Below are 72,089 nucleotides of genomic sequence, written 5' to 3'. Positions count from 1 at the left end.
AGGCTGCAGAGGGTTGTAGACTCAGCCAGCTACATCACGGGCACCACCCTCCCCACCATCGAGGACATCTTCAAGAGATGGTGCCTCAGGAAGGCAGCATTTATCATTAGTGACCTTCACCATCTGGGGCATGCCCTTTTCTCGCTACTACCATTGGGGAGGAGGTACAGGAGCCTGAAGACCCACACTCAATGATTCAGAAACAGCTTGTTCCCCTCTGCCATCAGATTTATTTATTTTTGGAATTTGTAGATTTTTATGTCTTTGCACTGTGCTGCTGCCGCAAAACAACACATTTCATGTCATATAAGTCAGTGATGATAAATCTGATTCTGATTCTGATTTTAAACCATCCAGTGAAACATCTGGTAAAGTATCCAGTAAACCATTCAGTAAAGCACCCAGAATCAGAATCAGAACCTTGGTGGGGAGAGTTGTGCCCGTGATGGAGCTGGCTGAGTCTACAACCCTCTGCAGCCTCTTGTGATCCTGCGCATTGGAGCCTCCATACCAGGGGGTGATGAAACTAGTCAGAATGTTCTCGATTGTACATTATAGAAATCTCCAAGAGTCTTTGGTGACATACCAAATCTCCTCAAACTCCTAATGAAGTAGAGCCACTGGCGTGCCTTCTTTGTGACTGCATCAATGTGTTGGGCCCAGATTAGATCTTCTGAGATGTTGACACCTAGGAACTTGAAGCTGCTCACCCTTTCCACCGCTGACCCCTCAATGAGGACTAGTGTGTGTTCTCCTGACTTACCCTTCTTGAAATCCACAATCAGTTCCTTGGTCTTGCTGATGTTGAGTGTGAGGTTGTTGTTGTGACACCACTCAACCAGCTGATCTATCTCACTCCAATACTGTGCAGTAAACTACTGAATAGTCTACACAGCAAACTATGCAAAGCACTGTTGTGACTGATTAAACCAGAAGCTGTAATTGGGAGATATAAGAGTCTTTATTTAACACAGCAGTTCTTCTGGAGAGAATCTATCTCTCCTCTCCCAACACAGTGTTTTATACCTTTTGAATACAAGGACAATAACAAACAACTAACTACAGCTTCAGTGGCTATAATCACCTACTTAGCTTTAACATTTTGAACGTAGACAGGTAACTTTGCAGAATTACATATTTGCAACGGGAGCACATCCCAACTAGCAAAACCCCTTTGAATATTCAGATACTGGTGGCCGGTGCAAGAACGTCTGAGCACAAACCCAAAATATACCTCTTTTGTTACAGTAATACACACAAAATGCCGGAGGAACTCAGCAGGTCAGGCAGCATCCATGGAGGGAAATGAACAGTCGATGTTTCAGGTTGAGACCCTTATCAGGACTGGAAAGGAAGAGGGCAGAATTCAGCATCTGCAGAATCTCTAGTGTCGCTCTTTTGTTATAGTGTTGAGGGATGGCTCCCTGAATATACAACTAGCCAGAATATTAAGTGACTAAACATACTTGTCCTGAACTGTGCATTAAGTGACAGGGATACACATTTAACAATGTGCTAATATAGGAGATGGTCGCTAACACCTTCACTGATCTCATCCTGAAGTTTTCAATGACCACCAATTAACATGAACATTCATTTACTGCTAGAAGAGGTTGTGGGGGCAGATACATTGGGGACATTTAAGAGACTCTTAGATAGCCACATGAATGATAGAAAAATGGAGGGCTATGTGGGAGGGAAGGGTTAGATACATCTTAGAGCAGGATAAAATGTCGGCACAACATCATGGGCCGAAGGGCCTGTACTGTGCTGTAATGTTCTATGTTCTATATTGCCTTCCCCTGCATAGTTTCAATGGTACACAAACAGAATGTCCCACACACAATGATTGATTTTAATAACCTTAAAGTATCAGTTGAAGTTAAATTGTGAACAGGTTTTCTTTCCTGGTTTTAATTTTAATTAATATCTGCTATTCATAATTTCATAACTCCAGACTAATCCCCAACAAGCACCACCCAGTAAACTGCCCAGAATTCCACAGAGCACCCATTTGCAGGGCACCCCGAGTACCACCTAGTGCAATGCGCAGAGCGCTGTCCAGAGCATCAGTAATGTAGGTATATTCCAGCCACTGTCTGTAAGGAGTTTGTACGTTCTCCCCGTGTCTGCGTGGGTTTCCTCTGGGTTCTCCGGTTTCCTCCCACATTATTCTCTCTTCTCACCTCCCCTCTCCCATCAGGCAGAAGATACAGGAGCCTGAGGGCACATACCACCAGTCTCAGGACTGCTTCTATCCCACTGTTATGAGACTATTGAACGGTTCCCTTATACAATGAGATGGACTCTTGACCTCGCAATCTACCTTGTTATGATCTTGCACCATATTGTCTACCTGTGATGCACTTTCCTGTAGCTGTGACACTTTGCTCTGTGTTCTGTTATTGTTTTTACTCTGTACTACCTCAATGCACTGTGTAATGAATTGATCTGTACGAACGGTATGCAAGACAAGTTTTTCACTGTAGCTCGGGCATGTGACAATAATAAACCAAGACCAATATCAATACATTCCAAAGACGTACGGGTTAGGAGTTATGGGCATGCTATGTTGGCACTGGAAGCGTGGCGACACTTGCGGGCTGCCCCCAGAACACTCTGCGCAAAAGATGCATTTCACTGTGTGTTTCGATGTACATGTGACTAATAAAGAAATTTTATCTTCTCTATCTTTAAGTGAGTTAGTCCGAGACTGACAACGGACAGTGACACTAAGTGGTAGACAAAGGAAATTCTGTGGATGCTGGAATCTGGAGCAATACACAAAGAGTGCTGGAGGAACTCAGCAGGACAGGCAGCATCCGGGGAGGGAAATAAACAGTCGATGTTTCGGGTTGAGATCCTTTACCAGGACTGGAAAGGAAGAGGGCAGAAGTCAGAATAAGAAGTGGGGGGAGGGGGAGGAGCACACGCAGGCAGGAGACAGGTGAGTCCAGGTGAGAGGGGGAAGGTCGTGGGTGGGGGAGGGGGAGAAGATGTAATAAGCTGAGAGGTGGTAGGTAGAAGAGGCAAAGGGCTGAAGAAGAAGGAATCTGGTGGGAGAGGGCAGTGGACCATGGAATAAAGGATGGGGGAGGGGAGGAGAGGAGATGGGCAGGTCATCAAGGTGGGGGAAGGGAGCCACAGGAATAAGGGAAGACAAAGGAGTGGGGTTGGGGGGGGGGGGGTTGGAAAAGAAGGGGTGGGGTTACTGGGAGTTAGAGAAATCGATGTTGAGGCCATCATGTTGAGATTCCCCAAGGCGGAATATGAGGTGTTGTTCTAAGATAGATACATTTATTTGCAGTGCCTGATTTGTGTGTGTTTGACAAATGCTATCCAGCTGTCAGCGAACACATTATTTAAAACCGTCAAGCTTCAGTTGTTTGCCTTGTTGCATGCTTTTAGAGTTATTATTTCTTTATTTATTGATAGGGTGTGACTGTCTGCCAAGACCAGTAATTACTGCAGGGTGGAAATATTTTAATGTGTTTATCGCACATGCATTGAGCCACTCACAGTGAGAGAGCAGAGGGAGCACAGGACAGGACAGTGCAATCAGATCACTCTCCGTCACCACCCAAAATATTCACTCCCCCCACCACAGTGGCTGCAGTGTGGACCATCTCAGAAATACTCTGCAGTTTCTTGCCCAGGTTGCTCCAACAGCAACTCCCAAACCCATCGCCTCTACCAGGCATTTAGAACAGGCACATGAACAGGCAGGGAATGGAGGGATATGGATCATGTGCAGGTAGATGGGATGAGTTAATTGGTTTATTATTGTCGCATGTACCGAGGTACAGTGAAAAACTTTGTTTTGCATGCCATCCATACAGATCATTTCACCACATCAGTACATTGAGGTAGTACAAGGGAAAAGCAATAACAGAATGCAGAATAAAGTGTTACAGTTACAGAGAAAGTGCAGTGCAGGCAGACAATAAGGTGCAAGGTCATAACGAGGTAGATTGTGAGGTCAAGAGTCCATCTTACTGTACTAGGGAACCGTTCAATAGTCTTATAACCTCCTTGAGTCCACCTCAAGAATCCATCCTATAAAAGGAGGATAACTTGCTGCAAAATATAGCAGAACTAATGAAATACAATCCTTTGCTTACCTTGACAACGTACAAGAGGCCATCATTGGTTTCGGGATCAGTAGTTACGTTGAAATTCTCCTTCTCATCCCCCTTGATGATTTTGAACACGGCTCTGCTCGCACTTGTGTTTTCTACATCCTTGTCCTCAATGGGCAGTCGGAGGACCATTATGTCGCTTTCAGCTTCCTTTACATTAATGGTGTACTGACAGAAGCAAGGGAAATGTTCATGGAACACAGAACAAAAGGATGTTTTTCACTGTATGTTTCGATGTACGTGTGACTCCTAAAGATATCTTATTCTTATTATCTTCTTAACAGTACACAGTACAACACAGGAACAGGCCCTTCGGCCTACCATGTTATGCTGAACTAATTAAACTGGTAATTAAATGCCAAATTAGAAACAGAATGCAGAATAAAGTATAACAGTTAAAGCTCAGAGTCATAGCATTTAGATTTAAAAGGGCAGAATGATTATGATGGAAGTAATGAGTAGATCCAGAAAACTCTATGTCAGTCCTCGGCCTCCTCCACTGCCGGGAGAAGTCCAAGCGCAAAGCTTTTTAGATAAAGATATCTTTATTAGTCACATGTACATCGAAACACACAGTGAAATGCATTTTTTGCGTAGAGTGTTCTAGGGGGCAGCCCGCAAGTGTCGCCACACTTCCGGCGCCAACACAGCATGCCCACAACTTCCTAACCCGTCCGTCTTTGGAATGTGGGAGGAAACCGGAGCACCCGGAGGAAACCCACGCAGACACAGGGAGAATGTAAAAACTCCTTACAGACAGCGGCAGGAATTGAACCCGGGTTGCTGGCGCTGTAATAGTGTTACGTTAACCACTACACTACTGGAGGAACAACACCTCATTTTCCGTCTTGGGACCTTACAGCCTATCGGGGTGAATATTGAATTCTCCCACTTTAAGTGAACCAACCCACCCCACACACACCTTGCCTCTTCTTTTCCCTTTGCTAGCCTATCTCTCTTTTCCCTATTCCCTTTTCTCCTCCTTACCTTTGATCCCTCCCCCGGTGGACCTGCTCTCCCCTCCTCCCCCGCACCTGCCCATCACTGTCTCTTACCTGCATCTACCTATCACCAACTTGTGCCCACCCCACCTCCCCTCTTTTGTCCACCTATCACTACTCTGCTTTTCCCTCCTACATATCGGGCTTCCCCTTTTCCTATCTTCCGTCCTGAAGAAGGCTCCTGACCCAAAATGTTGACCCCTTGCTTTTCTCCACGGATGCTGCCCGGCCTGCTGAGTTCCTTCAATATCATCGTGTTTCTCATCTAGATTCCAGCATCCGCAGACCTTTGTTTCTCTTTCCCTTGTCTGTGCCAAGGGCGTTGAGGTGGAGATGGTTGAGAGCTTCAAGTTCTAAGGTGTAAGTATCACCAACAGCTTATCCTGGTCCAGGCACGTGGATCCTACAGCCAAGAAAGCACATCAGCACCTCTACTTCCTCAGAAAGCTTAAGGATATTTGGCATGTCCCTGATGACCCTCACCAATTGTCATAGATGCACCAACAGAAAGCATCCTGTCCAGATGCAACAAAGGTTGATATCGCAGCTACTCTGTCTAAGACTGCAAAAAATTGTAGAGGGTTGTGACTTGCTGTCTTGGGCAGAGCAGTTGCCATACCAAGCTGTAATGCATCCAGATAGGATGCTCTCTATGGTGCATCTATAAAAATTGGTGCGGGTCAAAGGGGACATGTCGAATTTCCTTAGCCTCCTGAGGAAGTAGAGGCACTGGTGTGCTTTCTTGGTCATCGCGCCTACATGTTTTAAGTTGCAGAGGAAGAGAAGGTGTGGAGAGAACAGCCTGTGATAGGGTGGACCAGAGCAACTGAGTGATACAATTGGTGGTGGTGCTAGCTGGGAGAAGGAGGGGGGATCTGGGAATAACAGACAGAGTGTCCGAGAGAGGCAGGTATTAGTTGTTTCCTTTCTCAAATTTTGAACAGGATTTTGAATTTCCAAAAATGACCAACAGATGGTGACACTTCTTTGGGAATGTAATGTTTAGTCCCATTAATGATGCCAAACCTGAATTCTGCCTCGACAAAGAAACCAAGTTACTCCACATTGGAAGAGACACAAGAGACCACAGACGCTGGAATCTGGAGCAACAAACAGTCTGCCAGGGGAACTGAGCGAGTCGAGCAGCATCTGCGGGGGAAAGAAATTGTTGACGTCTCGGGTCGAAATCTCGTATCAGGACCTGAAACTGTGACGACTCCTCTTCCGCCACAGATGCTGCACTTGACTCACTAAGTTCTTCTGACAGATTGTTTGTTGCTCCAAGTTACTCTACATATATTCCAGTGAGATTTCAAACCAACACACCCTCCGTTCTCTCAGGTGAACTGAAAAGGTTCCACTAAATTATGTCAAAGATCATAGAACATAGAACACTACAGCACAGTACGGGCCCTTTGGCCCACAATGTTGTGCCGACATTTTATCCTGCTCTAAGATCTATCTAACCCTTCCCTCCCACATAGCCCCCTATTTCTCTATCATTCATGTGTCTATCTAAGAGTGTCTTAAATGTCCCTAATGTATCTGCCCCCACAACCTCTGCCAGCAGTGCATTCCATGCACCCACCACTCTCTCTGTGTAAAAAACGTACCCCTGACATCCCCCTTATACCTTCCTCCAATCACCTCAAATTAATCCTCAAATTATCCCCCCTCATGTTAGCCATTTTCGCCCTGGGAAAAAGTCTCTGCCTGTCCTCTCGATCTATGCCTCTTGTCATCTTGCACACCTCTATCAAGATCAGGGGAGCAATCATCACTGTGGGAGCACCTCCACCAGAAGGACTGCTGGGGTTCAAGAAGGCAGCTCACCTCCACCTTCTCAAGGGCAACTAGAGACAGTAATAAGCTGGATACGGTGCAGGAAAGGTTCATGAGGATGTTACCAGGACTAGAGGGCTTGAGTTATAAGGAGAGGCTGGATAAGCTGGGGCTTTTTTCCCTGGAGTGTAGGAGGTTGAGGGGTGACCTTATAGAGGTACACATATTCATGAGGGGCATAGATAAGGTGGATGGTCACAGTCTTTTCCCAGGGTAGGGGAGTCTAAAACTAGAAGGCATATAGAACATAGAACATAGAACAGTACAGCACAGAACAGGCCCCTCTGCCCACAATGTTGTGCTGACAGCTAATCCTTCCTACCAACAGAATGCCCATGTCCCTCCATTTTCCTCTCATTCGTGTGCCCATCCAAGCCCCTCTTAAAAGCCCCCAATGAATATGCCTCCACCACCCTATCAGGCAATGCATTCCAGGCATCCACCACTCTCTCAGTAAAAAACATACTCCTCACGTCTGTTCTAAACCCACCCCCTCTCACCTTACATGCATGCCCTCTGGTAGTGGATTGTTCAATAATGGGAAAAGAGGTGAGAGGGGAAAGATTTAAAGGGGACCTGAAGGGCAACTTTTTCACACAGAGGATGGTGGATAAATAGAATGAGGTGCCAGAGGAAGTGGTAAAGGCAGGTACAATTACAGGTACAATTCCAAAGGTTTAAAAGACATTTGGACAGGTACATGGATAGTAAAGGTTTGGAGGGATATGGGCCAGATGCAGGCAAATGGAACTGGCTCAGATAGACATCTTGGTCAGCATGGACGAGTTGAACTGAAGGGTCTCTCTATACATGCTGGCCTTGCCAATGATGCTTAGATCCTGAAAACCGAATAAATAAAAGTTAGTGCTGACTCCTGGAAACTAGTCCAGTCGCACAACCACTTTCATTAACTCAGACTGCATGGAAACAGACCCTTCAGCCCATCAAGACCATGCCAACCATCAACACTCATTTAAGATTTCTTTATTAGTCACATGTACATCGAAACACACAGTGAAATGCATCTTTTGTGTAGAGTGTTCTGGGGGCAGCCCGCAAGCGTCGCCACGCTTCCGGCGCCAACATAGCATGCCCACATCTTCCTAATCCTTATGCCTTTGGAATGTGGGAGGAAACCGGAGCACCCGGAGGAAACCCATGCAAACACAGGGAGAACGTACAAACTCCTTACAGACTGTGGCCAGAATTGAACCTGGGTCGCTGGCGCTGTAATAGCATTACGCTAACTGCTACACTACCGTGCCTGCACTTAATCTTATTTTATTATCTCCACATTCCTAAAAACTCCCCTCAAATTCTACCACTTAACTACACACTTGGAGCAACTAATAGTGAACATTTAATCTATGAACCCAAACGTATTTGGGATGCAGGAGGAAACCAGAGCACCTGGAAAAAATCCACATCATCCCAGGGAGAATGTGCAAACTCCACACAGTCAGGAATGAACCCGGATCACGGAGAGACACAGAATTTTGGTTGAGTGGGAGGGAAAGGTTGATTTTGGACTAGGCTATGTCTACTGTGAAGTTCCTGAGGTACCATAACACTACTTTATATATCTTGATGACTTGGACTAGTGTGTACAGCACAGAAACAGGCCCTTTGGCGTACCATGTCCATGCTAACCATTGTACTTACCTATACCTGCCTCATTTCCCCACATTTGGCCCATTGCCTTCTATGGCTTGGGTGAATGGAAGCAAAATACTGAACATATACGTCATTAAAAATCTGCATCATTACTTCCTCTTCTCATGGCAACAGAGTAAATTTCTGTGGAGCCTTTGAATTATTCTCCATGCACTGGAACTTTAATTTTCTTGCTCCAATGACTGACAGAAGAGATTGTTCATTCTTGCCCAGAATCCTCACTGCCAGCCATTCCAGATGGAACCTCAGAGGCCAATCCCAGGACCTCCATCCGTGTCCTTGTCAAGGGTTAAATAAGACATGATGAAGGGTTGTACAGACCTACATAAAATCAGCCCACTTTGACTGACAGCTGTCACTGTAAGCTGTGGATAACAATGACTGCATTGGAATGAATTTGGAGAGATGCTGCCTGACCTGCTGTGTTCCTCCAGCAGTTTGTTTTTCACCCAGACTAATCTCACTTTCCAGAACAGAGCCTCGCATGGTCTTCAAGTGCACATCCAAAGACTATTTGAATGTGCTACCATCCTTTCAGGGCAGTGAGTTCCAAACCTCCAACACTCTCTGGGCGAAGCAACATTCCTCATCTCCCCTCTGATACTATCAATTCTATATATGTCCCTTGGTTTGGCATCTTTCGATGCTCTCCCCCAGACAGCTGTGGTGGCTGAGATATTGAATAGCTTCAAGGCTGAGATAGATTTCCAAACCTTTGGACAATCGAAGGCCACAAGGACTGGGCAAGAACATAGAGCTGAGGCCAAGATCAGGTGACCCACGAGCTTAGTCAGGGATGGACAAGCTTCGAGGAGCTGCTGGAGGAACTCAGCGGGTCAGGCAGCATCTGTGGAGGGAAATGGACCGTCGACGTTTTGGGTTGAGACCCTTCATCTGGGCTGGAAACGGCAGAGGGAAGGTAGGTCGTGTGAAGAGGTGAGGTGGAGGGGTGGGACAAGAGCTGGCAAGCAATAGGTGGATCTAGGTGAGGAGGGGTTATTGGCAGATGGGGGAGGAAAGGGTAGAAATAGTGACAGAGGCGTCTCATCAAATCACAGATCGGTACAACACAGAAACGGGCCCTCCAACCCATCACATCCAACTCCTGCTTCTAATGTCCTTGCATTCTTAAAGCAGTTGCTTGATCAGTTTGGTTTCTATTTACTTAGGTAAAAAACAGAATTTTGATAAGTATGACGATAAGTCAGCTATCACTCAAAACATACCGTATGACTACACCTCGGTGATGCACTACGGTTCCACAGCTTTCACCAAAGGCTCTAAACCAACGATTGTCACCAAGATTGCTGAATTCAGTAACGTGATTGGACAACGCTTAGAACTCAGCGATTATGATCTCCAAAAAGCCAACCGGCTCTACAACTGCAGTGAGTACTGGTGATTGGGGCAGGGTTGAAACTTGTGCTGGTTCGTGAAGGAAATAGAGACACAGGAGACTGCAGATGCTGGAATCTGGAGCAACACACAAGGTGCTGGAGGGACTCAACGGGTCAGGCAGCGTCTGTGGGGGGAAATGGACAGTGGACGTTTCGGGTCTTGAGTCCAGATGAAGGGTTGCAACATGAAACGTCAACTGTCCATTTCCCCCCACAGATGCTGTCTGGCCCGCTGAGTTCCTCCAGCATCTTGTATGTTGCTGTTAGTGAAGAGTATGTTGGGAAAGATAGAATCATAGAGACATACCGTACAACACAGCCCTTCACTAATGCCATTTTTAAAAATTCTCTCCACATTCTTGTCAATTCCCCCAGAGTCTGGCGCTTGGGACAATTTACAGTGGTCAGTTAACTACCTAAATATGAATGGATTGGTAGGTTAATTGTTCACCGTAAATTGCCCCTAGTGTGTAGGTGAGTGGTTGAATCTTGGTGGCGAGGGATTTGTTGGGAATACGGGGAGAATAAGATTAAATGGGATTAATTTAGTATCAATTAGTACTCGATAGTCTGCATGGACTCGGTGGGCCAAAAGGCCTGTTTCCTTGCTGTAGAAGGGCAGCTTCTATCCCACTGTTATCAGCCTATTCAACTGTCCCATGGTACGATAAGATTTTTAAATTCATCAGTAGCAAACGAGGACAATTTTAATCCATTTTTCTTTTGTAAACAATATTCTAAAATGTCAAGTCAGCATTTTCCTTATCTATTTATGTTTGTGGAGAAGAATTAACACAGCAAATGCACATGAACATTAATCAGAAATGGCTTTCCAAATTTCAACTGGCATTTACAATGAGTCAATGGAGGTTAATATCTGTCAGTCCTTAAGCAATGATTAGGCACATCAGTCAGTGAGATAGTCGTTCCTGCTTGATTGGCACAGAATTGTCTACTCGCACTTGCATGTCTGTAAATGGCAAACAAGTTGGAGAATCAAAGGCAAACAGGTTCCACGTCTAATGGGAAAAAGAACCACCTATCTTGAATGCATATATTCATCACAGAATGAAACAAAAAGAAAAATAGAATTTTAAGCTGCCTTTCATCCAGAGGGAATGCAGCCAGTGATGGGTATGGGGTTCATTATGCCGATGCTGGTTCTTTAATAGAGCTGTCTAAATAATCCCACTCCCCTACTCCGTCCCCTCAGCACTCCAATTGTTTCCTCGTTAGATATTTATCCAAATCCCGCTTGGAACTTACAATTAAGTTCGCGTCCTCTTTCAGTTTTTCCACAGCTTGCTGTGTGAAAAGCTTTCTACAGCTTTTATTTTAGGTAGTCATTGAGTCATAGAGTTAGACAGCACAGAAACAGGCCCTTCGGCCCAACTCACCCTGAGCTGGTCCCATTTGCCTGCGTTTGGCCCATATCCCTCTAAACCTTTCCTACACATGTACCCGTCCAAGTACCTTTTAAATGTTGTTATTGTACCTGCCTCAACCACTTCCGCTGGCATCTCGTTCCATATATGCACCACTCTCTGTGTGAAAAAATCTTTCCCCTCTCACCTTAAACCTATGCTCTCTAGTTTCAAACTCCCCTACCCTGGGGAAAAGACTGTGAGCATTCACCCTATCTGTGCCCCTCATGATTTTAGAAACATCTATAAGATCACCCCTCAGCCTCCTACACTCCAGGGAAAAAAGCCCCGCATATTGGTATTGGTATTGGTTTATTATTGTCACTTGTACCGAGGTACAGTGAAAAACTTGTCTTACATACCGATCGTACAGGTCAATTCATTACACAGTGCAGTTACATTGAGTTAGTACAGAGTGCATTGATGTAGTACAGGTAAAAACAATAACACTACAGAGTAAGGTGTCACAGCTACAGAGAAAGTGCAGTGCAATAAGGTGCAAGGTCACAACAAGGTAGATCATGAAGTCAGAGTCCATCTCATCGTATAGTCTTATCACAGTGGGGTAGAAACTGTCCTTAAGTCTGGTGGTACGTGCCCTCAGGCTTCTGTATCTTCTACCCGAAGGAAGAGGAGAGAAGAGAGAATGACCTGGGTGGGTGGGGTCTTTGATTATGCTGGCTGCTTCGCCAAGACAGTGAGAGGTAAAGACAGAGTCCAAGGAGGGGAGACTGGTTTCTGTGAGGCGCTGGGCTGTGTCCACAAATCTCTGCAGTTTCTTGCAGTCCTGGGCAGAGCAGTTGCCATACCAAGCCGTGATACATCCAGATAGGATGCTTTCTATTGTGTGTCGATAGAAGTTGGTGAGAGTCAAAGGGGACAAACTGAATTTCTTTAGCCTCCTGAGGAAGTAGAGGTGCTGGTGAGCTTTCTTGGCCGTGGCATCTATGTGATTTGACCAGGACAGGCTGTTGGTGATGTTCACTTCCAGGAACTTGAAGCTCTCAACCTTCTCGACCTCAGCACTATTGATACCCAGTATCTCCTTATAACTTAAGCCCTCCAGTCCCGACAACATCCTCGCCTGGTGAATCTTTCCTGGCTTTTCCTAATTCTCTGGCTTCTAGTTGAGCTTTTATTTCAATTCAAATGATCAAAGCTAGGACATTAATTCTGAACAAACTCCTACACTGCTCACTGTTAACCCCAGGGTTTTTGCTGGCTGGGTTCAAGTGTAAATAGCAGGAAACATATAGGTGGAATCTTCCATTAATCAGGCTTTGCTTCCTGAGCAGGACTTTTCTTTTTACTTGTCACTTTCCACTGGTGCCTGCGTTGATTTTAGCAAGACCTTAGACAAGGTCCTGCATGGTAGTCTGATCCAGAAAGTTAGAATACATGGGATCCAGGGTGAGATCGCAAATTAGATACAAAATTGGCTTGGCGGTAGGAGGCAGAGGGCTATGGACCAAGTGCTGGAAGATAGGATTAATATGGATGGGTGCCCACTGGTTGATGTGGACATGATGGGCCAAATGACCTGCTTCCCTGCTGAATGACTCTATATCATAACCATCGAGTAACTTAATAATTTAGCTAACTTAACTACTCCGTCCCCCCAAGTCTCTTGACCCCCTGCACGTCCTTCACAAAGCATCATTGAGGCAGGGTTCAGGCCTTTTACACAGTTCATGTCTCGTAATTAGTCCAAGACCAATTGATATTGGATAGTAAATGTTAAGCAAGGTGGAAAAGACAAGCATGTGACAATAGATAAAAGTAACATTTGTGGTTAACTCAAGGTTTCTTCACGACACCTGGAATTCAAAGCATCCACCTTTCAAAACGTCAGCGCAGGTGTAAACGTCAAAATAATAACTGGGTGAGGCAGTTACCCCAATTCACAACTGGAAGTAGCTGAAGAGGAAATAGCGATCTTCTCTCACTTGGTGTTTCTTTCTGCCAAGACACTTGAGTGCCAAAGTCCTCACTGAAATCAACAACTCGAATGCTAAAGTCCTAAATCAGACAAAGACCGATGCACGTCGGATGCTCGTTGTTTGTTGCACATCGGACAGGATGGTTTCCTGGTGTCTCTGTCTGTGCTTCTGCTGCCTTGCAGTTTCTGCTACCCCACTGGCTTTGGTAAGTTTAGTGATAGTGGCTTTATACTTGCAGGCAGCAGCAGCTCGTAATCACTCACCGTTCCTACTTTGCAGAGCTTTGCATGAGTCTTGTAACCCAGCACTATTCTGCAGCTACGTGTCTGACGTTGGAGTGAGCTTGGTTCTGGATTGGACGGGATGCAAGTTGAACAGTTTCCCTTTAGTCCTGTGGATTTGCTCCACTCCAGTGGGAAGTTTGTTTGAGGTTAGATGGTACTGAGGCAAGAAAGATTGATTATAGTATTGGGGGTGATGGCACAGCCTTGCTTGACACCAATCTATACTGTGTTTGGGTGCGTGGCGGGCCCGCTGGTTAGGATCAAAACTTGGATACTTGGATGTGGTACAAAGATACATTTCTGAAGACAATCAGGTTTGACGAGAATGCTCCACAGTTCTTGTTCTGGAAGACAGACCGGAGAAGCTGGGCTTGTCCTCCTTGGAGCAGAAGAGACTCCGGGAGGGGGGGGAGGGGGGGGAGGTGGGGGACCTGATAGAAGAGTACAAAATTACGAGAGGCAGATAGATTGAATTCTTACCCCCAAGGCAGAGGTGTCTAAGACCAGAGGGCATCGGTTTAAGGTGAGGAGTAAGAACTTTAGAAGGGATCTGAAGAAGTTTCTCACCTATATTGTGGATGGAATTTCGAATGTACTGCTTGAGAAGATAGTGGAGTCAAAGGCAAAGGCAAAGTCGAGTTTAATGTCGAAAACTTACTCGCAGCAGCATCACAGGCACAGAGCATCAGATAAGCAGCATTCACAAGAAAAACATAAATTAAACATAAACTATACACAATTTTTATAAGAAAGAACACAATTAGAATAAAAACAAAGTCCATTTTAGTGCAAAGTGATCAAAGTGGTCACAGTGTTGCTAAACTGAGGTAGTGATTGGGATTGTGCAGGTTGGTTCAAGAACCGAATGGTTGAAGGGAAGCAGCTGTTCCTGAACCTGGTGGTGTGGGACTTCAGGCTTCTGTACCTCCTGCCCGATGGTAGCTGCGAGGAGATGGCACAGCCCGGATGGTGGGGATCCTTGATGATGGATGCTTGAGGCAGCGCCTCCTATAGATACTATTGATAGTGGGGAGGGATGTGCCCGTGATGTATTGGGCTGAGGCCAAGTCATTGGATGTACTTAAGGTTCTTAATTGGTGAAGGGGTTAACGGTTACGGGGAGAAGGCGGGAGAAAGGGGATGAATATAATCAGCCATGATTGAATGGCCGAGCAGACTCGATGGGCCGAATGGCCTAATTCTGCTCCAGTATCTTATTACTGCTCAAAGTGGAGAAGGAGGATTCAGGAGAGAGTGACAACCTTGAGACCAGGTGTCAGGAACACACAGCAGCCCAATGTTAATGCCAGGAGTTCACCACCTCCGAAACTACCCACCTGTCCCATCAAACACATCCTGCGTGGGGCAGAATCTGAGTCAGAATCTGAGTGTCCTGTGCTGGTCTAATCGGAGCCCGCAGGACTGGAGTGGATGCAAGGCAACCTCAATGATACAGGACAGCCCTCCTGCACAACCTTCCTCCTTCCACCCTCTGTCTACGAGGTGGGCCAGGAGGTCACTGCCTGTCACAGCTCTCATCAAGGTTTAGCTGTTGCAAGAGGGTAGGTGTTTAACTTAGAAGGGAGTGATCTGAAACAGGTTCCCAGTACTAATTCTAAAGCAGTTCACTATTCTTTTTATTTCAAAAATAACTTCATTCGTAATAATATATATATTCAAAAGAATAAACACAGTGCAAAATTCTTTACATTCTTAGTGTTATTTGACCGATACATTCAGTAGTGTTAACATGTTCTTGTACGTAGCACCATTGGCACGCATGTGGCCCCTTGGGGCGATACACTCTTCCGTGTTTGAGGGGCTTCCCCACCCGACTCAGCCCCCCACTGTCCAGTGGTGGAAGGAGCCCAGACCGTGCTCCTTCCCCACTGAGCCCTTGCTTTGGCTGCACCGAGCTTCAGCGTGTCCCTCAGCACGTACTCCTGCAGCCTGGAATGTGCCGGTCGGCAGCATTCCCCTACGGACATCTCGATGTGCTGGAAGACCAACAAGTTTCAGGCAGACCAAAGGGCATCTTTCAAGTTGTGCCAAAGCAGTTTCTTTTGTGGGATCTGGCACAGCATTTATTGCCAATCCCCAGTTGCCCCTGAGGATATACAAATTCATAAACAAATTCACCGATGACACCACTATAGAACATAGAACAGTACAGCACAATACAGGCCCTCCGGCCCACAATGTTGTCCCGACCTTTAAACCTCGCCTAAGACTATCTAACCCCTTCCTCCCACATATCCCTCTATTTTAACTTCCTCCATATGCTTCTCTAGTAATCTCTTATCATGTGGAGGAAATTAAGAGGTTAAATTCTTAGCATTATGTAAGCATATTTAAGAATCCTTAGCATACCTGCCTCCACCACCATCCCAGGCAGCGCATTCCATGCACCAACCACTCTCTGGGTAAAAAACCTTCCTCTGATATCTCCTTTGAACTTCCCACCCATTACTTTAAAGCCATGCCCTCTTGTATTGAGCATTGGTGCCCTGGGAAAGAGGCGCTGGCTGTCCATTCTATCTATTCCTCTTAATATTTTGTACATCTCTATCATGTCTCCCCTCATCCTCCTTCTCTCCAAAGAGTAAAGCCCTAGCTCCCTTAGTCTCTCCTCATAATGCATACTCTCTAAACCAGGCAGCATCCTGGTAAATCTCCTCTGCACCCTTTCAAACGCTTCCAAATCCTTCCTATAATGAGGCGACCAGTACTCTAAGTGTGGTCTAACCAGAGTTTTATAGAGCTGCATCATTACCTCGCTGCTCTTAAACTCGATCCCTCGACTTATGGCACCTTACATCCCATAAGCTTTCTTAACTGTGAGGCAACCTGTGAGGCAACTTTCAGGAATCTGTGGATATGGACCCCCAGATCCCTCTGCTCCTCCACACTACCCAGAATCCTGCCATTAACTTTGTACTCTGTCTTGGAGTTTGTCCTTCCAAAGTGTACCACCTCACACTTCTCCAGATTGAACTCCATCTGCCACTTCTCAGCCCAGCTCTGCATCCTATCAATGTCCCTCTGCAATCTTCGACAATCCTCACACTATCCATGACACCACCAACCTTTGTGTTGTCTGCAAACTTGTCAACCCACCCGTCTACCCCCTCATCCAAGTCATTAATAAAAATCAGGAAAAGCAGAGGTCCCAGAACTGATCCCTGTGGGACACCACTAGTCACAGCCCTCCAATCTGAATGCACTTCCTCCACCACAACCCTCTGCTTTCTACAGGCAAGCCAATTCTGAATCCACACGGCCAAGCCTCCCTGGATCCCATGCCCTCTGACCTTCTGAAGAAGCCTACCATGTGGAACCTTGTCAAATGCCTTACTAAAATCCATGTAGACCACATCTACTGCACTACCCTCATCAATCTGTCTGGTCACCTCCTCAAAGAGCACCACCAGACTTGTGAGACATGATCTGCCCTTCACAAAGCCATGCTGGCTGTCCCTGATCAGACCATGATTCTCTAAATGCCCATAGATCCAATCTCTAAGAATCCTTTCCAACAGCTTGCCCACCACAGACTTAAGGCTCACTGGTCTATAATTCCTTGGACTATCCCAACTACCTTTTTTGAATAAGGGGACAACATTTGCCATCCTCCAATCCTCTGGTACCATTCCCGTGGACAATGAGGACTCAAAGATCCTAGCCAAATGCTCAGCAATCTCCTCCCTCGCCTCGCAGAGCAGCCTGGTGAATATTTCGTCAGGCCCCGGGGACTTATCTGTCCTAATATTTTCTAACAGCTCCAACACATCCTCTCTCTTGATATCTATATGCTCTAGAACATTAACCTTACCAACACTGTCCTCAACATCATCAAGGCCCCTCTCCTTGGTGAATGCTGAAGAGAAGTATTGATTGAGGACCTCACCCACTTCCACAGCTTCCAGGCACATCTTCCCACCTTTATCCCTCATCGGTCCGACCTTTACCCTTGTCATCCTTCTGCTCTTCACATACGTGAAAAATGCCTTGGGGTTTTCCTTAACCCTACTCACCAAGGCCTTTTCATGTCCCCTTCTTGCTCTCCTCAGCCCCTTCTTAAGTTCCTTCCTCGCTACCCTATATTCCTCAAGAGACCTACCTGATCCTTGCTGCCATCACCTTACGTATGCTGCCTTCTTCTTCCTAACTAGATATTCCACCTCTCTTGTCAACTATAGTTTCTTCACCCTGCCACTCTTTCTCTGCCTCACTGGGACAAATTTATCCCTAACATCCTGCAAGAGATCCCTGAACAATGACCACATCTCCATAGTACATTTCCCTTCAAACATGTCATCCCAATTTACACTCGCAAGTCCTAGCCTTATAGCCTCATAATTTGCTCTTCCCCCATTAAATATTTTCCTGTCCTCTCTGCTCCTATCCTTGTCCATGACAATGCTAAAGGTTAGGGAGTGGTGGTCACTGTCCCCCAAATGCTCACCCACCGAGAGATCTGTCACCTGACCCGGTTCATTACCCAATACTAGATCTAATATGGCATTCCCTCTTGTCAGCCTGTCAACATACTGTGACAGGAATCCATCCTGGACACACTTAACAAACTCTGCCCCATCTAAATCTTTGGTACTAAGCAGGTGCCAATCAATATTTGGGAAGTTGAAGTCTCCCATGATAACAACCCTGTTATTTTTGCACCTTTCCAAAATCTGCCTCCCAATCTGCTCCTCAGTATCCCTGCTGCTACCAGGGGGTCTATAGAATACTCCCAGCAGAGTAACTGCTCCTTTCTTGTTCCTAACTTCCACCCATACTGACTCTAGGGAGGATCCTTCTATATTATCCACCCTTTCTGCAGCTGTAATAGTATCCCTGACCAGTAGCGCCACCCCTCCTCCTCTTCTCCCCCCTCCCTATCCCTTTTAAAACACTGAAATCCGGAAATATTCAGTATCTATTCCTGCCCTGGTGACAGCCAAGTCTCTGCAAGAGCCACAATATCATAATTCCATGTATTTATCGGAGCTCTCAGTTCATCACCCTTATTCCTGATGCTTCTTGCATTTAAGTAAATGCACTTTAGCCCATCCACCCTACTACTTTTATACCCTATACTCTGCTTCTCCTTCCTCAAACCCTCTCTATATGTTAGATCTGGCTTTACTCCGTGCATTTCTTCCACTGACCTATCCTTCCGGTTCCCATTCCCCTTGCAAACTAGTTTAAACGCTCCCGAACCACTCTAGCAAATCTGCCTGCAAGGATATTGGTCCCCCTCGAGTTCAGATGTAACCCATCCAATCTGTACAGGTCCCACCTTCCCCAGAAGAGATCCCAATGATCCAAAAATCTAAAACCTTGCCCCCTGCACCAACTCCTCAGCCACACATTCATCTGCTATCTCCTCCTATTCTTACCTTCACTATCACTTGGCACAGGCAGCAACCCTGAGATTGCTACCCTTGAGGTCTTCAGCCTTCTGCCTAGCTCTCTAAACTCACTTTTGAGGACCTCATCCCTCTTGCTACCTATGTCGTTGGTACCAACATGTACCACGACTTCTGGCTGCTTTCCCTCCCCCACAAGAATGCTGTGGACCCGATCAGAGACATTCTGGACCCTGGCACCTGGGAGGCAACATACCATCCGGGATTGTCGCTTATGTCCACAGAACCTCCTGTCTGTTCCCCTGACTATCGAGTCCCCTATCACTATTGCCCTCCTCTTCTCCTCCCTTCCCTTCCGAGAAGCAGGACCAGTCCCAGAGCCAGAGACCTGGCTACTGCCGCATGATCCCTGTAGGTCATCCTCCTCAACGGCATCCAAATTGGACTACCTGTTTTTGAGGGGAACAGCCTCCGGGGTACTCTGTAATGTCTGCCTGTTCCATTTCTCTTTCTCTCCCCTAACAGTCACCCATCTATCTGCATCCTGGACCCTAGAAGTACCTGCTCTAAGGGGGGGGGGGGGGGTGACTGCCTCCCGAAGCACAGAATCTACATAACTCTCTCCCTCCCTGATGCTTTGCAGTGTTTGAAGCTGTGACTCCAGCTCATCAATTCTGATTCAAACTTTCTCCAGCCTCAAGCACTTACTGCAGATGTGGTCACCATGCACCACAGCAGGGTCCACTAACTCCCACATCATGCAGCTGCAGTACCTCGCCTTGCCCTCCATCTGAACTATTTTTTTGTTACCTAGCTGTAGTCTACTTAAAAGTTATAACAATAACAGTAAACTTTACCTTTACTTACCAGCTACTCACCAGTGTTGTTGCAGATGGCCGCCGCCTCTTGATGCCGAAGCCTGTTGTGCCAAAGCCACTCATTCTGACTCTGTCCACTCCGACAATGGCCGCTCCAAAATGGCCGTTCCACTTAACATGACCTCCTTTTTATTGGCCCTTCTTAATCCTGCAAGAAAAAAAAGCCCGTGAAAACACACGAAACACACGAGCTTTTTAAATAGTTTGCCCATACCTGTGAGGGACCCGCTGATCCAACGTCTCCCGGGCCGATTCTGTAAGATGAGTCACAGGTGGCGGTGAGTCGGCGTACGGGAGCGAGGTAGGACAACTGAGTGAGTGGTGCCACAACAACAACCTCTCGCTCAACGTCACAAAACTAAAGAGCTGATTGTTGACTTCAGGAAGTGGAAGGAAGGTGAACATGTGCCAGTCCACAATGGTGGATCAGTGGTGGAGAGAGTCAGTAGCATTAAATTCCTGGTCGTTAACATATCAGATCACCTGTCCTGGGCCCAGCACATAGATGCAATTACTAGGAAGGCATGCCAGAGTCTTTACATTCTGAGGTTAAGGAGGTTCAGCTTGTCACCGAACACTCTAACAAACTTCTACAGATGTACTGTTGAAAGTATCCTGACTGGTTGCATCACGGTCTGGTACTGCAATTTGAATGCGCAAGAACGTAAGAAGCTGCGGAGAGTAGTAGACTCAGCCCAATACATCACGGGCACATCCCTCCCCACCATCAGGAGTATCTACAGGAGGCGCTGCCTCAAGCATCCGTCATCAAAAATCCCTGCCATCCGGGCCATGCCATCTTCTCACGGCTCCCATCGGGCAGGAGGTACAGAAGCCTGAAGTCCCACACCACCAGGTTCAGGAACAGCTACTTCCCTTCAACCATTCAGTTCTTGAACCAACCTGCACAATCCCAATCACCACCTCAGTTTAGCATCACTATGACCACTTTGCACTAAAATTGACATCTTTTTGTTCTAATTGTGTTTTTTTCTTGTAAAAATCGTGTATAATTTATGTTTATGTTTTTTTTGTGAATATCATGTGCCTGTGATGCTGCTGCAAGTAAGTTTTTCATTGCACCTGTGCACACATGGACTTGTGCATGTGACAATAAACTCGAATTTGACGTTGACTTTGAGAAGTAGTGGTGAGCTGTCCTCTTGAACTTCTGCAGTCCCATAGTGCTTTTGGGGAGGGACGTGCAAGGTTCAGACCCAGTGACAATGAAGGAGCAGCGATATATTTCCAGGATGATGTATGACTTGGAGGGGAACCTGAAGCCATTGGTGTTCCCAAGTGACTCTTAGCCTTGTGTATCTTAGCAGTGGTGGCTACAGATCTCGGAGTTGCTGTCGGAATAGCCTGGGCAATTAACTGCTGTGCATGTTGAATGGTTGCTGGGATGGATTTATTATCCACGGAGGAGAAATTAAGTAGACTGTCCAATACCCTGCGTTTAGAAGAATGAGAGGTAGCTCATTTTATCTCATTTTTACAGGGTAGGTCATAATGGTAGGCATCATGGGTGGTACAGACATTGTGGGCCGAAGGGCCAGTTTCTGTGCTGTACTGATGCTATCTGATGCCATGTGCCTGTGATGCTGCTGCAAGTAAGTTTTTCATTGCTCCTGTGCGTGTGCATATGACAATAAACTTGACTTTGACTTTGACTGTGACTGTTCCATGTTCTATGAAGATGTAAGGAAGGTGTTTCCACAGGTAAATGCAATGAGGTAAAACATCAGCATACAAAACACTGGAGGAACTCAGCGGGTCAGGCAGCATCTCTGGAGAGAAAAGGACAGTCGACATTTCGGGTCGAGACCCTTCATCTGGAGTAAAAGATCAGCCATGATCTTATTGAATGGCAGAATAGGGGGAAGGGGCCAAATTAGCTGCACTGTTTCTTATGCTCAGTGTCATAGATAGTTTCTGATTGTTTGGTGAGCCCCTCACCTCAGGGATCAATCTTGTGAATCTGCATTGCACTATCTCCTACGAAAGCACACACTTTCGAAGGTCCAGAGACCTAAACTACCTGCCGTTCTCCAGCTGAGTCTCCCCAAGGAGCTGTTCAATGATTGAAAAAACTGGAAATGCAGACAAAACTTATGAATACGTAAGTGAACATATGTGTAAATGCTCACTGCGGATGGAGACCAATCTCTCTCTCTGGTCTCCATCCTCGTCATCTCTTAATCTCCCCCAATAAATACCAGACAAATTTATCTTAACAAATGTACACAAGAGATTCTGCAGATGCTGGAGTCTGGAGCAACACACACCAAATGCTGGAGGAACTCAGCAGGTCAGGCAGCATCTGTGGAGGGAAATGGACAGTTGATGTTTTGGGTCAAGACTCTTCATCATGACTCAAAATCAGAACCATTTATCCTTCTCAAGCTGAAACCTTGAATTGTGCAGTGGATAATGTGTGCTGAAAATCTCATGCTGTTACAATTGAAATATTTCTGTTTTAATGGCCAAGAGATCCATTCTATTTAAATGGAAGGATCCTATACCTCTTACCACATTTCAATGGTTTCCTCAAACTATAACATGTTTGAACTTACAAAGAATTAGGAGTAGTACTGTTGATCCTTCGCTTAAATTTGAGGAAGTTTGGAGTCCATTTATTCAGTATTTTCATATGATATAAGCTGACCTTTTTTGAATCCCTTTCAATAAACTTTGAATATAGAGGAGTGGAGTTAACAACATAATTTTTTTTTAACTGAAGAAATATCAGTCCAGTTTTTGGTTTGCTTTTGTTTATCACTTTTTTTTTTGATTTGGGGGTTCTCTTTTTATATAATTAAATTTCTTTTCAAATTTTTTGTTGTATCATGCTCACTTAGCAAGAGATTGGGAGGTTCAGATTATATATTTTACTCCCTGTGAGGGTATATATTAGCTGTTATCATTGTTATCCTGAGTGCTTCGTACCATGTGTATAATCACTAATGTTATGTATATTAATTTGAAATTAATTTGAAATTCAGTAAAAAGATTGAAAAAGAAAAGGAATATTTCCGTTTGTCTCTAACCTCCATCTTCTGGTTTGTTTTTGATAGCCAACCTCACGAGAGATAGGTGAGTTTGATTTTCCTTTTTTGCTGAACACGGTCGGATATTTTATATACAAGTACGAAAAGTTTCAGAAGTACCTCAATAACGTCAGTCCAGAAATAATTCAACGTGCCTCTTGGACACACCTAAACCATCGGTCGCAACCTTACTCTCTCAGTCCATGTGTGAAAACTTTCCCCCAACCTCTGTGCCTACTCCTTAATTCCTATTCCTTAATCTTTGGGCAACACCAGTTTTATAACCAATCTCTCTCTCTGGTCTCCATCCTCGTCATCTTTTAATCTCCCCCAGTGCTACAACTTGCTGCCATCTCTGCTCTTTTCCAATTTTAACCTCTTGTACATCTCCCAAATGAAATCACTTTGTCATTAGCTGCAAAGATCCTCATCTCCGCAGATCCCTTCCTCAACCTTTCCACTGCTCTTCCTCTCTTTCCTCAGTTGTCATCATTAAACCTACCTTTTTGAGTGAGCTTTCCATAACCTGCCCTTATAGTGTCTAGGTATCTACTTTTGTTAAATAACTTTCCTGTGAAGGTGATATAAAAATGAAAGTCAATGTTGTTGTATTGTCCTTTAGCTTTTCATCTTATCAAATGAATAATTTATGAATCTGCTTCCGGTAGTGTAGCCGTAAGCATAACGCTATTACAGCGCTAGTGACCTGGGTTCAATTCCGGCCGCTGTCTGTAAGGAGTTTGTACGTTCTCCCCATGTCTGCGTGGGTTTCCTCCGGGTGCTCTGGTTTCCTCCCACGTTCCAAAGACGTACGGGTTAGGAAGTTGTGGGCACACTATGTTGGCGCCGGAAGCGTGGTGACACTTGCAGGCTGCCCCCTAGAACACTCTACGCAAAAGATGCACTTCACTGTGTGTTTCGATGTACATGTGACTAATAAACCTACCTTATCTTGTCTTATCTTATTTTAGATAATGCTCAATGAAACCACTTCATTGTAGCAAGCACTGTGAACTGCTTCGATATACCAGTGTTTACAGAGTGTTGTTGGATTATTATTTGATCGATTTGCCCTGGAATCTCATCTTCATAGTTATTCTGCTTTCCATCTGAGCTCAGTTATTGGTCTCATATCCAGAAGCCAGGAGTAATACCCTGGGCCATGACTTTGAATCCCACCACAAAAGCTGGGCAATTTACATTCAGTTAATTAAGTAAATCCAGGATAAAAAGTCAGTATGTCACCATGAAATTACTGGACTGTCTTAAAAACCCATTGGGTTTGCCTACCTTTGGAAAGAGAATCTGCCAACATATCTGTTCATGGAGTCAAACAGCATGGGAACAGGCCCTTCAGCCCAACTGGTCCATGCCGACCAAGATGCCCCATCCAAGCTAGTCCCATTTACCAGCGTTTGGCCCATAGACTTTGAAACATCTCCTATCCATGTACTTATCTAGATGGCTTTTAAATGTCACTAATGTGTCTGTCTCCATCACTTCCTCTGGCAGCTCATTCCACAGACACACCACCCTCTGTGTAACCCTGTTGCCTCGCAAGTTCCTATTAAATCTCTCCCCTCTCACCTTAAACCTATGCCCTCCAGTTCTCGATTCCCCAACCCTGGGAGAAAGACTGTGTGCATTTACCCTATCTGTGCCCCTCATGATTTTATACACCCCTATAAAATCACCTCTGCGTCTCCTACGCACCAAGGAAAAAAAGTGCCATCCTGTCCAACCTCTCCCTATAACTTAGTCCCTCGTCCTGGCAACATCCTTGTAATTCTTTTCTGCACTCTTTCCAGTTTAATAACATCTTTCCTATAGCAGGGTGACCAAAACACAATACTTCAAGTGAGGCCTCACCAGTGTCCTGTACAACTGCACCCTGACCTCCCAACTTCTATATTCAGTGCCCTGACTGATGAAGGCCAGTGTGCCAAATGCCTTCTTTACCACCCTGTCTACCTGTGACACCACCTTCAGGGAACCATCTACCTGATCTCCAAGGTCCCTCTGTTCTACAACAATTCCCAGGGCCCTACCGTTCACTGTGAAAATCCTACCTTGATTTGACTTTCCAAAATGCAACATCTTGCACTTCTATGAATTAAACTCATAAGAACATAAGAACATAAGAAATAGAAGCAGGAGGAGGACATCTGGCCCGTCGAGCCTGCTCCGCCATTCAATAAGATCATGGCTGATCTGGCCGTGGACTCAGATCCGCTCACCTGCCTTTTCCCCATAACCCTTAATTCCCCTGCTATGCAAAAATCTATCTAACTGTGTCTTAAATATATTTAATGAGGCAGCCTCTACTGCTTCCCTGGGCAGAGAATTTCACAGATTCACTACTCACTGGAAAAAGCAGTTTCTCCTCACCTGGGTCTTAAATCCATTCCCCCAAATCTTGAGGGTATGTCCTCTGGTTCTAGTCTCACCTACCAGTGGAAACAACCTTCCTGCCTCCACCTTATCTATCCCTTTCATAATTTTACATGTTTCTATAAGATCCCCACTCATTCTTCTGAATTCCAGCGAGTATAGTCCCAGGCGACTCAATCTCTCCTTGTAGGCTAACCCCCTCATTTCCAGAATCAACCTGGTGAACCTCCTCTGCACCGCCTCCAAAGCCAGTGTATCTTTCCTCAAGTAAGGAGACCAGAACTGCACGCAGTACTCCAGGTGCAGCCTCATCAGTACCCTGTACAGTTGCAGCATCATCTCCCTGCTCTTAAGTTCAATCCCTCTCACAATGAAGGCCAACATTCCATTTACCTTCTTGATAACCTGTTGCACCTGCAAACCAACCTTTTGAAATTCATGCACAAGCACTCCCGAGTCCCTCTGCACAACAGCATGCTGCAATCTCTCACCATTTAAATAATAATCTGATCTTCTATTTTTCATTCCAAAGTGGATGACCTCACATTTACCAACATTGTACTCCATCTGCCAGACCCTTGCCCACTCGCTTAACCTATGTATATCTCTCTGCAGACTCTCCGCATCCTCTGCACAATTTGCTTTTCCACTCAATTTAGTGTCATCAGCAAACTTAGATACGCTACACTCGGTCCCCTCTTCCAAAATATTAATGCATATAGTGAACAGTTGTGGGCCCAACACCGACCCCTGTGGCACCCCGCTCACCACTGATTGCCACCAGAGGAATACCCATTTATCCCAATTCTCTGCCTTCTATTGGCTAACCAATCCTCAATCCATGCTAATACATTACCCCTAACTCCATGCATCCTTATCGTCTGGATAAGTCTTTTATGTGTCACCTTATCGAACACCTTCTGGAAATCCAAGGATACAACATCCACCTGTTCCCCTCTATCCATTGCACTCATTATATCCTCAAAGATTTCAAATAAGTTTGTCAAGCAGGACCTGCCCTTCCTGAATCCATGGTGTGTCTGCCTGATGGAACCACTTCTATCCAGATGTCTCGCTATTTCTTCCTTAATGAGATCTTCAAGCATTTTCCCAACTACAGATGTTAAGCTTATTGGCCTATAATTATCTGCCTTTTGCCTACATCCTTTTCTAAACAGTGGCATGGCATTCGCTGTCTTCTAATCTGTCCGGACCTGCCCAGAGTCCAGAGAATTTTGGTAAATTATCACAAGTGTGTCTGCTATAACTTCCACCATTTCTTTCAATACACTGGGATGCATCCCATCAGGACTAGGGGACTTGTCTACCTTTAGGCCCACTAATTTGTTCATCACTACTCCTTGAGTGACAGTGATTGTATTGAGGTTCTCACCTCCCATTGCATCCATAACATCTTTATTTGGCATGTTAGAGGTGTCCTCCACCGTGAAGACGAACACAAAATAGTCATTCAAGGCCTCGGCCATTTCCACATTACCCGATATTAATTCCCCCTTCTCATCTCCCAAGGGACCTACGTTCACTTTAGCCACTCTTTTCCGCTTTATATAATTATAAAAACTTTTACTTGCTGTTCTCATATTTTCTGCCAGTTTACTTTCATAATCTATCTTCCCTTTCCTTATTGCTTGCTCAGTGGTTCTTTGCTGCTTTTTGAAGTTTTCCCAATCTTCCAGTTTCCCACTACTCCTGGGGACTTTGTACGCATGAGCTTTTAGCCTGATGCCTTCTTTTATTTCCTTAGTTATCCGAGGCTGGCTCTCCCCACCCTTACCGTCCATCTGTCATTCCTCGGCCCACTTACTCAGCTGATCAAGATCCTCCTGTAATTTTTGATAGCCTTCTTCACCGTCAGGCATTTTTATGTGACTCCAGACCCACAGCCCTAAGACTGACTTCTAACTGCTTTCTTAAACAGCCCTGAAAGTTGCTCTGTTCAGTGTAATTCATAATAAAGGCTGCTGCATCCCATTAATAAACAAAATTAAGTTCCTCATACGTCAAATTATCTTGGTTATTTGACTCCACAATCTTAACAGTTATGAGGCAAACAGAGTGTGCCCTGTATTTCCTGACTGTAATTTGGTCTCTGATTCCAAGAAGGTTTATTTTGAGTCTTTGTTAGATCTTCTGTTAACCAAGAACGCAATTGTTCATTGACCAGTCAAACTGGAAGTGGGGTGAGTCACCACTAACTGGGTGGCAAATAGGAATAAAAGCTGCAGTGACGGTGCTGAAACCCGAGAATAGGCAAATCTATCTCTCGAATCAATCACTTAGATCATGGGAGCAAAGAATTGCTGAAAGATATCGGAAATTAGTCACAGAAAGCAGAAAAATGCCGCGAAATGACTGGCTGAATTTAACTAGCAGCCTCTACTGACAAGCAGGAAACCAACTGCTGTGCAGTGAAGGAGCCATTTCAATAGCACATCTGAAGTTCCTTGCTGCTAGTTAGTTCCCTGGGGTCCCGAGTGGGTTTATCATTAGCAGAAGAGGTGCCAGGGAGACCAACAACACTAGTGGGTCCTTCAACAAAACTAGAACCTGTATTTACATCATTCAATACTTCCCGTGCGCACTGCAGATGCCCAATAAAGGAATGCAAACTGATTTGATGGGTCACCTGTTTCCAATATATGATCCCTTTGAAAGAGGATCGGATATAAAAGCAGGAGGAGACGTGCTTCAGCTCCACAGCGCACTGGTGAAACCACATCTGGAGTAATTCCTGCAATTTTGGATTATTTGGGAAGGGGTGTACTTGCATTGGAGGTGGTTCAGACTCACTAACTAGGATGAAACAATTGCCTTGTAAGGAAAGACTGAGCAGTTTGGGTCCATATTCATTGGGGTTCAGGAGAAATGAGAGGTGATCTTCTTGAAACTAATAAGATTCTGTGAGGGATTGACAGGGTGGGTGTTGAGAAGTGGGGCATGTTCAGAATAAGAGGGGAACTTCTTCCCTCAGGAGATTGTGAATTTTCTCTACTCCAGAGAGCTGTGGAGGCAGAGCCATTGAATAGATTCAAGGTGACGTTGACAGGGAAGGAAGGACTTTGGGTAAGAGGCAGGGAAGATCAACTGAGCTCCAGATCAGCTATAAATGTATTAAATGTTGGAGACACAAGAGAGACCGCAGATGCTGGAATTTGGAGCAAAAAACAAACTGCTAGAGGAACTCAGCGGGTCAGGCAGCATCTGTGGGGGGAAAGGGACAGTCAACGTTTCAGGTCGAGAACCTTCAGCCCGACGTAAGAGATGCAAATGCTGGAATCTAGAGCAACACCCTCTCGATAGAATGGATTGGGATCAATGGATTCACCCTCCTGATGAAGGGTCTTGACCGGAAACGTCGACTGTCCATTCCCCCTCCAGATGCTGACTGACCTGCTGAGTTCCTTCAGCAGTTTGAGTTTTGTATTAAATGGTGGATCAGACTTGAGCAACCACATGACTTACTCCTGCTCCCATTTCTTATGTTAAGTAGGTGGAGCACAAATGAACTTCCAGACCAGGGGATTTTCATTCCAATATCTTGGCAATGCATTTAGTAATTAAAACATAGAACACAGAACAGTACAGCACAGGAACAGCTCCTTCAGCCCATGATGTTATGCCAAACTAATTAGCCTCATAATTAAACGCCTAACTAAACTAATCCCTTCTCCCTACACAATGTCAATATCCCTCCATTCCCTGCACATCCATGTGCCTATCTAAGAGCCTCTTAAACACCTCTATCGTATCTGCCTCCACCACCACTGCTGGCAGCGCATTCCAGGCACCCACTACTCCTGGTGTAAAAAAACTTGCCCCGCACATCTCCTTCAAACTTACCCCCTCTCACCTTAAATGTGTGCCCTCTAGTATTAGATATTTTGACCCTGGGAAAAAGATACCACCTGTCTACTCCATCTGTGCCTCTCATAATCTTATAAACTTCTATCAGATCTCCCCTCAGCCTCCAACGCTCAATTAACAACAAATTGCATTAATACAGCCACATTAATCTGGGTCAGCATCCTTTACCAACAGGTTGACATTGACTTTTCTATGAATTAATTGATTAATAAAGACTTAATAAGCAGTGATGATAGGATGTCCATTCAGATTCTTCGTAGCACAGGCTTGTTTCCAAGTTCACCTTGGAACGCCATCAAGACCAATGGCAAGTGCAACTTTAAAATGGGACTGGCTTAGATGGGCATCTTGGTCAGCATGGACCAGTTGGGCTGAAGGGCCTGTTTCTGCGCTGTGTGACTCTATAAGAGGAACCTTAACCTTTCTGTATAAAATACATCCAGCAGTGAAAGGGAAATAAAAATCAATGTTTAAAGTTGTTACATTCTGGAAGATGATCCAACAGACACTTTCAAAAGGGAATTGGATGAAAACTTGAAGCAAATGATTCAGAGTTGAGGGAAATGGGGGCTGGAACAAATAGCAAACTGCTGGAGGAACTCAGTGGGTCAAGCAGCATCTGTGGAGGGAGATGGACAGTCGACATTTCAGGTTGAGACCCTTCATGTGAGCAGAAAGAGTAGAGGGGAGATAGCCAGTATAACGAGGTGAGGGGAAGGGGTGGAGCCAGAGCTGGCAAGCGATAGGTGGATCCAGGTGAGGAGGGGGGATTGGCAGATGGCGGAGGGAAGAAGCAGCAGAGGCTGGGAGTGTGTCCACTCTTTCAAAGCACTGACACGGGCAGAGGGTCAGAAATCATTTTCTGTGCCGCGTAATACTCTCAGCGTTGAAAAAGATGACTGAAGAAAACCTGTTTCTGCTTCTCATTTAGAAGTGGATGTCGACGGCGGATTAGATCAAGACATATTTAACATAAATGAAGGTAAGTTTACGTCCTTTTTAAAAAATATATTCGTTCACGGGATGTGGATGTTGTCAATATTTATTCTCGGTGCAGATTAGTAAAAAACAGATTATGGGAGTTTGCTTTGCTGAAATTGGCTGGAACATAACAACAGCAATTACACTTCAAAATGTGCTTGGGACATCCTGCAACAGATGTGAAAGTTGCTGTGTAAATACAAGCAGTTCTTTCTTCTGGGAGGCATTTTATTCAGCTTGATTCCCACATCCCCTGCTGTTCAGGGTTTGTCTCTCACTCACTAATTGTCCAGTAGACTCTGCTTGGCTCTGCTGAGCTAGACAGCTAATCATTTCTGGCTCCCAGTCTGCGCTGCACTTTCTATCTGCAGCGGGCCCTGACTGATTGCGGGCAAGGAATTCACAGCCGCAAACAAACGCTGACTTCACTGCTGGTTCAGCTTCTCTGCTTCACAGTTCTATTTCGAAGAAACCTGCTGCGATGGAACAATCTTCATCGTTGCCTAATTTTCAATAGAGTTACCAGAACCTGTAGCACAGAACTGGTTCACTTCTCCATCCTGCGTTTATCCTGCTGACCCTTAAACTCATCACCACTACTTGCATCAGCTGGTCCCAGTGCAGCAAGCTCCACATTTTAATCACAATGTAGGCAGAGCTCCCGTTGGATTTACCGGTGACCATGTCGTGTGTTTATGGCCCTCAGTTCAAAACCCCCCGCCACACACACACACACACACACACACACACACACACACACACACACACACACACACACACACACACACACACACACACACACACACACACACACACACACACTATAGATAAGACTATTGAACAGTTCCCTTATACAATGAGATGGACTATGACCTCACGATCTACCTTGTTGTGACCTTGCACCTTATTGCACTGCACTTTCTCTGTAGCTGTGACACTTTACTCTGTACTTTTATTGTTTTTACCTGTACTACCTCAATGCACTCTGTACTAACTCAATGTAACTGCACTGTGTAATGAACTGACCTGTACGGTCGGTTTGCAAGACAAGTTTTTCACTGTACCTCGGTACAAGTAACAATAATAAACCAATACCAATACCAAATACACACACACACACACACACACACACACACACACACACACACACACACACACATGGCAGCATCTCCTCTGTCATAGAGTCATACAGCATGGAAACGGGCCCTTCAGCCCAACTCGTCCAGGCCGACCAAGTTGGCTATCTGAGCTAGTCCCATTTGCCTGCGTCTGGCCATATCCTTCCAAACCTCTCCGATCCATGAAGCTGTCTAAGCGCCATTGCTTTAAAGCCCTTTGTGAGGTTCTCATTTAACCTTCCCTCTTCCAGACAAACAGTCTCAGTCTGTTCGACCTTTCTTGCTGGATATAACCACTCCATCTCAGCACCATTTTCTTCTCCACCTTCCCCTCTGCCTCTAATGTGTGTTCATTCTCTGCAGAACTTGGACTGAATCTCATAGAAGGAGATATCAGACATGATACGGTAAGCTCATGATGGTTTTTCTTGTATGTTGAGGGAGGCAGAAAGTTTTCAGAAACTTACTCCACGTATTGCTGTGAAGATGACTGATTTGCTTTCTGTTTGCTTTGAAATTAGCCCACTGACAGAAGCGCAATCGCCAATGACAAATTCAGATGGCCAAAAACTGTTCCATACTATCTGGAAGATAGTTTAGGTGGGTACGAATACAGATTGAAATCTAATTATTTTGTTACTTTAACCCACATTGCAGTTATCTGCTTTGTCTAATGCTGCCTGGATTAGAAGGCATGAGCTATAAGGAGAGGTCGGACAAACTGGGGTTGTTTTCTCTGGATCGTCAGAGGCTGAGGGGAGACCTGACAGAAGTTTATAAAATTATGAGAGGCATAGATAGGGTAGACAGTCAGAGTCTGTTTCACAGGGTAGAAATGTCAAATACTTAAGGACTTGCATTTAAGTTGAGAGGGAGAAAGGTTGAAGGAGATGTGAGGGGCAAGTATTTTTACACAGAGCGCGGTGGGTGCCTGGAACGGGCTGCCAGGGGTAGGGGTGGAAGCAGATACGATAGAGGTGTCTTAGAGACTTTTAGACAGACACATGAACATGCAGGGAATGGAGGGATATGAATCATGTGCAGGCAGAAGAGATTAGTTTCATTCGGGATCATGATCGGCACAGACATGGTGGGCCGAAGGGCCTGTTCCTGTGCTGTACTGTTCTGTGTTCTACGTTCTATCTGTATTCATTTTACATTACTAATTTACAGATTTATTTTGTGTATCAACTATTGCAGAATAGTTGATGCACAACTAAGGATTCCATTACACACTTTTAGCATGACTTTATGGCTCAGATGATGTAAATGCTGGTTACATGAAGCATTTGTAATTAGTTTCAGAATTCTAACCTTTGTACTTTTCGCTTGACTAATACTATTGGCCAGCTCAGTGATCTTAATGGTCATTGACTGTCCAATTGTACAATTCAATGAATTTCAACTGTACCTCCCTGCCGTGGCCCAGTGAATCCCAGTAAGTATGATCAGAGTACCTCTGAGTCATAAAATATAGGAGTAGAATTAGGCCATTTGGCCCATCCAGTCTGCTCTGCCATTCAATCATGACTGCTTTATTTCTCAACCCCTTTCTCCCTCCTTCTCCCCGTAACCCTTAACCTCCTTACCAATCAAGAACCTATCAATCTCTGCCTTAAATACACCCAGTGACTTGGCCTCCACAGCCCTCTGTGGCAAGGAATTCCACAGATTCACCTCCTTCTGGCTGAAGAAATTCCTCCTTATCTCAGTCCTAAAGGGGCATCTATTTACCCTGAGGCTGTGCCCTCAGATCCTAGAATCTCCCACTACTGGAAACATCCTCTCCACGTCCACTCTATCCAGGCCTTTCAATATTCGGTAGATTTCATTCTTCTTAACTCCATCGAGTACAGGCCCAGAGACATCAAACACTCCTCATATGTTAAGCCTTTCATTACTGGGATCATTCTTGTGAACCTTCTCTGGATCCTCTCCAGGGCCAGCACATCCTTCCTTAGATACGGGGCTCAAAACTGCTCACAATACTCCAAATGTGTCTGACCAATGCCTTATACACCCTCAGCAGTACATCCTTGCTTTTATATTCCAATCTTCTCAAAGGTACGGTGACTTCAGACCTCAGACCAAGAATTTAATTCAGGATCTTTGGTGCAAAAGCCACTAACATCGACCCAAATGTTCTGAATTAAAGTCTGTGGCTGCTGGAAATGCTCAACAGGTCAGGCAGCATCTGTGGAGAGAAACAGGACAAATGTTTTGGGTTGATCAACAGTCTCCAGCTGAAGATTAATCTGCACAGACCTGAGTTTAAATTCCATGACTGGGGTTTTCATTGCAAACTTAATTTAAAATCAATCACATCAGGAGGGAGTTGAGAGAAAATTATTTCACACAACGACTGGTGGGGTTCTGGAGCTCATTGTCGGAAGGGGGCTGGAGGCAGAAACACTAAACTGTACCTGGATGAGCCCTTGAAGAGCCATGACCTATGAGGCCAAAGACCTGGAGCTGGGAAGAGGGATCAACCTAAAGCCCATTCTTGGCTGGTATGAACACAATGGGTGGAATGGTCTTTTTCTATGCTGCAAAGTTCTACAGTTCTGTGACTCTGAAGTTGTTTTATTCCCAGGATGAGGTTTGCAATGGCAATCATTTAAACTTTGATACTCTTGACTTTCCCACAGATGTAAATGCTAAAGGTGTCATCCTTAAAGCATTTGAACAATACCGCCTTAAATCCTGCATTGACTTTAAACCTTGGAGTGGGGAAGCTAACTACATCTCCGTATTCAAAGGGAGTGGGTAAGAGCGCGAGTTGGTATTCCTCGCATTTTTCTTCTGAACGCAGGTAAACTTTCTTCATTTCTTTTCCTGCTTCTACCCCTCAGTTCCTTGGGGTTGATAACGAAGTACATATCTCGGACACCACTGCTAACACATGGCAAGGATTTTCTTCTGTTCGTTCATGGCATCTGGGCTTTGTCAGCAAGCCGTGCATATATCGTCCTTGGGAACATGGTGGTGAACCGTGTTCTGCTGTGAGATGGGTTCCCTCCCTGTGATAAAACATCACACAAGCGTCGACTGAGGCCATAGATAGGGTCAATGTGCATGGTCGTTTTCCCAGGTTTGGGGAATGGAGAACTAGAGGGCATAGGTTTAAGGTTAGAGGGGAGAGATTTACTCGAAACCTGAGGTGCAATTTTTTCACCAGGAGGGTGGTGAGTATATGGAACGAGCTGCCAGAGGAAGTGGTTGAGGCAAGTACATTAACTACATTTAAAAGGTACTTGGACAGGTATGTGGATAGGAAAGGTTTAGAGGGACAAGGGCCAAATGGGACTAGCTTAGATGGGAATCTTGGTCAGTGTGGACCAGTTGGGCTGAAGGGCCTGTTTCCATGCTGTATGACTCTTTGACTCCCACCTATCAGTGATGGGCAGTAGCCAGTCACCTCTGCCTGTTCTCCTAGTTTGCTGTTCACTGATTACATCACAAGTATGTGGGCTCAATGTCAACCTTGGTAGCTTTCCAACCATACAATTGCATAAAACGTTCCCATGTGTGTGGCCCAAACTGCTGCCAAATGGAGCTTGATTGTCTGCCCCACATTTGGTTTTTCCCCAAAGAGTTGTGCTTGACTTACAGCAAAGGGGGAGCAGGGGGCATTTGGCCCTGGAACCTAATCCACCATTCAACAAGATCATGGCTGATCTCATCGTCTGAGAAACAGGCCCTTTGGCCCATCACACCTATGGTAACCATCAAGTACCTATCTAATCCCACTTACCAGCACTTGGTCCATAGCCAATCATGCCTTGGCGATTCAAGTGCTCATCCAGATGCTTCTTAAATGTTGCGGGGGTACCTGCCGCTACCACGTTGTTGGGCACTTTCCAGATTTCAACCACCTTATGGGCAAAGAGATTGGAACATAGAATATAGATCAGTACAGCACAGGAACAGGCCCTTCAGCCCACGACGTTGTGCCCAACTAATTAAGCTAACGACGCCCAATTACACTAATCCCTTCTGCCTTCACGTGGCCCATATCCCTCCATGCCCTGCTCATTCATGTGCCTGTCCAAGAGCCTCTTAATTGCCTCTGTCGTATCTGCCTCCACCACCACCCCAGGCAGCACATTCCAGGCACCCACCACCCTCTGTGTAAAAAACTTGCCCCACACATCCCCTTTGAACTTTCCCCCTCTCACCTTAAATGAACGCCCTCTGGTATCGAGGGCATGAAGTATCTGGTTTCTTCCTCAGATCCCCTCTAAACCTCTTACTCCTCACAAACCCAGGCCCTCGGGTTTGGCATGCAGGCCTTCATCAGTCAGGGCGTTGGGACGTTATGTTGCAGTTATACAAGATGTTGGTGAGACTGCACGAAGTATTGAGTACACTTTTAGTCGCCCATTGACGGGAAAGACAGCATTAAACTGAAAAGAGTGTAGGGAAGACTTACATGATGCTGCCAGGACTCAAGGGCCTGAGTTATAAGGAGGGGCTGGGTTGACTAGGACTTAATTCCTTGGAATGTAGATTGAGGGGTGAGCTTGTAGATGTGTATAAAATCATGAGTGGTATAGATAGGGTGAACGCACATAGTCTTTTCCCTGGGTAAGTGAATTAAAAATTAGAGAGCATAGGTTTAAGGTGAGAGGGGAAAGATTTGAAAGGGATCTTAGGGGCAATTTCTTCACGCAGAGAGTGCTGTGTATATGGAACGAGCTGCCAGAGGAAGTAGTTGAGACAGGTACATTAATAATATTTAAAAGGTACTTAGACAGGTACATGGATCAGAAAGGTTTAGAGGGATATGGGCCAAATGCAGGCAAATAGGACTAGATTGGTGGCATGGACGAGTTGGGCCGAAGGTCCTGTTTCTGTGCTGTGTTACTCTATAATTCTGTAGCTTGGAATAAAGTTCCAAGTAGTCCTTTTCTTTCCTCGAGCACCCGACAAGTTTTTCCTTCTGCCGATTCCTTTATCTCACTCCTCCTGCACTTGTTGAAGAACCAGCTCCAGGTTTGACATGAAGCACTCTGTCTTACAGCTGTTGGTCATATGTAGGCAATCAACATGTTGGGAAGCAGCAACTCTCAATCAGAGAGAGGTGCGAGAGAATCGCAACCATTGAACACGAGTTCCTTCACGCGCTGGGATTCTGGCACGAGCAGTCAAGACCCGATCGCGATGACTACGTCAAAATAATCTGGGACAGGATTGAAAATGGTAAAGTCATGTGACCTTCTCCAAGCAGGTACCTCAGCGCCAGGGTAGGACACGTAGTCAGGTATTTAATCTGAAGATAAGGAGGAATTTCTTCTCTAAAGGATTGGAGATCACAGAACATTTATGACACAGGAGTGCACCGTTGGGAAGATTGTGTCAAAAAAATGTTTCCCAAACTAATCTAGAGACTGCAGACACTGGAATCGGGAGCAAGAAACAAACCACTGAAGGAAATCAGGGGGGTCAAGCAGCACGTAGGACATCAAACAGTACGGCACAGGAACAGGCCCTTTGGCCCACGATGTTGAGCCGAACTAATTCAACTAGTAATTAAACACCGAACTAAACTAATCCCTTTTGCCTACACAATGTCCACATCCCTCCGTTCTCTGCACACTCAAGTGCCTGTCTGTGGAGGCAAAGGGATAGTCAGCGTTTCAGGTCGAGACCCTGCATCGGGACTGAGAGGGTCGAGGGGAGATGGCCGGTATAAAGAGGAGGGGGGAGGGGTGAGGCAGGAGCTGGCAAGTGATAAGTGGATCCAGGTGAGGAAGGGTTGATTGGAAGATGGAGCCAAGTGGGGAAAGGAAGGGTGGAGAGAGGGTCAGAGGCTGGGAGGTGATTGGTGGAGCCGACATAAGGCTGAGGACGATGGAGTCTGGTGAGTAAGGAAGTAGTTGGGATCAGAAGGGAACAGTCCCTCTCCCGACTGTTCCCATCCACCCATCATCCCTTCGACATTACCTTCCTTCCCTCAGACTCCAGCAGCTGCAGCCTCCTGCGTCTCCACATCACCACACTCCTCCCTTCACCTGGCACCATCTGCGTCCACCTATCACTTGCCAGCCCCTATCTCCCCCCACCCCCTCACCTCTTTATACCGCCTCTCTCCCCTCTACACTCTCAGTCCTGAATGAAGAGTCTTGACCCCAAACGTCGACCATCCATCTGCCTCTACAGATGCTGCCTGACCTGCTGTGTTCCTCCAGCAGTTTGTTTTTCACCCAGACTAATCTCACTTTCCAGAACAGAGCCTCGCATGGTCTTCAAGTGCACATCCAAAGACTATTTGAATGTGCTACCATCCTTTCAGGGCAGTGAGTTCCAAACCTCCAACACTCTCTGGACGAAGTAACGTTCCTCATCTCCCCTCTGATACTATCAATTCTATATATGTCCCTTGGTTTGGCATCTTTCGATGCTCTCCCCCAGACAGCTGTGGTGGCTGAGATATTGAATAGCTTCAAGGCTGAGATAGATTTCCGAACCTTTGGACAATCGAAGGCCACAAGGACTGGGCAAGAACATAGAGCTGAGGCCAAGATCAGGTGACCCACGAGCTTAGTCAGGGATGGACAAGCTGCGAGGAGCTGCTGGAGGAACTCAGCGGGTCAGGCAGCATCTGTGGAGGGAAATGGACCGTCGACGTTTTGGGTTGAGACCCTTCATCTGGGCTGGAAACGGTAGAGGGAAGGTAGGTCGTGTGAAGAGGTGAGGTGGAGGGGTGGGACAAGAGCTGGCAAGCAAAAGGTGGATCTAGGTGAGGAGGGGTTATTGGCAGATGGAGGAGGGAAGGGTAGAAATAGTGACAGAGGCGTCTCATCAAATCACAGATCGGTACAACACAGAAACAGGCCCTCCAACCCATCACATCCAACTCCTGCTTCTAATGTCCTTGCATTCTTAAAGCAGTTGCTTGATCAGTTTTGGTTTCTGTTTACTTAGGTCAAGAACACAATTTTGATAAGTATGACGATAAGTTAAGTATTACTCAAAACATACCGTATGACTACACCTCGGTGATGCACTACGGTTCCAGAGCTTTCACCAAAGGCTCTGAACCAACGATTGTCACCAAGATTGCTGAATTCAGTAACGTGATTGGACAACACATAGAACTCAGCGATTATGATCTCCAAAAAGTCAACCGGCTCTACAACTGCAGTGAGTACTGGTGATTGGGGCAGGGCTGAAACTTGTGCTGGTTCGTGAAGGAAATGGAGACACAGGAGACTGCAGATGCTGGAATCTGGAGCAACACACAAGGTGCTGGAGGGACTCAACGGGTCAGGCAGCGTCTGTGGGGGGAAATGGCGTTTCGGGTCTTGAGTCCAGATGAAGGGTTGCAACATGAAACATCAACTGTCCATTTCCCCCCACAGATGCTGTCTGGCCCGCTGAGTTCCTCCAGCATCTTGTGTGTTGCTGTTAGTGAAGAGTATGTTGGGAAAGATAGAATCATAGAGACATACCGTACAACACAGCCCTTCACTAATGCCATTTTTAAAAATTCTCTCCACATTCTCGTCAATTCCCCCAGAGTCTGGCATTTGGGACAATTTACAGTGGCCAGTTAACTACCTAAAATATAAGTGGATTGGTAGGTTAATTGTTCACCGTAAATTGCCCCTAGTGTGTAGGTGAGTGGTTGAATCTTGGTGGCGAGGGATTTGTTGGGAATACGGGGAGAAGAAAATTAAACGGGATTAATTCAGAATGAATTAGTACTCGATAGTCTGCATGGACTCGGTGGGCCGAAAGGCCAGTTTCTTTGCTGTAGAAGGGCAGTTTCTATCCCGCTGTTATCAGCCTATTCAACTGTCCCCTAGTATGATAAGACGGACTCTTGACCTCACAATCTACTTCGATGCAGCCTTGCACCTTATTGTCTACCTGCACTGCACTTTCTCTGTAACTGTAACACTTTATTCTGCATTAAGTTATTGTTTTCCCTTGTACTGCCTCAGTGCACTGTTGAAGTCAAACGATCTGTATGGATGGCATGCAAAACAAAGTTTTTCATTGTATACCCTGGTACCTGTGACAATAAGAAACCAATTTACCAATGACTGTTCTTTACAAACATTCATTCACCGATTTGAATTTGGTTTTTCCTACTGCCATCAGTGATTTCAACTGATATCACTGGCAAAACAGTTGGGGTTTCTGGATATAACTCTCATTGCTTAATCAGTATGTTTTTGAGGCACCTTTTCCCACAAGTGAGACCCTTATCCCAAGGAGTTTCCAACCTAACGGCCTCAACAGTGATTTCTCTAACTTCTGGTAACCCACCCCTCTTCTTCTACCCAACTTCCCCCCCCCCCCCCCCGACCATCACCCTCTGTCTCCAATTGCCAAGCCAATTTTAGATCCAGTTTCCCAACTTTCCCCGTACCCCATGGGCTGTCATGTGAGACCTTGCCAAAGGCCTTACTGAAGTCCATGTGAATCACACCTACTGCCCTGTCCCTGCAAAAGCAAGGACCTCCCGGTGGCCAGCCACTTCAATTCCACATCCCACTCCCATACTGACGGCTATACACGGCCTCGTCTACTGCTACGTTGAGGCCAGACGCAGGTTGGAGGAACAACACCTCGTATTCCGCCTTGGGAGTCTCCAACTTGACGGCCTCAACATCGATTTCTCCAACTCCCGGTAACCTCTCCCCTTCTTCCCCCCCCCCCCCCCTTGTCTTCCCTCATCTCTGTGGCCCCCTCCCCCATTATCTTTCTCCTTCCCCACCGCCATGACCTGCCCATCTATTCCCCACCTCCTTCCCCTTTATTCCATGGTCTACAGCCCTCTCCTACCGGATTTTACTTCAGCCCTTTGCCTCTTCTACCTCTCAGCTTCTTAGATCTGCCCCCTCCCCCACCCACCTACCTTCCCCTCTCACCTGGACTCACCTGTCACCTGACAGCCTGTGCTCCTCCCCCTCCCCCCACCCTTTTATTCCGGCTTCTGCCCTCTTCCTTTCCAGTCCTGATGAAGGATCTCGACCCGAAACGCCGACTGTTTATCTCCCTCCATGGATGCTGTCTGACCTGCTGATTTCCTCCAGCATTTTGTGTGTGTTGCTGGTATCTTGGGTCCTGCTCTCTGCTGAGTGGAAGCATTTGCTTGGGAATCGTCCAGCTATGGGCAGAGATTCACACAGCGTGTAAACAGGCCACTCGGCCCTCTGTGTTCATTCTGACTCATGGGCACCCATCCACATTAATCGCACCTTCCAGCACCTGGCCCGTAGCCTTCTGCGCCGAGACGACTCAAGTAGTCATCCAGACACTTCTTAAGTGCTGTCAGCGGCTCTGCTTTCACTACTCTCTCAGGCAGTGCGTTCCAGGTACTCACCACTCTCTGGTTGGAAAAAGTTTCCCTCTAAATCTCTTAACTCTTATCCTTAATCTAGGTCCTCAAGGTTTATTCACCTCTGATAAGAGGAAAAGATTGCTGGAGTCTCCTCTACCTGTAGCCCTCATCATTTTATATACCTCAGTCAGGTCTCCTCTTAACCTCCTCTGCTCCCATCTCTCCTCATAACTAAAATGCTCCGGGGACCATCCCGGTGAAACTCCCCTGCACCTTCTCCAGCGCTGGCACACCCTTCCTGTAGTGTGGTGACCAGAACTGCACGCAGTGCTCCAGCTGTGGTCTGACCAAGATTTTATAAGGTTGTAGCATAACCCCCCTGCTCTTATATTCAATGCCCTGACTAATGTCATCCCATATGTCTTGTTAACCATGTTATCCACCTGCACTGCAACCTCCAGGGATCTTTGGACTCACTCGCCAAGGTCCCTTTGTTCCCAATACTCAATACTCCCTGGGATCTTGCCATTCATGGTACATGTCCTGGTCTCATTAGTGCTCCCAAAATGCCTCACCTCACATGTACCAGGATTAAATCCCATCTGCCATTTCTCAGCCCATTTCACCATCACACTGCTCTCACCCTGTAACCTAAGCCTACCCTTTACACGGTCAAGGACTCCACCAATCTTGCTGCAGATCCATGCGATCCCAGCAGAAGATCCACCTCAGTGGGATGGACTTCAGTTCAACAGCCTTGGAACTTGTGGTATTCTGGGCTTCAGACACGGGACCCATGTACATTTGATCACCCACTCACCCCCACTCAGCCCTGTGCAGACGTGCACTCTGTTGATTAACACTGGTAAACCCTGGATGGTTCCCCTAGAGATGGAGTAAACATCACTGCAAGGCCAGGACACGGACTGACTATCCTCGTTACCAAGAGTGGAAACTGAGGGAAAAATACAAGAGCTGGAGAAAATCTGGCATTATTATATCATCTTCCACTCTATCAGAGAATTACAAAGCTCATTACACCCATCATTGTTGTAATGCTGAAAGCACAGGAGCCAATTTGTGTACAGCAAGCTCTCACAACAGGGGAATGACCAGCCAGATGATCTAGTTTTGTGATGTCGATTGGGAGATAAGCATTGGCAAGGACATTGGATTTCTTTTCATTGGTACCTTTGATGTACACCTGGGAGAATGGACAAGGTCTGTTTATCATACAGAGCCATCCAGCATGGAAACAGGCCCTTTGGCCCAACTGGTCCATGCTGACTAAGATCCCCATCTAATCAAGTCCCATATGCCTGCTTTTGGCCCATATCCTTCTCAACCTTTCCTATCCATGTACCTGTCCAAGTATCTTTTAATGTTGTTAATGTACCTGCCTCAACCACTTCCTCTGGCAGCTTGTTCCATATACTGACCACCCTCTGGGTGAAAAAGTTGCCCCTCAGGTTCCTATTAAATCTCTCTCTCTCACCTTAAGCCTTTGCCCTCTAGTTCTTGATTCCCCAACCCTGGGAAAAAGACTGTGCACATTCACCCTATCTATGCTCCTCATAATTTTATACACCTCTATAAGATCACCCCTCATTCTCCTGCACTCCAATGGAAGAAGTCGCAACCTGCTCAACCTCCCTCCATATATCAGTCCCTTGAGTCCCAGCAACATCCTCGTAAATCTCTTCTGCACTCTTTCCAGCTTAATGGCATCTTTCCTACAGCACAGTGACCAAAACTGAACACAGCATTCCATCTGGTTGAGTTTACCAGCTCATTCAGAAGGCGGAACCTCCAACAGTTGCTCTCGTGCTGAACTAGAGTTTTGTGCTCTGGAGTGGAACCTGAACCAACAACCTTCTGGTGGGGAGGGACGAGTGTGAGTTTGACCACCTCTGGCAGTTGAACCTTGAGGCGCATGCATTGTGCATAGACAGGGAGAAGGGATAGATCACAAGACACCCCTATGCACAGTAAGATCTGACAGGCAGCAACATGATCATGGCCTGATAATTAGCTTTAAAGAAGATAGTTGAATATTGTCTGGAGCGCCCAGAGAAAACTGCTCTGTTCTTCCAAGAAATACCACCACTGGACCTTTTAGAGTACTAGAAGCTTTTAAAGCATTATCTATTGGTTTGGAAGCATTTTCTCCAAAGATTCCTGCTCAAGACACGTAATGAAAAGTAAATCAGAAAGCATCCTGCCATTAGAAAAGGTTTAGAGGGATATGGGCCAAACGCAGGCAAATGGGACTAGCTCAGATAGACATCTTGGTCGGCATGGACGAGTTGGGCCAAAGGCCCTGTTTCCGGGCTGTATGTCTCCATGAGCCAGTAGTACTCCTGGCAGAGATAGACAGGACCAGCTCAGGGAAGGGGGATCTTCCTCAATCTTCCTCTCCTATATTCCACACCCTTATCCCCTACCCCCACCCATCCCACAGCCCAAGGCTCTGCTCAGCACCACCCTCAGTGACATGGTCAATCTTAGAACTCCAAAAGGAGCAGAGGGAACCACACACAGTGAGCCTGACGTACTTAGATGCCTTTGTACAGAAGGAGGCATTCACATTCAGGGTTTCAAAGTTAAAACCCTGAAATTGTCTCTTCGATTTTCTCCAGCCCCACAAGCCTTCGAGGTCTTTGTTGTCCTCCAGTTCTTTCATCTTGATCATCGCTGATTTTCCCTGGTCCACCATCGACACCTGTGCCCTTAGCTGCCAGGGCCCCTACCTCTGGAATTCCTTCCCTAAACCGCTGCACCTCTCAACCTTGACCATGTTTAAGACACTATTTCAAATGTAGTTTTTGGTCATCTCTTCTGATAACTCTTTTGGTTTGAAACGAAACATGTTTCAGATGATACAGCTCCTTCTGAGATCCTTGCTGTGTTTCCCAACGTGAATGCAAGTGTAAATGAACACCCAAACAACGACAAATGTGGAAAACGTTATATAATTCCTGACCGCCTGAGTAAATCCAGCAATTTTGACGTTATATAGTTTTTCCAGTATCTGTAGGTTTTTTTGACATTCATTTGGAAAACATAGAAAACATAGAAAACCTACAGCACAATTCAGGCATTTTGGTGCACAAAGCTGTGCTGAACATGTCCCTACCCTAGAAGTTACTAGGCTTACCCATAGCCCTCTATTTTTCTCAGCTCCATGTACCTACCCAAAAGTCTCTTAAAAGACCCTATTGTATCCGCCTCCACCACCGGTGCCGGCAGCCCATTCCACACACTCACCACTCTCTGAGTAAAAAACTTACCCCTGACATCTCCCCTATACCTACTCCCCAGCACCTTAAACCTATGCCCTCTTGTGGCCACCATTTCAACCCTGGGGAAAAGCCTCTGACTATCAATACCTCTCATCATCTTATACACCTCTATCAGGTCCCCCCTCATCCTCCGTCGCTCCAAGTAGAAAAGGCCGAGTTCCCTCAACCTACTTTCATAAGGCATGCTCCGCATTCCAAGCAGCATCCTTGTAAATCTCCTCTGCACCCTCTCTATGGCTTCCACATCCTTCCTGTAGTGAGGTGACCAGAACTGAGCACAGTACTCCAAGTGGGGTCTGACCAGGGACCTATACAGCTGCAACAATACCTCTTGGCTCCTAAATTCAATTCCCCGATTGATGAAGGACAATACACCAAATGCCTTCTTAACCACAGAGTCAACCTGAGCAGCCGCTTTGAGCGTCCTATGGACTCGGACCCCAAGATCCCTCTGATCCTCCTCACTGCCAGGAGTCCTACCATTAAGACTATATTCTGCCATCATATCTTACCTACCAAAATGAACCACATCACACTTATCTGGGTTGAACTGCATCTGCCACTTCTCAGCCCAACTTTGCATCCTACCTATGTCCCTCTGTAACCTCTGACAGCCCTCCAAACTATCCACAACACCCCCAACCTTTGTGTCATCCTTAAACTTACTAACCCATCCCTTCACTTCCTCATCCAGGTCGTTTATAAAGATCACAAAGAGCAAGGGTCCCAGTACAGATCCCTGAGGTACACCACTGGTCACCAACCTCCACGCAGATTACAACCTTTCAACAACCACTCTTTGCCTTCTGCGGGCCAGCCAGTTCTGAATCCACACTGCAATGCCCCCTTGGATCCCATGCCTCCTTACTTTCTCAATAAGCCTTGCATGGGGTACCTTATCAAACGCTTTGCTGAAATCCACATACACTACATCTACTGCTCTCCCTTCATCGATGTGTTTAGTCACATCCTCAAAAAATTCAATCAGGTTCGTAAGGCAGGACCTGCCCTTGACAAAGCCATGCTGACTATTCCTAATCATATTATACCTCTCTAAATGTTCATAAATCCTGCCTCTCAAGATCTTTTGAGACTCTCTGGTCTATAATTCCTTGGGCTATCCCTACTCCCTTTCTTGAATAAGGGAACAACATCCGCAACCCTCCAACCTTCCGGAACCTCTCCCGTCTCCATCGACGATGCAAAAGTCATCATCAGAGGCTCTGCAACCTCTTCCCTCACCTCCCACAGCAGCCTGGGGTACATCTCATCCGGTCCCGGTGCCTTATCCAACTTGATGCTTTCCGAAAGTTTCAGCACCTCCTCTTTCCTAACATCCACATGCTCAAGCTTTCCAGGCCGCTGCAAGTCCTCAATACAATCCCCCAGATCTTTTTCTGTAGTGAATACTGACGTAAGATATTCATTAAGTACCTCCACTATTTCTTCTGGATCCATATACACTTTCCCACTGCTGCACTTGATAGGCCCTATTCTTTCGTATCTTATCCTCTTGCTCTTCATATACCTGTAGAATGCCTTGGGGTTTTCCTTAATCCTGCCCGCCAAGGCCTTCTCATGTCCCCTTCTGGCTCTCCTAATCTCCTTCTTCAGCTCCTTCCTATTAGCCTTATACTCTTCCAGATCTCTAACATTACCTAGCTCTCTGTATCTTTTGTAAGCTTTTCTTTTCCTTTTGACTAGATTTATTATAGCCTTTGTACACCACGGTTCCTGTATCCTCTCATGACTCCCTTGTCTCATTGGAACATGCCTATGCAGAACTCAAATATCCCCTGAATATTTACCACATTTCTTCTGTACTTTTCCCTGAGAACATCTGTTCCCAATCTAATCTTCCAAGTTCCTGCCTGAGAGCCTCATAATTCCCTTTACTTCTCGTAAACACCTTTCTAGTCTGTCTGTTCCTATCTCTCTCCAGTGCTATTGTAAAGGAGATAGAATTATGATCACTATCTCTAAAATGCTCTCCCACTGAGAGAGCTGACACCTGACCAGATTCATTTCCCAATACCAAATCAAGCACAGCCTCTCCTCTTGTAGGCCTATCTACATATTGTGTCAAGAATCCTTCCTGAACGCACTTAACAAACTCCACCCCATCTAAACCCCTCACTGTCTGGAGATGCCAATCGATGTACGGGAAATTAAAATCTCCCATCACAACAACTCTGTTATCCTCACACCTTTCTAGGATCTGCCTCCTTATCTGCTCTTCAATATCCCTGTTACTATTAGGTGGCCTATAAAAAACACCCAGTAAAGTTATTGACCCCTTCTTGTTCCTAACCTCCACCCACAGAGACTCCGTTGACAATCCCTCCACGACGTCCCCCTTTTCCGCAGCCGTGACACTATCTCTGATCAACAGTGCCACTCCCCCACCTCTCTTGCCTCCCTCCCTGTCCTTTTCGAAACATCTAAAACCCGGCACTTGAAGCAACCATTCCAGTCCCTGAGCCATCCAAGTCTCCGTAATGGCCACCACATCATAGCTCCAAGTATTTATCCAAGCTCTAAGCTCACCCGCCTTGTTCACAATATTCCTTGCGTTAAAATAGACACATCTCAAACCTGTCTGAGCACGTCCCTTCTCTATCACCTGCCTATCATACCTAATACTAGCTTTTTTTATTTGAGAGCCAAACACCTCTTCCCTTGTCTCTTCAGTTCAGATCCCACCCCCAACAATTCTAGTTTAAACTCCCCCCTGTAGCCTTAGCAAACCTCCCTGCCAGGATATTGGTCCCCCTGGGAGTCAAGTGCAACTCGTCCTCTTTGAACAGGTCATACCTGCCCCAAAAGAGGCCCCAATGATCCAGAAATCTGAATCCCTGCTCCTTACTCCAATCCCTCAGCCACGCATTTAACCTCCTCCTCATTCTGTTCCTATACCCACTGTCACTTAGCGCAGACATTAACTCGGTAATTACTACCTTTGAGGTCCTGCTTCTCAACTTCCTTCCTAATTCTCTATAGTCTTCTTTCAGGACCTCATTCCTTTACCTACCTATGTCGTTGGTACCAATATGTACCACGACCTCCGGCTGTTCTCCCTCCCCCTTCAGGATATCTTGGATGTGATCTGAAACATCCCGGACCCTGGCACCTGGGAGGCAAACTACCTTCCCAGTTTCTTTCCTGCATCCACAGAATCGCTTGTCTGCCCACCTAACTATAGAGTCCCCTATCACTAGTGCCCTCCTCCCCTACCCTCCTGAGCCACAGGGCCAGACTCTGTGCCAGAGACACTGCCACTGTTAGTTCCCCCAGGTAGGCTGTCTCCCCCAACAGCACTCAAGCAGGAGTACTTATTGTCAAGGGGTACAGCCACAGGGGTATTCTCTAGTACCTGACTCTTCCCCTTCTCCCTCCTGACTGTGACCCACTTGCCTGACTCCCGTGGTCCCGGTGTGACCGCCTGCCTATAACTCCTTTCTATCACCTCCTCATTCTCCCTGACCAGATGCAGGTCATCGAGCTGCATCTCTGGTTCCCTAACACGGTCCCTCAGGAGCTGCAGCTTGACACACCGGGCGCAGACGTAGCCTTCCCGGAGGCAGGGAGACTCCAGGAACTCCCACATCTGACACCAAGTACAGGAAACTGCACTCATACCCCTTCCTTTCCTCAAGTCACCTACCTTTCTGCGCCTCTTTACGCCGAAGCCCCTTGAGCCAAAGCCCAAAACACTCTGCTCCCTCTCACTCCGCTGCCCGCTCTGACGCTGCCCGCTGGATATGGCGGTTTGCATTCTAAACTGCCCATGCCGCGCCTGTGCAGTCTAGCCCCCACTCCTCCCGATTAAAACTTATAAAACACTTAAAACAGAACCTTACAGAAATCCAACCCTAATAATAAAAACCCTATTAAAAAAAATAAAAAAGAAAAACTTATCTGCTCCAAAGTCTTCCGAAGCGAAACCCACGAAGCCTCCCAATTTTTTTCTCTCCTTTTTACATGCTGGGTAAACACACAAGGTTGTCAGTAGGACGGTATCAACTGTGCGCAGTTCTGGTCACCCAGCTATAGGAAGGACGTCATTAAGCTGGAAAGGGGGCAGAAAAGATCCACAAGGATGTTACTGGGACTGGAGGGCTGGAGTTATCAGGAAAGACTGGATAGTCTGGGATTGTTTTCCCTGGAGCGAAGGAGGCTGAGGGATGACTTTATGGAGGTTTATAAAATTATGAGGGCCAGAGATAAGGTGAATGCTCATGGTCTTTTTCCCAGGGTACGGAATTCTAAAACTTGAGGGCGTAGGTTTAAGGTGAGAGGGGAAAGATTTAAAGGGAACCTGAGGGGCAAGTTTTTCCACACAGGGGGTGGTGGGTACATGGAACAAGCTGCCAGAAGAAGTAGAGGCAGGTACGATTACAATGTTTAAAAGGCACTTAGGCAGGTACATGGATAGGAAAGGTTTATAGCGGTTAACTTAACAACATTACAACACCTGCAACCCAGGTTCAATTCCGGCTGCTGTCTGTGAGGAGTTTGTACGTTCTCCCCGTGACTCCGTGGGTTTGCTCTGGGTGCTCTGGTCTCCTCCCACATTCTAAAGATGTATGGGTTAGGAAGTTGTGGGCATGCTATGTTGGCGCCGGAAGCGTAAACTTTCTGATTGAAAACCCTTTGCGGGAACTCTGATGAAGGATCTCAGACCCGAAGCCTTGACTCTGTTTCTCTCTCCACAGATGCTGCCTGACCTGCTGAGTTTTTCTAGTGTTTTCTTTTTTAAGTCACATGAATGCAAGCTCTTGTTGCCAGGTAAACTCTCAGCTTTCTTCCCTTTTATTCCTGGTTAGCCACCTCGCTCAGCTTTTTGGACAGCTGCGGCTTTGAAGGTGAAAATATTTGCGGCATGATACAGGGTCCAGAAGACACCGCAGATTGGCAGCGAGTTTCCCAGGCCCCAGGTGGGCCTTACACTGACTTCACCAACATGGGCAAATGTAGAGGTAAACACTTTCATCATCAGAATTTAACGAGATGTTTTAAACTGTAACAATGTGTAAGTCCAGAATTTGTTTAGTTAATTAAATAACAGCCAGCATCAGCACTACTTCAAGAACACCTCCCAAACAATGCAATCTCTTACTGCCAAGGAGAAAACAGCTGCTACATGGGAACACTGGTCCCTTTAGGGCTCCCTCCAAGTTGCGCATTATCCTGACTTGGAAATTTATCACCCTTCCTTCATGGTTGCTGGGTCTAAATCCTGGAACTTCTCCTCCTGTGGCACAGTGGGAGCATCTTCACCAGGATTCCAGTGGTTCAAGAACATGGCTCACCACCGCCATCTCAAGGACATTGAGGGATGGGTGACAAATGCTGGCCTTCTCAAAGATGTCTCTGTCCCAGAAAAACGAATAACTGATCAATAATTCGGAATCAGAATCAGATTTATTATCGCTGACTTATATGAGGTGAAATTTGATTTTTGTGACAGCTGTACAGTGCAAAGACATAAAATTACTATAAGTTACAAAAATAAATAAATAGTGCAAAAAAAAGGAATAATGAGGTAGTGTTCATGGGTTCATGGACAGTTCAGAAATCTGATGGCAGAGGGGAAGAAGCTGTTCCTGAAACATTGAGTATGGGTCTTCAGGCTCCTGTACCTCCTCCCCGATGGTAGTAATGAGCAGAGGGCATGTCCCAGATGGTGAGGGTCCTTAATGATGGATGCCGCCTTCTTGAGGCACCGCCTCTTGAAGATGTCCTCGATGGCGGGGACGGTTGTGCCCGTGATGGAGTTGGCTGAGTCTACAACCCTCTGCAGCCTCTTGCGATCCTGTGCATTGGAGCCTCCGTACCAGGCTGTGATGCAACCAGTCAGAATGCTCTCCACCATACATCTACAAACGTCTTTGGTGGCGTACTGAATCTCCTCAAACTCATGATCAATGCCATATTTCCTCAGGGACGATGCACTGATAGATGTTATCAGCAGCCAGTCTTGCCCAGAGGGATGGATCCTGGGGAGCAGTCACCTCTATTCCCCGGAGCCTCGCTCCAATTTACAGAGCAACCACATTAGCTGAGCACCAAGTATGACAGTTGTTTGGGAAAAGGCTTTTGGTCTTCTCAAAATGAAACCTCATTGCTCGTGTGTGTGTGGAGGACTTCTGCAGTGTACACCAACCAGATGTGCAGATTTTCATTGTGGATACATGTTGCACAAGTTTATCAATTGCAGATAGCAGCCAGCGCCTGAGAACAGCAGCAAGGAGATCTGGAACCTGAGTGATATGAGGCAGAGGAGACACGAGAGACGGCAGATGCTAGAATCTGGAGCAACAAACAATCTGCTGGAGGAACTCAGTGGGTCAGGCAGCATCTGTGGGGGGGGGGGGGGTGGGTGTGCAGAAGAGTCGACGTTTTGGGTCATGATGGAAGGTTTCGACCCAAAGCATCGACAGTTCCTTCCCCCCTCCACAGATGCTGCTCGACTCGCTGAGTTCCTCCAGCAGGTTGTTTGTTGAAATGAGGGAGAGTCTGAAGAAGCACAAAGACAAGAAGTGTTTCCCGTGAGCATGTCCCTGCTCGTCATCTGAGTGCCGGGGGCAAGGATTGTCTGCGCTGGGTGTAAGAGACCCCTTGATAGAGAGAATCTTCCGAGAAGGAATCTTAAAATTATGAATCAGAATCAGATTTATTATCACTGACATTTGTTGTTTTGCAGCAGCAGTACAGTGCAAAGACATAAAAATCCATAAATTACAAAAATAAATAAATAGTGCAAAAAAGGAATAACGAGGTAGTGTTCATGGGTTCATGGACAGTTCAGAAATCTGATGGCGGAGGGGAAGAAGCTGTTCCTGAATCATTAAGTGTGGATCTTCAGGCTCCTGTACCTCCTCCCCGATGGTAGTCACGAGAAGAGGGCATGTCGCAGGTGGTTAGGGTCCTTAGTGATGGATGCTGCCGGCAAGCCTGGTGACCCTCCACTGCAGTCCCAAAGCAAACAAGGTGGTTCTCGACTCTAGTCTCTAGTTCCAAAGCAAGCCCTCACCCGTAGTCCCAAGGCAGGCCAGGTGGCCTTTCATTCCATAAGACACCAATAGTCAGAGTGGGAAGCCCAGGAATCTCTCACATGGTGCTTTGAAGTTCACCTGCACTGGGTTGTTGGACATAACTGAATGAATACCTGAATTCAATTTTTAAAATGGTTCACTGCCACAGTTTTCAGTGGTCTGCCAGAGATTTAGTGAGGGCATGGAATTCATTTGTGTGTTGTTCACTTGACTGGGGACTCGTACATATGAAGGATAAGATAAGATATCTTTATTAGTCACACGTACATCAAAACACACAGTGAAATACATCTTTTGCGTGGAGTGTTCTGGGGGCAGCCCGCAAGTGTTGCCATGCTTCTGGTGTCAGCATAGCATGCCCACAGCTTCCAGACCTGTAGGTCTTTGGAATGTGGGAGGAAACCGGAGCACATGGAGGCAACCCATGCAGACACGGGGAGAACGTACAAACTCCTTACAGGCAGCGGCTGGAATTGAACCCGGATCGCTGGCGCTGTAATAGTGTTACATTAACCACTACACTACCAGGAGCATCCTCCTACCAGGCTCTTAACAGTGGGTCTGGTGGGTTGCCTGGCTCTTTCATGGCACATGGGATGTCCTGTTGCAGGGTTTCGACCCAAAACTTCGACAATTCCTTTCCTCCCACGGATGCTGCTCGACCTGCTGAGTTCCTCCAGCAGATTGTTTGATGCATTTATCTGAGCCTGGTCCCATGGCAACTCTGCAAGTCCCCTTTTAGCACATGACCCGAATGATAACTCACTCTAACGTGGTTTTAAATTTTTTTTTGCTAATTGCATTACGTTTTTTACCGGTGTCCCAAAGGACATCAGTGTGAAATGGAGCAACAGTTTAATCCACCAAAAAACGGCAAAACCCAATCTCTGGACAAGCACACTTCATTGACGAGGTTTCTTTCCTTTACACGGCAGGTAGTGGGTACTTCATGTACTTCAACACCAGCACAGGCACAGTGGGACAGAAGGCCTTTTTGGAAAGCCGGATATTTTACCCAATGCGCGGCTTCCAATGCCTGCAATTCTATTCCTTCAACAGCGGAAGTGAGAGAGACGAGCTGAACATTTGGGTCAGAGTTTACAATCAAGCTAATCCCAATGGTACTTTAACTAAAATTGGAAGAGTACAAGGTATGTTATTGAAAGGCAAAGAATGTACAAGTTGAACGGTAATAAGAACCTTGTCATAACTGTGGATACGTCTCACTACACATCACAAAGGGATAACTCCTTGGGATAAGGGTCTCACTTGTGGGAAAAGATGCCTCGAAAATATACTGATTAAGCAATGAGAGTTATGTCCAGAAACCCCGACTGTTTTCCCGGTGATATCAGTTGAAGAGATTGGTGGCAGTAGGGAAAACCAAATTCAAATCGGTGAATGAATGTTTGTAAAGAACAGTCATTGGTAAAATGGTAAATTGGTTTATTATTACCGAGGTACAGTGAAATACTTTGTTTTGCATGCCACCCATACAGATACATTGCAACAGTGCATTGAGGTAGTAGAAGGGAAAACAATAACGGAATGCAGAATAAAGTTTTACAATTACAGAGAAAGTGCAGTGCAGTGCAGGCAGACAATAAGGTGCAAGGTCATAACGAGGTAGATTGTGAGGTCAAGAGTCCATTTTATCATACTAGGGGACTGTTCAACAGTCTTACAACAGCGGGATAGAAGCTGTCCTTGAGCCTGGTGGTACGCGCTTTCAGGCTTTTGTATCTTCTGCTCGATGGGAGGGGGGAGAAGAGAGAATGTCTGGGGTGGGTGGGGCCTTTGATTATGTTGGCTGCATTACCGAGGCAGTGAGAAGTGTAGACAGAGTTCATGGAGGGGAGGCTTGTTTCCGATATGTGCTGAGCTGTGTCCACAACTCTCTACGGTTTCTGGTGACCATAAAACTACTGGATTGTTTGGAGGGAAAATTAGTCTAGCTCACTTCAGCCTTTTGCAGAGGGAAATCTACAAAACTGGCCTGGCCCATACATGACTCCAAAGCTAACAATGTAGTTGGCTCTGAAATGGTTCACCAGAAGGTACAGAGTACACTTACGGATGGACAATCAGTGGATAAATAAGATAGGTATCTTTATTAGTCATATTACATTGAAACAGATACATTAGGGACATTTAAAAGACTCTTAGATAGACACACGAATGATAGAGAAATGGGGAGCTATGTTGGAGGGAAGGGTTGGATAGATCTTAGAGCAGGATAAAATGTCGGCACAACATTGAGGGCTGAAGGGCCTGTACTGTGCTGTAATGTTCTATGTTCTATGAAATGCATCTCTTGTGTCGAGTGTTCTGGGGGCAGCCTGCTAGTGTCACCACATTTCCGGCGCCAACGTAGCATGCCCACAACTTCCTATCCCGTATGTCTTTGGAATGTGGGAGGAAACCGGAGCACCCGGAGGAAACTCATGCAGACACGGGGAGAACGTACAAACTCCTTACAGACAGTGGCCGGAATTGAACCTGGGTCACTTGGCGCTGTAATAACGTTATGCTAACCACTACACTACCGTGCCTGGCTTCTCCGGTGACATCCAGTTATTTGAAATGGCTTTTAGATTTTAGAAAATAAAATGGTTAAAATTTTGTTTCTTGTAACAGGTGTAGGTCTGAATCACTGGCAGATTCATCACGTCAGCCTACGTGTCTCTGGGAAGTTTCGTGTTGTCTTTGAAGGGGTGAAGCAAGTTGCATCCTCCGATGGGGGCATTTCCATCGATGACATCAACCTCTCAGAAACCCACTGCCCTACCCATGTGTGGCCCATCAGGAACTTCACCAACATTCTGAACTCAAGCCCGTCAGGATTCCCAGGCGTTATCCATAGCCCAAGATATTACTCCCGTGAAGGATATGCATTTCAAATCAGTCTCTACGTAAATGGTACAAATGAGCGTCCCTTCTACCTTGGTGTGTTCTTGCACTTGGTCAACGGTGTTCATGATGACCGTCTAAAATGGCCATGCCCATGGATGCAAGGGACCATGCTCTTGATGGATCAACACCCTGACATCAGGCGACGCATGTCCCACCAGAGATCTGTGACCACGGACCCGAATAGGACCCAAATAATAGGTCAGTCCATATCTTGCTTAGCCTTGCTTCATGTGGTCCCAGTGGAAGCACACTAATGGCTGTCTGATTTGGTTTATAGGCAACCAAATATCCTTCTTCTGGGACAGGCCTGATAAAGTGGGATATCTAGTGAGAGAACCAGATGGCACCCAGTATTATCGGGGACCTGGCTTAGGAATCAGTACCTTTTTATCGCATGAAAGGCTGAAAAGTAGAGAGTTTGTCAAGGGAGATGATGCATATTTCCTATTAACCATGGAAGGTATGACTATTTTCTGGACTCTGCTTCTTACACTTAAATATTGCATCCATCAGATAATGCCCGTCTACAACAAGGTCCCACTGGTGTTTGTGCTTTAATTGGTATAAAATCAGAAAATGCTGAAAATACTTAGCAAATCCGGCAGCATCTGAAGTGAACGGTAAAGTTAACGTTTCAAGTTGACGATCTTGAGAAAATGTGCTGAATCTGTCGTGCAGAACCTACCAAATGTGATTGTACGATAAGATATTTGTGCTGTTCTTTGAACTTTCAGATGCATCTCACCTTATCGCCACTCAACCTACACCATCAGTTCCCAGTCACCCCGCCACCAACATGCCCACGCCTACGTCCAATCCTATTGCCACCTTGACTAGCAAGCTAGCAACTGACAAGCCCGCAACTGACAAGCCCGCAACTGACAAGCCAGTGACCGATATCCTAGAATCATGCACTGACTTTCAATGTGAAAATGAAGGAGTCTGCACTGTACTGAAGGGAGAACCTGAGTGCAGGTAATTGCTTTTATTATTATACAATATTCCAATTAGAGTGATGACTTTAATTGCCATTAACTTTAAAGTACTTGATTTATATGCGTTTAGTGACTTTAGGATGCTTTACAATCAATCAAATGGACCCTGATGTAAATTTGGTAAATTGGTTTATTGTCACATGTACCAACGTAAATTAACAATATTAAACAGTGTTTTGCATGCCATCCATACAGATCATTTCATCACATCAGTGCATTGAGGTAGTATAAGAGAAAAGTAATAACAGAATGCAGAAAAAGAACAGTGCAGGCAGACAATAAGGTGCAAGGCCATGATGTGGTAGATTGTGAGGTCAGGAGTCCATCTTATCGTACTAGGGGACCGTTGAATTGTCTCATAACAGCGGGATAGAAGCTGTCCTTGAGCCTGGTGGTACGTGCTTCCAGGCTTTTGTATCTTCTGCCTGACGGGAGAGGGGTGAAGAGAGAATATCTGGGGTGGGCGGGGTCTTTGATTATGCTGGCTGCTTTACCAAGGCAGCGGTAAGTGTAGACAGAGTCCATGGAGGGGAGGCCGGTTTCTGTGATGTGCTGAGCTGTGTCCACAGCTCTCTGCAGCTTCTTGCAGTCCCGGGCAGAGCAGTTGCTGTACCAAGCCGTGATGCATCCAGATAGGACACTTTCTATGGTGCATCGATAAAAGTTGGTGAGGGTCAAAGGGGACATGCCGAATTTCCTTAGCTTCCGGAGGAAGTAGCTTTCTTGGCTATGTAACATAGTAAATGTGGCAACCAATTTCTGCACAGCAAGCTCCCACAATGAGAACTTACCATTTTGGTGAGATATAAATACTGGCTGTGATCCCAGCCAGAATTCCTGTTTGTGTAATGCCAAAGGATCTTTTACCTGGGAGAGTAGACGGGCCCCTGATGTGATGCCTCATCCAAAGCACAGCAAGTCTGAGAGTGCACAGCCTACATCCTTTTTTAAACAGTGGCGTGACATTTGCTGTCTTCCAACCCGTGTCTGTGTTGCAACATTCCCCATGGAATACTCGTAAATATACTTTATCCAAAGCCAAAGTCAAGTTCATTGTCATCTGCACAAGTCCATGTGTGCACAGGTGCAATGAAAACCTTACACGCAGCAGCATCACGGGTGTAGAGCATCAGATAAGCAGCATTCACAAGAAAAACATAAATTAAACATAAATTATACACAATTTTTACAAGAAACCACAATTAGAACAGAAAAAAACAAAGTCCATTTTGGTGCACAGTGGTCACGGTGCTACTAAACTGTAGTGATTGGGATTGTGCCGGTTGGTTCAAGAACTGAATGGTTGAAGGGAAGTAGCTGTTCCTGAACCTGGTGGTGTGGGACTTCAGGCTTCTGTACCTCCTGCCCGATGGGGAGCTGCGAGAAGATATCATGGCCCAGATGGTGGGGATCCTGGATGATAGATGTTGCCTTCTTGAGTTGGGAGAGATGTGCCCATGATGTATTGGGCTGAGTCCACTACTCTCTGCAGATTCTTATGTTCCTGTGCATTCGAATTGCTGATAGTCGAAGCCAAGTAAAAATTCTATCTTTCTCACCTATGCCAGAACCAGAGTACTGTGTACGATTCAGGTCACCACACTTTAGGGAAGGTGTGATTGCAACTGGGGAAGATGCAGAGATGCAAAGGTGTTGTCAGTGCTGGAAAGTTACAAGCATGAGGACAGATAATATGGGATGAGCTGCTTTCTTTCAAACATTGGGGGCGTGGGGGGAGGGGGTGTGAAATCTAACCAAAGTGTTTAAATTTACAAAAGACCTCGACAGAGATAATTGTTAGAGCCTATTTTCCTTAGCTTCGAATTCAGCAACTGGAGGGCATAGATTTAAAGTAAATGGTAAAAAGATTTCAAGGCTTTGAGGACAAATTATTTCATTCAACCTCATTGCCTCAAAGGCTGGTGAAGGCAGAATCCCTGACCAGATTTAAAAACTACTTGGATGTCCATCTGAAGAGACGTGACCAGCAGGGCAATGAATCGAGATCGACGAGGTTGGGTTAGTCGCAATAATCCTTCCTTGGTTGGCGTGGACAAGTCAAGTCGAGTTTATTGTCATGCGCAGAAGTACAGCGAGGTTCAGGTCCAATGATACACTTGCTTGCAGCAGCATCGCAGGCACGTAGAGTTGGAGAACACAAAATAAATTACACATAACTTATACAAGAGGGTGAAGAAAAACACTGTGTAAAGCAAGACATTGGTGCAAAAATGCACTCATAAGCAAGTCCATGGTCCGTAGTGTCCCGTTGCTGATGTAGGGTTAGGGTTGTGCAGGTCAGTTCAAGAACCTGATGGCTGTAGGAAAGTAGCTGTTCCTGAACCTGGTGGTGTGGGACTTCAGGCTTCTGTACCTCCTGCCCGACGGTTGCAGCGAGAAGATGGCACGGCCCGGATGGTGGGGATCTTTGATGATGGATGCCACCTTGAGGCAGCACCTCCTGTAGATGCTTTCAATGGCAGTGAGGGCTGTGCCTGTGATGGACTGGGCTGTGTCCACTACACTCTGCAGCCTCTTGCGTTGGAATTGCTATACCAGGCCGTGATGCAACAAGTCAGGATACTTTCAACAGTGCATCTGCAGAAGTTAGAGTATTTGGTGACATGCCAAACCCCCTTAAGCTTTGAAGAAAGTAGAAGCGCTGGGCTGCCTTCTTGGTGATTGCATCTATCTGCTGGGTCTAGGACAGGTCCTCCAAGAGGAATCTGAAGCTGCTGACTCTCTCCACTGCCGACCAACCAATGAGAATTGGCTCGTGGTTTCCCTCTATGCCACAGATGACTGTGATTTCACACAGTATTTGTGCGGCTCAGGGTTTGGTGACGTAAGATGGGGGATAAAAGCTGGTGTTAACTAGTTGAGCCAAATAGTCTGTCAGAGCTAAATCCAACTGTTGTTTTACAGGTGTCAAACAGGTGACAGTTGGTGGTATTCGGGCAAATACTGCGAGAACCTCGGTAAACAACAGGATACCGTTCTAATTGCAGTGACCTCGTCTGTAGTCATCTTTGTCGCCATGCTTCTGATCACACTGCTCACTGCATACTGCCTGAGGTGAAAATACCTCAGTGAATGATTTCTGGCAAAGGAGTCAGTGCAGCCAACGTGAGTGTTCAAAATTGATCTGTAAAGAATAAGTTTGTGCAAATCCCGTATTTAAACGTTTCATGTGCAAACGCTGGAAATTGATGGGAAGCTTCACCCAGTGATCATTGGTAATTGGCATAAAGGGGTGCAGGGGTCGGTGAGTGGTGAATGGCCAACACAGTGGTTCAATGGGCACTCCATTGATTTGCGAAAATGAGTCAACGGGAGACCGAGGAGGTAGGTAAGTTAATTGTCCACTGAAATTTGTCCCTAGTGTGTGGGCGAGTTGATGGGAAGGTGGGGGAGAATAAAATGGGATTAGTCAGAGTCATAGAGAGAGAGAGAGAGAGACAGCACGGAAACAGGCCCTTTGGCCCACGAGTCTGTGCTGACCATCATCCACCCATTTACACTAATCCTAATTTTTTATTCTCCCCACCCTCCCATCGGCTCCCCCAGGTCCACCACTCACCTGCACATTAAGGCCAATTGAGTGGCCAATTATCATAGAAACAGGCCCTTCAGCCCACCATGTCCATTCGGACCATTATTGACGCTAATCCCATTGACCTGCATTCGGTCCACAGCCCTCTGTGCCTTGGCAAGTCAAGTGCGAGATGCTTCTTACTTAGAAGTTGTGAGAGTGCCTGTGTCCAGTGCTTCCTCAGGCATCGCGTTCCAGATAGAATTAACCCACCAACCTGCACGTCGTTGGGATGTGGGATGAACCTGGAGGATCCAGCGGAAACCCACAAGGTCCCAGGGAGAACGTGCAAGCTTCACACAGACTGGACCCGAGGTCGGGATTGAACCCGGGTCTCTGGAGCTGTGAGTCAGCGGCTCCACCAGCTGGGCCACGCTGCCGTCCACTGTGTAATTGGGATGATTGAGGGCTCACACTCCGGATTAATGAGTGAGCCAGCTGCCAAACCATCAGCATCTCCAGACAATCGGAGACCCGGCTGCAATGTGGGTACGGTCACTTCAGCTTTTAAACCCAAGTTAGTCCTGGGGGCATTTTCCAAGCAGAGCCCATCCAGCTGTGACCAGACAATTCAGCACATCTGGGGTAACAGGATCCCCTCGTCTGTGGAGTTCGGCTCCAACCTGGGCTGTGCACCAGACCCATTAAGGGGATTGGTAATGAAGACAGATAGTATGGCCCGGTAACTATACTCATGACGTTATCAGTTTCCAGTGTCAACAGTTTGGAATTAATTGTTTTTATAACAGACCCAGTTCTGAAATGTTGAACGGACGTCTCACAGCGCGGAAAAGTGACAGGAAACTCCAAGCAAGGACCGTCCAGCAGAATCGTGATTTAGCTTTACAAATATTTAGCTTGCATTCGAAAATTGTATGAAGGGAGCTCATTGTAACAATCAATGGTTTTTGAACGCCAAATATTCAGCATTGCCTGAAAATGACAAATAAGAATGATCACAAAATAATAATGTAACAAGGTTGGATTGTGACTGCAGTCATATCGTGATTTAGATAGAGGTGCCTTTTGATCATTTGTTGTTATGTGATGAAATTTAAGAATAAAAATTGGTTTCTCAGCCAGTGTTAGCAATGAATTTAATAATGACTCAAGAACATAAGAATACAAGAAACTGGAGCATGAAAAGGATACCCTGACCTTTGAGCCTGCTCCACAATTCATCAAGATCATTACTGGCATATCTCAGAGCTGTATCTCATTATATCCTTAGAACAAGAACATGGAACATAGTACAGCACAGGAACAGGCCCTTCGGCCCACAATGTTGCGCCAAACTAATCAAACTGTTAATTAAACACCTAACTAACTAATCCATACACAATGTCTGTCTCCCTCCATTCTCTACACATGCATGTGCCTATCTAAGTGCCTACTGAAAGCGTCTCTCGTACCTGCCTCCACCACCAACCCTGGCAGCACATTCTAGGCAACCATCACTCTCTGTGTAAAAAACTTGCCCCGCGCATCTTCTTTGAACTTACCCCCCTCATCTTAAATGCATCTCCTCCAGTATTAGGCATTTTGATCTTGGGAAAAAGGTACCAGCTGTATACTCTAACTATGCCTCTCATAATTTTATAAACTTCTATCAGCTCTCCTCAGTCTCTGCCGCCTGAGAGAAAACAACCCAAGTTTGTCCATCTTCTCCTTATAGCTCATGCACTCTAATCCAGGCAGCATCCTGGTGAACCTCTTCTGCACCGTCTCCAAAGCCTCCACATCCTTCCGTATAATGGGGCAACCAGTATTGAATGTAGCTCTCCAGATGTGGCCTAACCAGTTGTATAAAGTCGCAACATAACTTCCTGACTCTTGAACTCAATACCTCAAAAAATAAAGGCAAGCATGCCATACGCCTTCATTACCGCCCTATCAACCCCTGCAGCCACTTTCAGGGAGCTATGGACTTTGAACCCCAAGATCCCTCTGTACATCAACATTGTTAAGGGTCTTGCCATTAATTGCGTACTGTTCTTTTACATTTGACCTCCCAAAGTGCAACACCTCACATTTGGCCGGATTAAACTCCATCTGCCATTTTTCCATCCTTATCTGTAATTGATCCATGTCCTGCTGTATTCTTTGGCAAACATTGCTGAAGGTGTCATCCTTAAAGCATTTGAACAATACGGCCTTAAATCCTGCATTGACTTTAAACCTTGGAGTGGGGAAGCTAACTACATCTCCGTATTCAAAGGGAGTGGGTAAGAGCGCGAGTTGGTATTCCTCACATTTTTCTTCTGAACGCAGGTAAACTTTCTTCATTTCTTTTCCTGCTTCTACCCCTCAGTTCCTTGGGGTTGATGACGAAGTACATATCTCGGACACCACTGCTAACACATGGCAAGGATTTTCTCCTGTTCGTTCATGGCATCTGGGCTTTGCTAGCAAGCCGTGCATTTATTGCCCTTAGGAACATGGTGGTGAACCATGTTCTGCTGTGAGATGGGTTCCCTCCCTGTGATAAAATATCCCACAAGTGTCGACTGAGGCCATAGATAGGGTCAATGCACGTGGTCGTTTTCCCAGGGTTGGGGAATCGAGAACTAGAGGGTATAGGTTTAAGGTTAGAGGGGAGAGATTTACTCGAAACCTGAGGGGCAACTTTTTCACCAGGAGGGTGGTGAGTATATGGAACGAGCTGCCAGAGGAAGTGGTTGGGGCAGGTATATTAACAACATTTAAAAGGTACTTGGACAGGTATGTGGATAGGAAAGGTTTAGAGGGACAAGGGCCAAATAGGACTAGCTTAGATGGGAATCTTGGTCAGCATGGACCAGTTGGGCTGAAGGGCCTGTTTCCATGCTGTATGACTCTATGACTCTAGGAATGCACCCACCTATCAGTGATGGGCAGTAGTCAGTCACCTCTGCCTGTTCTCCTAGTTTGCTGTTCACTGATTACATCACAAGTACGTGGGCTCAATGTCAACCTTGGTAATTTTCCAAACATACAATTTCATAAAACGTTCCCATGTGTGTGGCCCAAACTGCTGCCAAATGGAGCTTGATTGTCTGCCCCACATTTGGTTTTCCCCTAAAGAGTTGTGCTTGACTTACAGTAAAGGGGGAGGGTGGCATTTGGCCATGGAACCTAATCCACCATTTAACAAGATCATGGCTGATCTCATTGTCCTAGAAACAGGCCCTTTGGCCCATCACATCTATGGTAACCATCAAGTACCTATCTAATCCCACTTACCAGCACTTGGTCCATAGCCAATCATGCCTTGGCGATTCAAATGCTCATCCAGATGCTCCTTAACTGTTGCGGGGGTACCTGCCACCACCATATTCTTGGGCACGTTCCAGATTTCAACCACCTTATGGACAAAGAGATTGGAACATAGAATATAGATCAGTACTGCACAGGAACAGGCCCTACGGCCCACGATGTTGCGCCCAAGTAATTAAGCTAACAATGCCTAATTATTACTAATCCCTTCTGCCTGCACGTGGCCCATATCCCTCCATGCCCTGCTCATTCATGTGCCTGTCCAAGAGCCTCTTAATTGCCTCTGTCGTATCTGCCTCCACCACCTCCCCTGGCATCACATTCCAGGCACCCACCACTCCCTGTGTAAAAAAACTTGCCAGAACATCTCCTTTGAACTTTCCCCCTCTCACTTTAAATGAATGCCCTCTGGTATCGAGGGCATGAAGTATCTGGTTTCTTCCTCAGATCCCCTCTAAACCTCTTACTCCTCACAAAGCCAGGCCCTCGGGTTTGGCATGCAGGCCTTCATCAGTCAGGGCGTTGGGACGTTATGTTGCAGTTATACAAGATGTTGGTGAGGCTGCACGAAGTATTGAGTACACTTTTGGTCGCCCTTTGACGGGAAAGACAGCATTAAACTGAAAAGAGTGTAGGGAAGACTTACATGATGCTGCCAGGACTCAAGGGCCTGAGTTATAAGCAGAGGCTGGGTTGACTAGGACTTAATTCCTTGGAATGTAGCTTTAGGGGGAGGGGTGAGGCAGGAGCTGGCAAGTGATAAGTGGATCCAGGTGAGGAAGGGTTGATTGGAAGATGGAGCCAAGTGGGGAAAGGAAGGGCGGAGAGAGGGTCAGAGGCTGGGAGGTGATTGGTGGAGCCGACATAAGGCTGAGGACGATGGAGTCTGGTGAGTAAGGAAGTAGTTGGGATCAGAAGGGAACAGTCCCTCTCCCGACTGTTCCCATCCACCCATCATCCCTTCGACGTTACCTTCCTTCCCTCAGACTCCAGCAGCTGCAGCCTCCTGCGTCTCCACATCACCACACTCCTCCCTTCACCTGGCTCCATCTGCGTCCACCTATCACTTGCCAGCCCCTATCTCCCCCCACCCCCTCACCTCTTTATACCGCCTCTCTCCCCTCTACACTCTCAGTCCTGAATGAAGAGTCTCGACCCCAAACGTCGACCATCCCTCTGCCTCCACAGATGCTGCCTGACCTGCTGTGTTCCTCCAGCAGTTTGTTTTTCACCCAGACTAATCTCACTTTCCAGAACAGAGCCTCACGTGGTCTTCAAGTGCACATCCAAAGACTATTTGAATGTGCTACCATCCTTTCAGGGCAGTGAGTTCCAAACCTCCAACACTCTCTGGGCGAAGCAACGTTCCTCATCTCCCCTCTAATACTATCAATTCTATATATGTCCCTTGGTTTGGCATCTTTCGATGCTCTCCCCCAGACAGCTGTGGTGGCTGAGATATTGAATAGCTTCAAGGCTGAGATAGATTTCCGAACCTTTGGACAATCGAAGGCCACAAGGACTGGGCAAGAACATACAGCTGAGGCCAAGATCAGGTGACCCACGAGCTTAGTCAGGGATGGACAAGCTTCGAGGAGCTGCTGGAGGAACTCAGCGGGTCAGGCAGCATCTGTGGAGGGAAATGGACCGTCGACGTTTTGGGTTGAGACCCTTCATCTGGGCTGGAAACGGTAGAGGGAAGGTAGGTCGTGTGAAGAGGTGAGGTGGAGGGGTGGGACAAGAGCTGGCAAGCAATAGGTGGATCTAGGTGAGGAGGGGTTATTGGCAGATGGAGGAGGGAAGGGTAGAAATAGTGACAGAGGCGTCTCATCGAATCACAGATCGGTACAACACAGAAACAGGCCCTCCAACCCATCACATCCAACTCCTGCGTCTAACGTCCTCGCATTCTTAAAGCAGTTGCTTGATCAGTTTGGTTTCTATTTACTTAGGTAAAAAACAGAATTTCGATAAGTATGACGATAAGTCAGCTATCACTCAAAACATACCGTATGACTACACCTCGGTGATGCACTACGGTTCCACAGCTTTTAACAATGGCTCTGAACCAACAATTGTCACCAAGATTGCTGAATTCAGTAACGTGATTGGACAACGCTTAGAACTCAGCGATTATGATCTCCAAAAAGCCAACCGGCTCTACAACTGCAGTGAGTACTGGTGATTGGGGCAGGGTTGAAACTTGTGCTGGTTCGTGAAGGAAATGGAGACACAGGCGACTGCAGATGCTGGAATCTGGAGCAACACACAAGGTGCTGGAGGGACTCAACGGGTCAGGCAGCATCTGTGGGGGGAAATGGCATTTCGGGTCTTGAGTCCAGATGAAGGGTTGCAACATGAAACATCAACTGTCCATTTCCCCCCACAGATGCTGTCTGGCCCGCTGAGTTCCTCCAGCATCTTGTGTGTTGCTGTTAGTGAAGAGTATGTTGGGAAAGATAGAATCATAGAGACATACCGTACAACACAGCCCTTCACTAATGCCATTTTTAAAAATTCTCTCCACATTCTCGTCAATTCCCCCAGAGTCTGGCACTTGGGACAATTTACAGTGGCCAGTTAACTACCTAAAAGTTGAGTGGATTGGTAGGTTAATTGTTCACCGTAAATTGCCCCTAGTGTGTAGGTGAGTGGTTGAATCTTGGTGAAGAGGGATTTGTTGGGAATACGGGGAGAATAAGATTAAACGGGATTAATTTAGAATCAATTAGTACTCGATAGTCTGCATGGACTCGGTGGGCCGAAACCCCTGTAGAAGGGCAGCTTCTATCCCGCTGTTATCAGCCTATTCAACTGTCCCATGATATGATAAACTGGACTCTTGACCTCACAATCTACCTCGTTATGGCCTTGCACCTTATTGTCTACCTGCACTGCACTTTCTCTGTAACTGCAACACTTTATTCTGCATTCTGATATTGTTTTCCCTTGTACTACCTCAATGCACTGTTGTAATGAAATGATCTGCATGGATGGCATGCAAAACAAAGTTTTTCACTGTATACCCTGGTACCTGTGACAATAATAAACCAATTTACCAATGACTGTTCTTTACAAACATTCATTCACTGATTTGAATTTGTTTTTTCCTACTGCCATCAGTGATTTCAACTGATATCACTGGGAAAACAGTTGGGGTTTCTGGATATAACTCTCATTGCTTAATCAGTATGTTTTCGAGGTATCTTTTCCCACAAGGTCATAATGAGGTAGATTGTGAGGTCAAGAGTTTAATAGTAACATTGATTATTATGTAGATTAATAAACAAAACATTTGCAATGGTTAGCATTGATTAGAGGGTCAAGTTTAGTTTGGTAGCTGTAATTGGTTTATTATTGTCAGGTACAATCTATACAGATGATTTCATCACATCAGTACATCAAGGTAGTACACAAAGGAAAACAATAACGGAATGCAGAATAAAGTGATACAGTTACAGAGAAATTGCAGTGGAGGTACCAGTGCCAGGCGTGGTAGTGTAGAGGCAGGCACGGTAGTGTAGTGGTTAGCGCAATGCTATTACAGCACCAGCAACCTGGGTTCAATTCCCGCTGCTGTCTGCAAGGAGTTTGTGCATTCTCCCTGTGTCTGAGTGGGTTTCCTCTGGGTGCTCTGGTTTCCTCCCACATTCTAAAGACGTATGGGTTAGGGAGTTGTGGGCATGCTATATTGGCACCGGAAGCGTGGCGACATTTGCGGGCTGCCCACCCCCCCCCCCCCACCAGAACACTCTCTGCAAAAGATGCATTTCACTGTGTGTTTTGATGTACATGTGACTAATAAAGAAATCTTATCTCATCTTAAGGTGCAAGACCATAATGAGGTAGATTGTGAGGTCAAGAATCCATTTTATTGTACTAGGCAACCATTCGATAGGATTATAACAGCGGGCCACGGAGCAGACTTGATGGGCCAAATGGCCAAATTCTGCTCCTATGTCTTATGGGATAGAAGCTGTCCTTGATCTTGGTGGTGAGTACTTTCAGGCTTTTGTTCCTGAATTAACAAGGAAAACTGAAGCTCTCCAGCCCTCTTGGTCAGAGAATTCCAAAGACTCACCACCCTCTCGTGAAGAAATTTGTCCCTATTCTAACCGGACTGGACAACCCTTATTTTGAGATTAAGATAATGACCCCCTGGTTCTAGACATACCAGCCAGGGAAAACATTGTCTCTGCATGCATTTTGTCGAGCCCTGTAAGAATTCAATGCACTCACCTCTCTTTCTTCTGACCTCAAGACCCATTCTGCCTGATCTCTCCCTCTATGATGTGCAGTACTTGGGGTTAGACAATGCCACCTTGATACAGTGCTGAGAACAGTAGCCTCAACTTAAGACACCAGACACTGGAGCAGAAACCAAACCTACAACCACCCCAATGCAGAGCAAATGAGCAACAGCTGGCAACCCCTAACCAAACCAAAGCGTTGCCCTAATCAGTGTTTTACATTTTTTATCATTAACAGACACACCAGTAAAGCCCTGAGAAGTTGGTAATTAATTGCGAGGTTAACGATCTCTCACTGTGTAAATTAATTACCAATGCCTTTCAACAATGCACACATCAACCATTATTATTAAAAGCAGCTTGCCTGTCTGATGTAAGCATTATTTACACCAATAATTTAACAGTAGCTCTTTTCACATTAACATTTTGAAGAGCCATTATACACCATTTGTAAATAGCAACACAGCCATGAAAATTTGCTTCTGGCAGATGTGCATTAATGTGTTCTTCAAGCACTCAACTTCTTTTGCAAATGCACGTTACAGAAGATTAAAAGGAATAGAATCAGGTTCCCCGGCCTGCTCCAACATTCAATAAGAACATGGCTTATCTTTAATCTCAGTACCAATTTCCTACACCAACCCCATATCCCTTGATCCCCTTAATATACATAAATCTAACCACCTCTATCTTGAATACGCTCAGCAGCTGAGCCTCCCTGGAGAAATAAAGGACTGCAGATGCTGGGATCCAGAGGAAAAAACAAGAGGGTACTGGAGGAACTCAGCGGGCCAGGCAGTATCCTTTCTCCATGGACGCTGTCTGGCCTGCTGAGTTCTTCTAACTGATCCTCTGTGTTCTCTTGCCTGAAGAATTCCAAATATATGTCACTCCCTGCGTGAAGAAATTTCTTTTCACCTGTGTCGTGAATGGTCAACCTCTTTCTATAAGACTGTGACCCCTAATTCCAGACACTCCAACCAGTGGAAATATAATTCCTGTACTAGTTCTGTAAGAATTTGGAGCAACACACAAGATGCTGGAGGAACTCAGCGGGTCAGGCGGCGTCTGTGGAGGGAAATGGACAGTCGATGCTTTGGGTCGAGACCCTTCATCGGGAGTGAAAGATAGAGGGGAGATGGCCGGTATAACGAGGTAAGGGGAAGGAGTGGAGCAAGAGCTGGCAGGTGATGGGTGGATCCAGGTGATGAGGGGCGATGGGCAGATGGAGGAGGGGGGAGTGGGAGCAGCGACAGAGGCTGGGAGGTGAGAGGTGGGGGTGACAGGGGGCTGCAGATGGTGGGATCTGATAGGAGGGGAAGGTGGAGCATGGAACCAGATAAGGGAGGTGGGGAGGGCAGAGGGGACCCAGTGGGGGGGGGGGAGGGGACACAGTGGGAGGGGTGTGTGGGTGATGGACAGATGGATTGGGTGGGGGAGGGGAAAGAGGGTGATGGGGTTGGGGTGGGTGTAGGAGGAACTGGGTGGATCAGGAGGAGAGAGAAAAGGGACAGAGAAGGGGAGCAGGTTACCTGAAGTTGGAGAATATCAGTGTCCGTGCCCTCGGGGTGCAGACTACCCAGGGGGAATGTGAGGCGCTGTTCCTCTGGTTTGTGTGTGGCCTCACCCTGGCAGTGGAGGAGGCTGAGGACAGACAGGTCAGTGTGGGAATGGGCAGGAGAATTAAAATGGCTGGGAAGCGGACGATTCAGAGTACCATGGCGGACGGAGCGCAGGGGCTCGGCGAAGTAGTCACCTGGTTTGCGTCTGGTCCACCAATCACCTCCCAGCCTCTGTCGCTGTTCCCACCCTCCCCTCCTCCATCTGCCCGTCACCCCTCCTCACCTGGATCCACCCATCTCCTGCCAGCTCTTGCCCCTCCCCTCCTTACCTCTCTATTACTGGCTATGTCCCCTCCCTCTTCCAGTCTGGATGAAGAGTCTCATCCCGAAACATTGACTGTCCATTTCCCTCCACAGATGCTGCCTGACCCGTTGAATTCCTCCAGCGTTTTGTATGTTGCTCCTGATTCCAGCATCTGCAGTCTCTTGTGTCTCTGTAAGAATTTTGTGTGTTTCAATGAGATCATCACTCATTCTTCTAAACTCATGGAGAGTACAGACTTGGTTTGCTTAATCTCTCTTCAAGGGATAAATTTTCCGTCTCAGGAGTCAGCCTGGTGAACTTCACTGCACTCAATATATCACAAGCAGTGTGCACCTTAGGCAGGGAGGCCAGACCTGTACACAATATTACTGGTGTGATCTCACAAAAGCTCAATATAATTAGAGCAAGATACCTTTACCCTTGTACCCAGATCCTCTTGTCATAAAATAGAATCAGTCAGAATGTCATTGGGGCAGATCAGTGAATTATTAGCCCTAAAAATAAAGCTCAGGTAAGACTCAATCAAAAATAGAACATTTGCAGTGACACATGTTGGTAAACTTAATCTATTTTTGAATTTATAATTCAACTCTGAAATTCCACGATCTGCCAAAGGTTCGGTGTTTGGCTCACTGGATCTCCATGTTCCTTCCACTTACAGGGGCCTGTTTCCCGCGTCTCCATTTAATATGCTGGACCCTGTTTGCAGTTGTCCCTTCAGATGCACCGGGGTTCTGGTTCCTGTGCTTCTTCCACTCTCGGACCCCAGATCCCACGCTCCTTTTCGAGTGGCCATTGCCCAGGTTCTCATGTTACCCCGCCACACACCAGTACTCCCATTCCCACTCTGTCTTTCAAATGACCAGGATACTGTACTGCGTCCTCCCTTATCTGGTTCACGAGGATATTGCAATACAGATCAGATCAGTTTATGAGAACATAGAACAGTATGGCACAGGAACAGGTCATTCGGCCCACGATGTTGTGCTGAACTAATTAAACTAGTAATTAAATGCCTAACTAAACTAATCCCTTCTGCCAACACAATGTCCACATCCCTCCGTTCTCTGCACATCCATGTGCCTATCTAAGAGCTGCTTAACCACCTCTATTGTATCTGCCTCCACCACCACCCCAGGCAGCACATTCCAGGCACCCACCACTCTCTGCGTAAAGAAACTTGCCCCACACATCGCCTTTGAACTTACCCCCTCTCACCTTAAATATATGCCCTCTAGTAGTAGACATTTCGACCCTGGGAAAAAAAGATACCGGCTGTCTACTGTATCTGTGATCTGTGCCTTCCATAATCTTAGAACATAGAATATAGAACACTATAGCACAGTACAGGCCCTTCAGCCCACAATGTTGTGCCAACATTTTATCCTGCTCTAAGATCTATCTAACCCTTCCTTTCCACATAGCCCCCTAAACTTCTATCAGGTCTCTCCGCAGCCTCCGCCGTTCCAGAGAAAACAACCCAAGTTTGTCCAACCTCTCCTTATAGCTCATGCCCTCAGCATCCTGGTGAACCTCTTCTGCACCCTCTTCAAAGCTTCCACATCCTTCCTATAAATGGGGTGACTAGAATTGAATGCAATACTCCCAAGTGCAGCCTAACCAGAGTTTTATAAAGCTGCAACTTAACTTCCTGACTTTGAACTCAATTCCTAATAAAGGCAAGCATGCTTTACAACCCTATCAACCTGTGCAGCCACTTTCAGGGAGCTATTGTCATATTGTCACACCAGGGAGCAATGAAATTCCTTGCGCCTGTGAAGATCAAAGAGTAAACAGTGTACATGGTAATAATAAATACAGCAATAAATACAGAGAGTATTGGTTCAGGAGTCTGATAGTGCGATATTACGCAACATCTCAAAAAAAAGTGAATTAAAAGTGTGTTGGCGTGTTAGTGTGAATAACATTCAATCATCCAGAAAGCATCCCCATCCAGCACCACCAAGTCCTGAGCATGCTGGATTATTGGAGGTTCACTCTATTATGATGGGAATATAGTAGGATCCATAGGAAGGATATGCAGTCCATTGATTGTGTATTGGTATTGGTATTGATTTTTTTATTGTCACACATACCGAGATACAGTAAAATGCTTTTGTTTGCGTGCCATCCAGACCGATCATTCCATACATAAGTACATTGAGATAAGATAAGATTTCTTTATTAGTCCCATGTATGTCGAAACACACAGTGAAATGCATCTTTGCGTGGAGTGTTCTGGGGGCAGCCCGCAAGTGTCGCCACGCTTCCGGTGCCAATGTAGCATGCCCACAACTTCCTAACCCGTACGTCCTTGGAATGTGGGAGGAAACCGGAGCACCCGGAGGAAACCCACACAGACACAGGGGGAAGGTACAAACTCCTTACAGACAGCGGCCAGAATTGAACCCGGGTCGTTGGCACTGTAATAGCGTTACGCTAACCGCTACACCACCGTGCCTGCCAAAAGGAACACAAAATGCAGAATATGGTGTTACAGTTACAGAGAAAGTGCAGTGCAGGCAGACAATAAGGAGCAAGGGCCACGACGAGGTAGATTGAGAGATCAAGAGTTCACCTTTATCATACAAGTGGTCCCTTTAAGAATCTTATAACAGCAGTATAGTAGCTGTCCTTGAGCCTGGTGGTATGTGTTCTCAGGCTTTTGTATCTTCTGTCCCATGTGAAGGGGGAGAAGAGAGAATGTCCTGGGTGGGTGGGGTGTTGATTATGTTGGTTGCTTTCCCGAGGCAGCGGGAAGTGTAGACGGAGTCAGTGGAGGGGAGGCTGGTTTCTGTGATGGACTGGGCTGTGTCCACAACTCTGCAATTTCTTGCGGTCTTGGGCAGAGCAGTTTCCATACCAAGCTGTCATGCATCCGGATAGGATGCTTTCTATGGTTACCTATAAAAATTGGAGAGGGTCATTGGGGAGATGTCAAATTTCCCTAGACTTCTGAGGAAGTAGAGGCGCTGGGGCACTTTCTTGGCCGTAGTGTCTACGTGGCTGGACCAGGGCAAATTGTTGGTGATGTTTACACCTAGGAACTTAAAGCTCTCAACCATCTCCACCTCAGCACCGTTGACACAGACAGGGGCGTGTACTTCGCCCTGCTTCCTGAAGTCAATGACCAGCTCTTTTGTTTTGTGAATGTTGAGGGAAGGGTTGTTGCCTTGACACCATGCCACCAGACTCTCTACCTCCTCCTGTACTCAAGTCTTGTCGTTGTTTGAGATTCAGCGCTGGCATAAAACTCATGGACTAGCAGGCAGCAGTGATCCCTGCCCTTCTGTATGCCTCTGAGTCCTGATTAACTACAGCAGAGACCTAAAGGCTCTGGGAAAATACCACCAACCTGTCTCCGCAAAGTCTTCCAAATCCACAGGAAGCAAAAACCCCCTGCAAAAGGTGCAGTAGGTGTGCACCACCTCACAACCCACCCACCCACCCCATCTTGTTCTCTTTTCACCTTGCCTCTTCTGATGAGAGCTTCTTTTTATCCACATAACTGCACCTCCACAACCCTGGGCATCCCTTCCAGTCTCTTCCCATGAATATCTGGAGGCTCTCTCAGCAGACATTGTTCAAAGATTCGGCTGTCAATTGTATTATCAAAACAAAATAGATTTCCTGCTCAATCTAAACTGCCATCTGACTACAGTGACAACAACAAATTGCATTCACTAGCTCACAGCTTGCAGAACTAAAATAATTGAACTCACCTCCAGAACCTTCAATCTAAACATCAGATAATCCTGTCACAATTATGTTAATACTTCTCAAGAAGAAATCCCGAATTCATGCCTCTGGTTAGAATGAATTGACTATTCTGACTACTATCAATCCTCTACCTTTATGTGTGTATTACTTATTATCACTCAGAAGGAGACCATTCAGCCCATTGGATCTGTGCTGGCTCCCAGCAGAACAACGCCATGAGTCCCTGTACCTCTGCAGCCTCTCTCTCTCTCTCACACCCATCAATTTCTCTTTTGGCCCTTATGCACGCGGTGGGGTGATTTACAGCGGCCAGTTAACCTACCAATCTGCACGTCTTTGTGATGTGGGAGGAAACCCACATGGTCACAGGGAGAATGTGCAAACTCCACCAGAGGTCAGGATCGAACCCAGGTCACTGGAGGTTTGAGGTAGCAGGTTGATGTGCTGCA

The 72,089-nt window shown here is 46.3% G+C and overlaps 1 protein-coding gene across 1 annotated transcript; it reads left to right on the top strand.

Annotated features, from left to right (window-relative positions):
* Positions 1-13,527: 13,527 nt before the first annotated feature.
* Positions 13,528-58,015, top strand: LOC127574427 (meprin A subunit beta-like). The gene is made up of 14 exons (XM_052023433.1): positions 13,528-13,622; positions 23,026-23,044; positions 30,206-30,256; positions 31,737-31,780; positions 31,895-31,973; positions 34,022-34,139; positions 36,397-36,575; positions 38,301-38,519; positions 48,797-48,949; positions 51,964-52,179; positions 53,666-54,139; positions 54,219-54,401; positions 54,676-54,916; positions 57,862-58,015. Exons 1-14 carry the CDS (start codon positions 13,557-13,559, stop codon positions 58,013-58,015), a joined length of 2,196 nt encoding a protein of 731 aa, XP_051879393.1. The 5' UTR covers positions 13,528-13,556.
* The last annotated feature ends 14,074 nt before the right edge of the window (positions 58,016-72,089 follow it).

Source organism: Pristis pectinata, chromosome 9 (genome assembly GCF_009764475.1).
Source record: "Pristis pectinata isolate sPriPec2 chromosome 9, sPriPec2.1.pri, whole genome shotgun sequence".
In the NCBI taxonomy this organism is placed as follows: Eukaryota; Metazoa; Chordata; class Chondrichthyes; order Rhinopristiformes; family Pristidae; genus Pristis; species Pristis pectinata.
Note: the sequence above shows the minus strand (reverse complement) of the source record. Positions and strands in the feature narration are given on the sequence as shown.

Bases quoted from the DNA above. Each gene is read 5' to 3' on its own strand.
- LOC127574427 (XM_052023433.1), top strand. From the start codon at position 13,557: ATGGTTTCCTGGTGTCTCTGTCTGTGCTTCTGCTGCCTTGCAGTTTCT. The intron at 30,257-31,736 runs GTAAGTTTACGT...CATTCTCTGCAG, and splicing joins CATATTTAACATAAATGAAG to AACTTGGACTGAATCTCATA. The intron at 36,576-38,300 runs GTAAAGTCATGT...CTGTTTACTTAG, and splicing joins CTGGGACAGGATTGAAAATG to GTCAAGAACACAATTTTGAT.